General features: G+C 45.0%; 2 protein-coding genes across 8 annotated transcripts; both read left to right on the forward strand.

Annotated features, from left to right (window-relative positions):
* Positions 1 to 36,737: 36,737 nt before the first annotated feature.
* Positions 36,738 to 39,363, forward strand: LOC100194085 (uncharacterized). 3 transcript variants are annotated; one of them, XM_008661865.3, is made up of 5 exons: positions 36,738 to 37,176; positions 37,480 to 37,703; positions 37,815 to 38,083; positions 38,195 to 38,579; positions 38,696 to 39,363. In XM_008661865.3, exons 1-5 carry the CDS (start codon positions 36,891 to 36,893, stop codon positions 39,128 to 39,130), a joined length of 1,599 nt encoding a protein of 532 aa, XP_008660087.1. In that variant the 5' UTR covers positions 36,738 to 36,890; the 3' UTR covers positions 39,131 to 39,363.
* A 3,764-nt stretch (positions 39,364 to 43,127) lies between these two features.
* LOC103635475 (uncharacterized) lies at positions 43,128 to 48,308 on the forward strand. Of its 5 annotated transcripts, none has more exons than XM_008657935.3 (3): positions 43,128 to 43,620; positions 43,711 to 45,836; positions 45,983 to 48,302. In XM_008657935.3, exon 3 carries the CDS (start codon positions 46,643 to 46,645, stop codon positions 48,155 to 48,157), a length of 1,515 nt encoding a protein of 504 aa, XP_008656157.1. In that variant the 5' UTR covers positions 43,128 to 43,620; positions 43,711 to 45,836; positions 45,983 to 46,642; the 3' UTR covers positions 48,158 to 48,302. The 5 variants fall into 5 exon arrangements, with proteins under 5 accessions (XP_008656157.1, XP_008656161.1, XP_008656152.1 ...); XM_008657939.3 differs by having other exon boundaries at positions 43,711 to 44,726; positions 45,668 to 48,302; XM_008657930.2 differs by having other exon boundaries at positions 43,155 to 43,526; positions 43,685 to 48,302.
* Positions 48,309 to 72,089: the final 23,781 nt, after the last annotated feature.

The following is a 72,089-nucleotide window of genomic DNA, read 5'->3' on the forward strand; positions in this document are numbered from 1 at the left end:
GGGCGGACCGTCCGGACCTGGCGGGCGGACCGTCCGGACCTGGCGGGCGGACCGTCCGCGCTCAGCAGAATGGAGTAACGGCTAGGAAGTGGTTGGTGGCTATAAATACAACCCCAACCACCTCCATTCACATCATCCAAGCATTCCAACCTTCAACATTCAATACAAGAGCTAGCAATCCATTCCAAGACACATTCAAAGCACCCATCTCTCCAAGTTTCACAATTGAGAAAAGAGATCATTAGTGATTAGTGACTTGAGAGAGAAAGTGATCCGTGTGTTATTTGTCACTCTTGTCGCTTGGTTTTTGCAATCGTGCTTTCTTTCATTCTTTCATTGCGATCAAACTCACTTGTATAGAGGCAAGAGACACCAATCTTGTGGTGGTCCTTGTGAGAACTTTGTGTTCCAAGTGATTGAGAAGAGAAAGCTCACTCGGTCCGTGGGACCGTTTGAGAGAGGGAAAGGGTTGAAAGAGACCCGGTCTTTGTGACCTCCTCAACGGGGAGTAGGTTTGCAAGAACCGAACCTCGGTAAAACAAATCCGCGTATCACACTCCTTATTCGCTTGCGATTTGTTTTGCACCCTCTCTCGCGGACTCGTTTATATTTCTAACGCTAACCCGGCTTGTAGTTGTGATTAACTTTGAAAATTTCAGTTTCGCCCTATTCACCCCCCTCTAGGCGACTTTCAATTGGTATCAGAGCCCGGTGCTTCATTAGAGCCTAACCGCTCGAAGTGATGTCGGGAGATCACGCCAAGAAGGAGATGGAAACCGGCGACAAGCCCACTACAAGCCAAGGGAGCACTTCATCGGAAGAGTCCCGCACCAAGAGGAAGGAGAAGAAACCTTCTTCTCATCACAAAGAGAAGAAGGAGAAATCTTCCTCTCACAAGCCGCATCGGAGTGGGGACAAGCACAAGAGGATGAGGAAAGTGGTCTACTACGAGACTGACACTTCATCAACATCGACCTCCGGCTCCGATGCGCCCTCCGTAACTTCTAAACGCCAAGAGCGTAAGAAGTTTAGTAAGATCCCTTTACACTATCCTCGTACATCTAGACATACTCCATTACTTTCGGTTCCATTAGGCAAACCGCCAACCTTTGACGGTGAAGATTATGCTAGGTGGAGTGATTTAATGAAATTTCATCTAACCTCACTCCACAAAAGTATATGGAATGTTGTTGAGTTTGGAGCACAGGTACCATCCGTAGGCGATGAAGATTATGATGAGGACGAAGTGGCCCAAATCGAGCACTTCAACTCTCAAGCTACAACCATACTCCTCGCCTCTCTAAGCAAGGAGGAATACAACAAGGTGCAAGGGTTGAAGAATGCAAAAGAAATTTGGGACCTACTCAAGACCGCGCACGAAGGTGATGAACTCACCAAGATTACCAAGCGGGAAACGATCGAGGGGGAGCTCGGTCGCTTCCGTCTTCGTCAAGGGGAGGAGCCACAAGACATGTACAACCGGCTCAAAACTTTGGTGAACCAAGTGCGCAACCTCGGAAGCAAGAAGTGGGATGACCACGAGGTGGTTAAGGTTATTCTTAGATCACTCATTTTTCTTAACCCCACTCAAGTTCAATTAATTCGTGGTAATCCTAGATATACTCAAATGACCCCCGAGGAAGTTATCGGGAATTTTGTGAGCTTTGAATGTATGATTAAAGGATCAAAGAAGATCAACGAGCTTGACGAACCCTCCACATCCGAAGCACAACTGGTGGCATTTAAGGCAACGGAGGAGAAGAAGGAGGAGTCTACACCGAGTAGACAACCAATTGACGCCTCCAAGCTCGACAATGAGGAGATGGCTTTAATCATCAAAAGCTTTCGCCAAATCCTCAAGCAACGGAAGGGGAAGGATTACAAATCCCGTTCCAAGAAGGTTTGCTACAAGTGTGGTAAGCCCGGTCACTTTATCGCCAAAAGTCCATTATCAAGTGATAGTGACAGGGATAACGACAAGAAGGGAAAGAGGAAAGAAAAGAAGAGGTACCACAAGAAGAGGGGCGGCGATGCCCATGTGTGCCGCGAATGGGACTCCGACGAGAGCTTCACCGACTCCTCCTCCGACGAGGACGCCGCCAACATCGCCGTCACCAAGGGACTCCTCTTCCCCAACGTCGGCCACAAGTGCCTCATGGCAAAGGACGGCAAAAGGAAGAAGGTAAAATCAAGATCCTCCACTAAATATGAAACCTCTAGTGATGAGGATGATTCTAGCAATGAGGAGGATAACTTGCGCGTTCTTTTTGCCAACCTTAACATGGAACAAAAGGAAAAACTAAATGAGCTAATTAGTGCCATCCATGAAAAGGATGACCTTTTGGACTCCCAAGAGGACTTCCTAATCAAGGAAAATAAAAAGCATGTTAAGGTTAAAAATGCTTATGCTCTAGAGGTAGAAAAATGTGAGAAATTATCTAGTGAGCTAAGTACTTGCCATGACACTATTACCAATCTTAGAAATGAAAATGCTAGTTTAAATGCTAAGGTTGATTCACATGTTTGTAATGTTTCAATTCCCAATCTTAGAAAAGATAATGATGATTTACTTACTAAGATTGAAGAATTGAACATTTCTCTTGCTAGCCTTAGAGTAGAAAATGAAAATTTAATTGCTAAGGTTAAAGAACTAGATGTTTGCAATGTTACAATTTCCGATCTTAGAGATAATAATGATATATTGCGTGCTAAGATCGTTGAACTTAATTCATGCAAATCCTCTACATCTAGTGTTGAGCATGTTTCTATTTGTACTAGATGTAGAGATGTTAACATTGATGCTATTCATGATCACATGGCTTTAATTAAACAACAAAATGATCATATAGCAAAATTAGATGCTAAAATTGCCGAGCATAACTTAGAGAATGAAAAATTTAAATTTGCTCGTAGTATGCTCTATAATGGGAGACGCCCTGGCATCAAGGACGACATTGGTTTCCAAAGGGGAGACAATGTCAAACTTAGTGCCCCTCCTAAAAGATTGTCTAATTTTGTAAAGGGCAAGGCTCCCATGCCTCAGGATAACGAGGGTTACATTTTGTACCCTGCCGGTTATCCCGAGGACAAAATTAGGAGAATTCATTCTAGGAAGTCTCACTCTGGCCCTAACCATGCTTTTATGTATAAGGGTGAGACATCTAGCTCTAGGCAACCAACCCGTGCTAAGTTGCCTAAAAGAAGAACTCCTAGTGCATCAAATGAACATAGCATTTCATTTAAGACTTTTGATGCATCTTATGTTTTGACTAACAAATCCGGCAAAGTAGTTGCCAAGTTTGTTGGGGGCAAACACAAGGGCTCCAAGACTTGTGTTTGGGTACCCAAAGTTCTTGTTTCTAATGCCAAAGGACCCAAAACCGTTTGGGTACCTAAAATCAAGAACTAAAATTGTTTTGTAGGTTTATGCATCCGGAGGCTCAAGTTGGATCATCGACAGCGGGTGCACAAACCACATGACAGGGGAGAAGAAAATGTTCTCCTCCTATGAGAAAAACCGAGATCCCCAACGAGCTATCACATTCGGGGATGGAAATCAAGGTTTGGTCAAAGGTCTTGGTAAAATAGCTATATCTCCTGACCATTCTATTTCCAATGTTTTTCTTGTAGACTCTTTAGATTACAATTTGCTTTCTGTATCTCAATTATGCAAAATGGGCTACAACTGTCTCTTTACTGATGTAGGTGTCACTGTCTTTAGAAGAAGTGATGATTCAATAGCATTTAAGGGTGTGTTAGAGGGTCAGCTATACTTAGTAGATTTTGATAGAGCTGAACTCGACACATGCTTAATTGCTAAGACTAACATGGGTTGGCTCTGGCACCGCCGACTAGCCCATGTTGGGATGAAGAATCTTCATAAGCTTCTAAAGGGAGAACACATTTTAGGACTAACAAATGTTCATTTTGAGAAAGACAGGGTTTGTAGCGCATGCCAAGCAGGGAAGCAAGTTGGCACTCATCATCCGCATAAGAACATAATGACGACCGACAGGCCACTGGAGCTCCTGCACATGGATTTATTCGGCCCGATCGCTTACATAAGCATCGGCGGGAGTAAGTACTGTCTAGTTATTGTGGATGATTACTCTCGCTTCACTTGGGTATTCTTTTTACAGGAAAAATCTCAAACCCAAGAAACCTTAAAGGGATTCTTGAGACGGGCTCAAAATGAGTTCGGCTTAAGGATCAAGAAAATTAGAAGCGACAACGGAACGGAGTTCAAGAACTCACAAATTGAGGGCTTCCTTGAGGAGGAGGGCATCAAGCATGAGTTCTCTTCTCCCTACACGCCACAACAAAATGGTGTAGTGGAGAGGAAGAATCGAACTCTATTGGACATGGCAAGGACCATGCTTGATGAGTACAAGACTTCGGATCGGTTTTGGGCCGAGGCGGTCAACACCGCCTGCTACGCCATCAACCGGTTGTATCTACACCGAATCCTCAAGAAAACATCATACGAACTCCTAACCGGTAAAAAGCCCAATATTTCATATTTTAGAGTCTTTGGTAGCAGATGTTTTATTCTTGTTAAGAGAGGTAGAAAATCTAAATTTGCTCCTAAGACTGTAGAAGGCTTTTTACTAGGATATGATTCAAACACAAGGGCATATAGAGTCTTTAACAAGTCCACTGGACAAGTTGAAGTTTCTTGTAACGTTGTGTTTGATGAGACTAACGGCTCTCAAGTAGAGCAAGTTGATCTTGATGAGATAGGTGATGAAGAGGCTCCATGCATAGCGCTAAGGAACATGTCCATTGGGGATGTGTGTCCTAAGGAATCCGAAGAGCCTCCAAGAGTGCAAGATCAATCATCCTCCTCCACGCAAGCATCTCCACCGACTCAAAATGAGGATGAGGCTCAATTTGATGAAGGACAAGATCAAGAAGATGAGCCACCTCAAGATGATGGCAATGATCAAGGGGGAGATGCAAATGATCAAGAAAAGGAGGATGAGCAAGAACCAAGACCGCCACACCCAAGAGTCCACCAAGCAATCCAACGAGATCACCCCGTCGACACCATCCTCGGCGACATTCATAAGGGGGTAACTACTAGATCTCGTGTTGCACATTTTTGTGAGCATTACTCTTTTGTTTCCTCTATTGAGCCTCACAGGGTAGAGGAAGCACTCCAAGATTCGGATTGGGTGGTGGCAATGCAAGAGGAGCTCAACAACTTCACTAGGAATGAGGTATGGCATTTAGTTCCACGTCCTAATCAAAATGTTGTAGGAACCAAATGGGTCTTCCGCAACAAGCAAGATGAGCATGGTGTGGTGATAAGGAACAAATCTCGACTTGTGGCCAACGGATACTCCCAAGTCGAAGGTTTGGATTTCGGTGAAACCTATGCACCCGTAGCTAGGCTTGAGTCAATTCGTATATTATTGGCCTATGCTACTTACCATGGCTTTAAGCTTTATCAAATGGACGTGAAGAGTGCCTTCCTCAATGGACCAATCAAGGAAGAGGTCTTTGTTGAGCAACCTCCCGGCTTTGAAGACAGTGAGTATCCTAACCATGTCTATAAGCTCTCTAAGGCGCTTTATGGGCTCAAGCAAGCCCCAAGAGCATGGTATGAATGCCTTAGAGATTTTCTTATTGCAAATGGATTCAAAGTCGGAAAGGTCGATCCTACGCTCTTTACCAAAACACTTGAAAATGATTTGTTTGTATGCCAAATTTATGTTGATGATATTATATTTGGGTCTACTAACGAATCTTCATGTGAAGAGTTTAGTAGGATCATGACACAAAAATTCGAGATGTCTATGATGGGGGAGTTGAAGTACTTCCTAGGATTTCAAGTGAAGCAACTCCAAGAGGGCACCTTCATCAGCCAAACAAAGTATACTCAAGACATTCTAAACAAGTTTGGGATGAAGGACGCCAAACCCATCAAGACACCCATGGGAACCAATGGGCATCTCGACCTCGACACGGGAGGTAAATCCGTTGATCAAAAGGTATACCGGTCGATGATTGGTTCTTTGCTATATTTATGTGCATCTCGACCGGATATTATGCTTTCTGTATGCATGTGTGCAAGATTCCAAGCCGACCCTAAGGAAGCTCACCTTACGGCCGTGAAACGAATCTTGAGATATTTGGCTTATACTCCTAAGTTTGGGCTTTGGTATCCTAGGGGATCCACATTTGATTTGATTGGTTATTCGGATGCCGATTGGGCGGGGTGCAAAATCGATAGGAAGAGCACATCGGGGACTTACCAGTTCTTGGGAAGATCCTTGGTGTCTTGGGCTTCAAAGAAGCAAAATTCGGTCGCTCTTTCCACCGCCGAAGCCGAGTACATTGCCGCAGGTCATTGTTGCGCGCAATTGCTTTGGATGAGGCAAACCCTGCGGGACTACGGTTACAAATTAACCAAAGTCCCTTTGCTATGTGATAATGAGAGTGCAATCAAGATGTCGGATAATCACGTCGAGCATAGCCGCACTAAACACATAGCCATTCGGTATCATTTTCTTAGGGATCACCAACAAAAGGGAGATATCGAGATTTCTTACATTAACACTAAAGATCAATTAGCCGATATCTTTACCAAGCCTCTTGATGAACAAACTTTTAACAAACTTAGGCATGAGCTCAATATTCTTGATTCGCGCAATTTCTATTGCTAGATTGCACACATAGCTCATTTGTATACCTTTGATCATGTCTCCTTCATATGCTATGACTAAAGTGTTTTTCAAGTGAATTTCAAACAAGTCATAGGAATATTGAAAGGGAATTGGAGTCTTCGGCGAAGACAAAGGCTTCCACTCCGTAACTCATCCTTCGCCGTCACTCCAAGCAACTCTTCATTCTTGGAGGAGAAAGCATGAGCACCAAGCAAAAGGACTTCGTCTTTGGTATAATCTTAACTCATTTATTTATGACCAAAGGGGAAGAAAGTATGTCTAGGGCTCTAATGATTCCGTTTTTGGCGATTCATGCCAAAGGGGGAGAAAGTAAGAGCCCAACGCAAAAGGACCGCACCACCACCAATTTATTTCAAAAACTTCGTGTTTCCAAGAATATTATCAATTGGTTTTCCTATTGTGTTCAAAAAGGGGAGAGAGTAGTATTTCAAAATGATATATCAAAACCCTCTTGAACACTAAGAGGAGGATCTCATTTAGGGGGAGTTTTGTTTAGTCAAAAGGAAAAGCATTTGAAACAGAGGGAGAGAATTTCAAATCTTGAAAAATGCTTCTCAAAATCTTATTCATTTACCTTTGACTATTTGCAAAAGGACTTTGAAAAGGATTTACAAAAATTTGCAAAAGCAAAACATGTGGTGCAAGCGTGGTCCAAAATGTTAAAAATAAAGAAACAGTCCATGCATACTTTATAGGTATTTATATTGGCTCAATTCCAAGCAACCTTTGCACTGACATTATGCAAACTAGTTCAATTATGCACTTCTATACTTGCTTTGGTTTGTGTTGGCATCAATCACCAAAAAGGGGGAGATTGAAAGGGAATTAGGCTTACACCTATTTCCTAATTGATTTTGGTGGTTGAATTGAACAACACAAATAATTGGACTAACTAGTTTGCTCTAGATTATATGTTCTTCAGGTGCCAAAGGTTCATCTACATCTATACTAAATCGACTGTCCGGAATACCGTAGATTATTCCGGACAGGAGAAGCTTTTTGGAAAAACAGGCCAAGCGCGGACCGTCCGGGCCCTTGCGGCGGACCGTCCGCTACACAAGGATGACCCTCGGACAGAACCAATGCAAAAATCCGAGTCTGCACTATGGACCGTCCGGAGGATAAGCGAGGACCGTCTGGGACCTCACTCGGACCGTCCGGGCTCAGGCGCGGACAGTCCGGTAGGCAAGGATCCGAAAAACCCGAAGGTGACGGGTTCGGAAGAATGAATTATAGCGGCCTCGCGGACCGTCCGGGGTGCACGACCGGACCGTCCGCGACTGGGTCTGTCTGACATCTGACGACGCATTAAATGCAATATAGCCATTGATATAGCCGTTACTGCTGACCGTTGCATTTTCGGCCGTTGATCTACAGGGGCGGACCGTCCGGACCTGGCGGGCGGACCGTCCGCGCTCAGCAGAATGGAGTAACGGCTAGGAAGTGGTTGGTGGCTATAAATACAACCCCAACCACCTCCATTCACATCATCCAAGCATTCCAACCTTCAACATTCAATACAAGAGCTAGCAATCCATTCCAAGACACATTCAAAGCACCCATCTCTCCAAGTTTCACAATTGAGAAAAGAGATCATTAGTGATTAGTGACTTGAGAGAGAAAGTGATCCGTGTGTTATTTGTCGCTCTTGTCGCTTGGTTTTTGCAATCGTGCTTTATTTCATTCTTTCATTGCGATCAAACTCACTTGTAATAGAGGCAAGAGACACCAATCTTGTGGTGGTCCTTGTGAGAACTTTGTGTTCCAAGTGATTGAGAAGAGAAAGCTCACTCGGTCCGTGGGACCGTTTGAGAGAGGGAAAGGGTTGAAAGAGACCCGGTCTTTGTGACCTCCTCAATGGGGAGTAGGTTTGCAAGAACCGAACCTCGGTAAAACAAATCCGCGTATCACACTCCTTATTCGCTTGCGATTTGTTTTGCACCCTCTCTCGCGGACTCGTTTATATTTCTAACGCTAACCCGGCTTGTAGTTGTGATTAACTTTGAAAATTTCAGTTTCGCCCTATTCACCCCCCCTCTAGGCGACTTTCAACTGGTCAGAGGTTCGAAGGCTGGCCCCTCGGAAGGGTTCGACAGCCGCCTCAGGCCACTCGGGCTCCGCGCCCACTACTGATCAGGGGTTCGAAGGCTGGCCCCCCGAAGGGTTCGACAGCCGCCTCAGAACACACAGAGCGAGGGATGACTCTGGGTACGTCCGATACATGACCAAGGCTCGGGTTACGCTCCCGAGGTACCCTAGGACATTTCCGAGACCGGTAGGAGCGATTCTGTAATGGAATCCCATCAGAGGGAGGCATCGAGCCCTCGAACCCTATCAAACGGGACCAGGTCTGGCAAATCACCTGCAGGTACTTTTGGAGCGCGCCTCTGGGCCACTAGCCGACCCTTATCGAACGAGGCACAGGCGTCCACTCGGATCACCCGTTAGCAACTCACTGGAGACACCATGTTCGGCGCCCTCCGAGGGCAACATGGCGCTTCCCCCCTCCTCCTTGCGGAAAGGCGACGAAGGGGCGTATGATAAAAGCTGAGTTAGTCCTTGACCGTCCTCTCGCTCTGTGCGGAGGCTCAGGGGCTGCTCTCGCAAACCTGGCTCTGGCCAAACCGTTGACAGCGTCAACATACCAGCCTGAGAACTCGGAACCAGACTATGCACCCGGGCTACGACCAGTTCGCATGAGGGGACAACCAGACCGACCGAGGCATCACGAAAAGCGCTAAGACCTCGGAGGGGTCAAACCACTCCTCCGAGGCCTCGGGGGCTACACCCGGCGGGTGCGCTCGCGCGCACCCACCGGAACGAAATGCAACCGAGAAAGGGCGGTCCCCTTGCAAAAAAGTGCGACAAAGCCTCCAAGCGAGTACCAACACTCCCTTTGAGGCTCGGGGGCTACTGTCGGGGACCATAATTAGGGGTACCCCCAAGACTCCTAAAACTCGGCTGGTAACCACCATCAGCACAAAGCTGCAAAGGCCTGATGGGCGCAATACAGGTCAAAGCTCCGTCCACTCAAGGGACACGATCTCGCCTCGCCCGAGCCCAGCTTCGGGCAAGAATAGCAGAACCAGGTGGATTCACGTCTCGCCCGAGGGTCTCCTCAAGCAACGGGCGCACCTTCGAATCGCCCGAGGCCCAGCTCGGGCAGGCTTCACGGAGAAGCAACTTTGGCCAGATCGCCACGCCAACCGACCGTATCGCAAGAGCATTCAATGCAAGGATCGTCTGACACCTTATCCTGACGCACGTTCCTCAGTCGATAGGGCCGAAGTGACCGCAGTCACTTCGCCCCTCCACTGACTGACCTGACAGGAAAACAGCGCCGCCTGCACCGCTCAGACTGCTGTGCCACCCGCCAGGGTGAGGCTGACAGCATCCAAGTCCAGCCTCGGGCACCATAGGAAGCTCCGCCTCGCCCGACCCCAAGGCTCGAACTCAACCTCGACCTCGGACGATGGACTCCGCCTCGCCCGACCCCAGGGCTCGGACTCAGCCTCAACCTCGGAAGATGGTCTCCGCCTCGCCCGACCCCAGGGCTCGGACTCAGCCTCAACCTCGGAGGAGTCACCGCCTCGCCCGACCTCGGGCTCGGACCGACCACGCCGTAGGGGGTACATCATTACCCTACCCCTAGCTAGCTCAGGCTACGGGGAACAAGACCGGCGTCCCATCTGGCTCGCCCCGGTAAACAAGTAATGATGACACCCCGCGTGCTCCATGACAACGGTGGTTCTCAGCCCCCTACGGAAGCAAGGAGACGTCATCAAGGACCCGGCAGCTCCGACAGCTGTGCTCCTACAGGGTTTAAGCTCTCCTCCGACGGCCACGACATCACATGAACAGGGCGCCAAAACCTCTCCGACAGCCACGTCGGCATGTACATAGGGCTCTGGCTTCCCTCTGCTAGACACGTTAGCACATTGCTACACCCCCCATTGTACACCTGGGCCCTCTCCTTACATATATAAAAGGAAGGTCCAGGGCCCTCGTACGGGAAGGTGGCCGCGCGGGAGGACGGGCTGACACATAGGCTCTCTCTCTCTCCCTCGCGAACGCTTGTAACCCCCTACTGCAAGCGCATCCACCCTGGGCGCAGGACAACACGAGCCACGGTTCCCTCTTTTGCTCCCCCTTGTGTTCCGTCTCGCGTCGACCCATCTGGGCTGGGACACGCAGCGACAATTTACTCGTCGGTCCAGGGACCCCCTCGGGGTCGAAACGCCGACACAAACCTACTCCCCGTTGAGGTGGTCACAAATATTAGGTCTCTTTCAACCATTTCCCTCTCTCAAACGGTCACTTACACCGATTGAGCTTTTCTTCTCAATCAAACGGGACACTAAGTCCCTACAAGGACCACCACACAATTGGTGTCTCTTGCCTTGGTTACAATTGAGTTGGAATCAAGAAAGAAGGAAGAAGAAAAGCAATCAAAGCGCAAGAGCTCAAATGAACACAAGTATCTCTCTCTCACTAGTCACTATTTGATTGGAATTGTCTTTGGACTTGGGAGAGGATTTGATCTCTTGTTTGTGTCTTGTATTGAATGCTATAGCTCTTGTATGAGGTGTGAAGGTTGGATGCATTGAAGTGTGGTGGTTGGGGGTATTTATAGCCCCAACCACCAAAAGAACCGTTGGTGAGGGCTTCTGTCGCATGGCGCACCGGACAGTCCGGTGCGCCACCGGACACTGTCCAGTGCGCCAGCCACGTCACCCGACCGTTGGATTCTGACCGTTGGAGCTTCTGACATCTGGGCCATCGGATAGTCCGGTGGTGCATCGGACAGTCAGTGTTCACTGTCCGGTGCGCCTTCTGGCTCTGCTCTGACTTCTGCGCGCACTGTAGCGCATTAACTACCGTTGCAGACGACCGTTGGCGCTATTGTAGCTGTTACTCCGCTGGCGCACCGGACAGTCCGGTGCTACACCGGACAGTCCGGTGAAATATAGCGGAGCGGCTCCCAGAATTCCCGAAGGTGAGCAGTTTGGAGTTGGGTTCCTTGGTGCACCGAACACAGTCCGGTGGCACACCGGACAGTCCGGTGCGCCAGACCAGGGCACACTTTGGTTGTCTTTTGCTCTCTTTGTTTGAACCCTTTCTTGGTCTTTTTATTGGTTTGTTGTGAACCTTTGGCACCTGTAAAACTTATAATCTAGAGAAAACTAGTTAGTCCAATTATTTGTGTTGGACAATTCAACCACCAAAATCAATTAGGAAAAGGTGTAAGCCTATTTCCCTTTCAATCTCCCCCTTTTTGGTGATTGATGCCAACACAAACCAAAGCAAATATAAAAGTGCAGAATTGAACTAGTTTGCATAATGTAAGTGCAAAGGTTGCTTGGAATGAAACCAATAATTATTTTTATTAGATATGCATGGATGGCTTTCTTCTAATTTAAAATTTTGGACCATGCTTGCACCACTTGTTTTGTTTTTGCAAGTTATTTTGTAAATTCTTTTCAAAGTCTTTTTGCAAATAGTCAAAGGTAAATGAATAAGATTTGAAATTTTCTCCCCTGTTTCGAATGCTTTTCCTTTGACTAAACAAAACTCCCCCTTAATGGAATCCTCCTCTTAGTGTTCAAGAGGGTTTTAGATATTAGTTTTGAAGAGGGTATACCAATTTGAAATTATATCACAAATAAGATACCAATTTGAAACTCTCTTTTGAAGAACTTCTTTAAATACAAATTGAAAGACTAAATTTTTTCAAATTGGTGGTGCTGCGGTCCTTTTGCTTTGGGCTAATACTTTCTCCCCCTTTGGCATGAATCACCAAAAATGGATACATGAGTGAAATATAAGCCCTTTTTAACTACTTTCTCCCCCTATGGTAAATAATGTATGAGTGAAGATTATACCAAAGTTGGAGAGCGTTGTGGAGCGACGGCGAAGGATGAATAATTCAATGGAGTGGAGTGGAAGCCTTGTCTTCGCCAAAGACTCCTTTTCCCTTTCAATCTATAACTTGGTATGAAATTTACTTGACAAAACACATTAGTCATAGCAAAGAAAGAGAGACGATCAAAGATATATAAATGAGCTATGTGTGCAAAACATCAATCAAAATTCCTAGAATCAAGAATATTTAGCTCATGCCTAAGTTTGGTAAATGTTTGCTCATCTAATGGCTTGGTAAAGATATCGGCTAATTGTTCTTTGGTGTTAACATATGCAATCTCGATATCCCCCTTTTGTTGGTGACCCCTCAAAAAATGATACCGAATGGCTATGTGTTTAGTGCAGCTATGCTCAACGGGATTATCTAGCATAGGCAAGTAATATACGAATTGATTCTAGCCTAGCTACGGGTGCATAGGTTTCACCGAAATCCAAACCTTCGACTTGGGAGTATCCCTTGGCCACAAGTCGAGCTTTGTTCCTTGCCACCACACCATGCTCATCTTGCTTGTTGCGGAAGACCCACTTGGTTCCTACAACATTTTGGTTAGGACGTGGAACTAAATACCATACCTCATTCCTCGTGAAGTTGTTGAGCTCCTCTTGCATCGCCCGCACCCAATCCGAATCTTGAAGTGCTTCCTTTACCCTGTGTGGCTCAATAGAGGAAACAAAAGAGTAATGTTCACAAAAATGAGCAACACAAGATCGAGTGGTTACCCCCTTTTGAATATCGCCGAGGATGGTGTTCACGTGGTGATCTCGTTGAATTGCTTGATGGACTCTTGGGTGTGGTGGTCTTGGACCCTCATCATCTCCCTTGTCTTGATCATGGGCATCTCCCCCTTGATCATTGCCCTCCTCTTGAGGTGGCTCATCTTCTTGATCCTCATCTTCATCATCTTGAGCTTGATCCTCATCTTGGGTTGGTGGAGATGCTTGTATGGAGGAAGATGGTTGATCTTGTGCATGTGGAGGCTCTTCGGATTCCTTAGGACACACATCCCCAATGGACATGTTCCTTAGCGCGACGCATGGAGCCTCTTCATCATCTAGCTCATCAAGATCAACTTGCTCTACTTGAGAGTCGTTAGTCTCATCAAACACAATGTCACAAGAAACTTCAACTAGTCCAGAGGACTTGTTAAAGACTCTATATGCCCTTGTGTTTGAATCATAACCAAGTAAAAAGCCTTCTACAACCTTAGGAGCAAATTTAGATTTCTACCTCTTTTAACAAGAATAAAGCATTTGCTACAATATGAAACATTGGGCTTTTTACCGGTTAGGAGTTCATATGATGTCTTCTTGAGGATTCAGTGAAGGTATAACCGGTTGATGGCGTAGCAAGCGGTGTTGACCGCCTCGGCCCAAAACTGATCCGAAGTCTTGTACTCATCAAGCATGGTCCTCGCCATGTCCAATAGAGTTCTATTCTTCCTCTCCACTACACCATTTTGTTGTGGTGTGTAGGGAGAAGAGAACTCATGCTTGATGCCCTCCTTCTCAAGAAAGCTTTCGATTTGTGAGTTCTTGAACTCCGTTCCGTTGTCTCTTCTAATCTTCTTGATCCTTAAGCCGAACTCATTTTGAGACCGTCTCAAGAATCCCTTTAATGTTTCTTGGGTTTGAGATTTTTCCTGCAAAAAGAACACCCAACTGAAGCGAGAATAATCATCCCCTATTACAAGACAATACTTACTCCCGCTGATGCTTATGTAAGCTATCGGGCCGAATAGGTCCATGTGGAGTAGCTCAAGCGGCCTGTCGATCGTCATGATGTTCTTGTGTGGATGATGAACACCGACTTGCTTTCCTGCTTGGCATGCGCTACAAACCCTGTCTTTCTCAAAATGAACATTGGTTAGTCCCAAAATGTGTTCTCCCTTTAGAAGCTTATGAAGATTCTTCATCCCAACATGTGCTAGTCGGCGATGCCAGAGCCAGCCCATGTTAGTCTTACAATTAAGCAAGTGTCGAGTTCAGCTCTATTGAAATCAACTAAGTATAGCTGACCCTCTAACACTCCCTTAAATGCTACTGAATCATCACTTCTTCTAAAGACAGTAACACTTGTATCCGTAAAAAGACAGTTGTAACCCATTTTGCATAATTGAGAAACAGAAAGCAAATTGTAATCTAAAGAATCTACAAGAAAACATTGGAAATGGAATTGTCAGGTGATATAGCAATTGTACCCAATCCTTTGACCAAACCTTGATTTCCATCCTCGAATGTGATAGCTCTTTGGGGATCTTGGTTTTTCTCGTAGGAGGAGAACATCTTCTTCTCCCCTGTCATGTGGTTTGTGCACCCGCTATCGATGATCCAACTTGAGCCCCCGGATGCATAAACCTACAAAACAATTTTAGGCCTTGTTCTTAGGTACCCAAACGGTCTTGGGTCCTTTGACATTAGAAACAAGCACCTTGGGTACCCAAACACAAGTCTTTGACCCCTTGTGTTTGCCCCCAACATATTTGGCAACTATTTTGCCTGATTTGTTAGTAAGCACATATGAAGCATCAAAAGTCTTAAATGAAATGTTATGATCATTTGATGCAATAGGAGTTTTCTTCTTAGGCAATTTAGCATGAGTGGATTGCCTAGAACTAGATGTCTCACTCTTATACATAAAAACATGATTAGGGCCAGAGTGAGACTTCCTAGAGTGAATTCTCCTAATTTTGTGTTCGGGATAACCAGCAGGGTATAAAATGTAACCCTCGTTATCCTGAACCATGGGAGCTTTGCCCTTAATAAAGTTAGACAATCTTTTAGGAGGGGCATTAAGTTTGACATTGTCTCCTTTTTGGAAGCCAATGTCATCCTTGATGCCAGGGCGTCTCCCACTATAAAGCATACTACGAGCAAATTTAAATTTTTCATTTTCTAGTTCATGCTCGGCAATTTTAGCATCTAGTTTTGCTATATGATCATTTTGTTGTTTAATCATAGCAAGGTGATCATGAATAGCATCTATGTTAATATCTCTACATCTAGTGCAAATGGTAACATGCTCAACGGTAGATGTAGAGGGTTTGCAAGAGTTTAATTCAACAATCTTAGCATGTAACATAACATTTTCATCTCTAAGATTGGAAATGGAAATATTGCAAACATTCAAATCTTTAGCCTTAGCAATTAATTTTTCATTCTCAATTTTAAGGCTAGAGAGTGATGCATTTAACTTGTCAATCTTAGTAATCAAACTAGCATTATCATTTCTAAGACTAACAAGAGAATCATCACAAACATTTGAATTCTCAACCTTAGCAATTAATCTAGCATTCTCATCTCTAAGGTTGGAAATAACATCATGGCAAGTGCTTAGCTCACTAGATATTTTTTCACATTTTTCTACCTCTAGAGCATAAGCATTTTTAACCTTAATATGCTTTTTTTCTTTAATTAGGAAGTTCTCTTGGGTATCCAAGAGTTCATCCTTCTCATGAATAGCACTAATCAATTCATTCAATTTCTCTTTTTGTTGCATGTTAAGATTGGCAAAAAGAGTAAGCAAGTTTTCCTCATCATCACTAGAATTATCCTCATCACTAGAAGTTGCGTACTTAGTGGAGGATCTTGATTTTACCTTTTTCTTCTTGTCGTCCTTTGCCATGAGACACTTGTGGCCGACGTTGGGGAAGAGGAGGCCTTTGTTGACGTCGATGTTGGCGGCGTCCTCGTCGGAGGAGGAGTCAGTGGAGCTCTCGTCGGAGTCCCACTCCCGGCAAACATGGGCATCTCCACCCTTCTTCTTGTAGTGCCTCTTCTTTTCTCTCCTCTTTCCCTTCTTGTCGTTATCCCTGTCACTATCACTAGACAAGGGGCATTTAGCGATAAAATGACCGGGCTTACCACACTTGTAGCAAACCTTCTTGGAACGGGACTTGTAATATTTCCCCTTCCTTTGCTTGAGGATTTGGCGAAAGCTCTTGATGATGAGTGCCATTTCCTCGTTGTCGAGCTTGGAGGCGTCGATGGGAGGTCTACTTGATGTAGACTCTTCCTTCTTCTCCTCCGTCGCCTTGAATGCGACGGGTTGCACCTCGGGTGTGGAGGGGGCGCCTTGCTCGATGATTTTCTTGGAGCCTTTGATCATCAATTCAAAGCTCACAAATTTTCCTATCACTTCCTCGGGAGACATTAGTTGATATCTTGGATCACCACGAATTAATTGAACTTGAGTAGGGTTAAGAAATACGAGTGATCTAAGAATAACCTTGACCATCTCATGGTCATCCCATTTTGTGCTCCCGAGGTTGCGCACTTGATTCACCAAGGTATTTAGCCGGTTGTACATGGCTTGTGGGTCTTCTCCTTGGTTGAGCATAAATCGACCGAGCTCCCCCTCGATCGTCTCCTGTTTGGTGATCTTGGTTACCTCATCTCCTTCGTGCGCGGTCTTGAGTACCTCCCAAATCTCTTTGGCGCTCTTCAACCCTTGCACTTTATTATACTCCTCTCGATTTAGAGAGGTGAGGAGTATAGTAGTTGCTTGAGAGTTGAAGTGCTCGATTTGGGCCACCTCGTCCTCATTATAATCTTCATCCCCTACGGATGGTCCCTGTACTCCAAACTCAACAACCTCCCAAATGCTTTTGTGGAGTGAGGTTAGGTGATATCTCATCATATCACTACACCTAGAATAATCTTCACCGTCAAATGTCGGTGGTTTGCCTAATGGGACGGAAAGTAATGGAGTATTTTTAGGAATGCGAGAATAGCGTAGGGGGATCTTACTATACTTCTTGCACTCTTGGCGCTTAGAAGTGACGGACGCGGAGTCGGATCCCGATGTAGAGGGCGATGAAGAGTCGGTCTCGTAGTAGACCACTTTCTTCATTTTCTTCTTCTTCCCGCCACTCTTGTGTGTCCTAATGCGTGAAGAGGATCCCTCCTTCTTGTTGGTGGACTCCCCCGATAGAGCCTTCCCGTGGCTTGTGGCGGGCTTCTTGCCGGTCACCATCTCCTTCTTGGCGTGATCTCCTGACATCACTTCGAACGGTTAGGCTCTAATGAAGTACCGGGCTCTGATACCAATTGAAAGTCGCCTAGAGGGGGGTGAATAGGGCGAATCTAAAATTTACAAACTTTAAGCACAACTACAAGCCGGGGTTAGCGTTAGAAATAAAAGCGAGTCCGAAAGAGAGGGCGAAAACAAATCACAAGCGAATAAGCCGAATGACACGGTGATTTTCTTCTCAATCAAACGGGACACTAAGTCCCTACAAGGACCACCACACAATTGGTGTCTCTTGTCTTGGTTACAATTGAGTTGGAATCAAGAAAGAAGAAGAAAAGCAATCCAAGCGCAAGAGCTCAAATGAACACAAGTATCTCTCTCTCACTAGTCACTATTTGATTGGAATTGTCTTTGGACTTGGGAGAGGATTTGATCTCTTGTTTGTGTCTTGTATTGAATGCTATAACTCTTGTATGAGGTGTGAAGGCTGAAAACTTGGATACATTGAAGTGTGGTGGTTGGGGGTATTTATAGCCCCAACCACCAAAAGAACCGTTGGTGAGGGCTTCTGTCGCATGGCGCACTGGACAGTCCGGTGTGCCACTGGACACTGTCCGGTGCGCCAGCCACGTCACCCGGCTGTTGGATTCTGACCGTTAGAGCTTCTGACATCTGGGCCATCGGACAGTCCTGTGGTGCATCGGTCAGTCACTGTTCACTGTCCCGTGCGTCTTCTGGCTCTGCTCTGACTTCTGCGCGCACTGTAGCGCATTAACTGCCGTTGCAGACGACCGTTGGCGCTGTTGTAGCCGTTACTCCGCTGGCGCATCGGATAGTCCGGTGCTACACCGGACAGTCCGGTGAATTATAGAGGAGCGGCTCCCAGAATTCCCGAAGGTGAGCAGTATGGAGTTGGGTTCCCTGGTGCACCGGACATTGTCCGGTGCGCCAGACTAGGGCACACTTCGGTTGTCTTTTGCTCTCTTTGTTTGAACCCTTTCTTGGTCTTTTTATTGGTTTGTTGTGAACCTTTGGCACCTGTAAAACTTATAATCTAGAGCAAACTAGTTAGTCCAATTATTTGTGTTGGGCAATTCAACCACCAAAATCAATTAGGAAAAGGTGTAAGCCTATTTCCCTTTCACTTGCCTGAGGCCAACCCCTGACGGGAGATGGTCACGGCTCGCCCGAGGCCAACCTCAGGCGGGAGACGCAGTCACGACTCGCAAAGTGTATAAATGAGCTATGTGTGCAAAGTGTCATTCAAAGTTCCGAGATTCAAGAATGTTTAGCTCATTCCTAAGTTTGGTAAAAGTTTTCTCATCTAATGGTTTGGTAAAGATATCGGCTAGTTGTTCTTTGGTGCTAACATAAGCAATCTCGATATCCCCTTTGTTGGTGATCCGTCAAAAAGTGATATCGAATGGCTATGTGCTTAGTGTGGCTGTGTTCAACGGGATTATCCGCCATGCGGATTGCACTCTCATTGTCACATAGGAGAGGGACTTTGCTCAATTTGTAGCCATAGTCCCTGAGGGTTTGCCTCATCCAAAGCAATTGCGCGTAGCAATGGCCTGCGGCAATATACTCGGCTTCAACGGTAGAAAGAGCTACTGAATTTTGTTTCTTTGAAGCCCAAGACACCAGGGATCTTCCCAAAAACTGACAAGTCCCTGATGTGCTCTTCCTATCAATTTTACACCCTGCCCAATCAGCATCTGAGTATCCTATTAAGTCAAAAGTGGATCCCTTGGGGTACCAAAGACCAAGCTTAGGTGTGTAAACTAAATATCTCATGATTCTCTTCACGACCCTAAGGTGAACTTCCTTAGGATCGGCTTGGAACCTTGCACACATGCATACGGAAAAGCATAATATCCGATCGAGATGCACATAAATAGAGTAGCGATCCTATCATCGACCGGTATACCTTTTGATCTACAGATTTACCTCCCGTGTCGAGGTCGAGATGCCCATTGGTTCCCATGGGTGTCTTGATGGGCTTGTCATCCTTCATCCCAAACTTGGTAAGTATGTCTTGTATGTACTTTGTTTGGCTGATGAAGGTGCCCTCTTGGAGTTGCTTGACTTGAAATCCTAGAAAATACTTCAACTCCCCCATCATAGACATCTCGAATTTTTGAATCATAATCCTACTAAACTCTTCACATGTAGATTTGTTAGTAGATCCAAATATGATATCATCAACATAAATTTGGCATACAAACAAATCATTTGCAATGGTTTTAGTAAAGAGTGTAGGATTAGCTTTTCCGACTTTGAAGCCATTAGTGATAAGAAAATCTCTTAGGCATTCATACCATGCTCTTGGGGCTTGCTTGAGCGCATAAAGCGCCTTAGAGAGTTTATATACATGGTTAGGGTACTCACTATCTTCAAAGTCGGGAGGTTGCTCAACATAGACTTCTTCCTTGATTGGTCCATTGAGGAAGGCACTTTTCACGTCCATTTGGTAAAGCTTGAAGCCATGGTAAGTAGCATAGGCAAGTAATATGCGAATTGACTCAAGCCTAGCTACGGGTGCATAGGTTTCACCGAAATCCAAACCTTCGACTTGTGAATAGCCTTTGGCCACAAGTCAGGCTTTGTTCCTTGTCACCACACAATGCTCGTCTTGCTTGTTGCGGAAAACCCACTTGGTTCCTACAACATTTTGGTTAGGACGTGGAACTAAATTCCATACCTCATTCCTCGTGAAGTTGTTGAGCTCCTCTTGCATTGCCAACACCCAGTCCGAATCTCTTAATGCATCTTCCACCCTGTATAGCTCAATAGAAGACACAAAAGAGTAATGTTCACAAAAATGAGCGACTCGAGATCGAGTTGTTAACCCCTTATGAATGTCACCGAGAATTGAGTTCACGGGGTGACCTCTTTGAATCGCTTGGTGGACTCTTGTGTGTGGCGGTCTTGGACCCTGTACTTCTTGCTCATCTTCCTTGTCTTGATTATTGTTATCTCCCCCTTGATCATTGTCCTCCTCTTGAGGTGGCTCATCCTCTTGATCTTTATTTTCATCATTTTGAGCTTGATCCTCATCTTGGGTTGGTGGAGATGCTTGCATGGAAGATGACGGTTGCTCTTGTGCATTAGTGGGCTCTTCGGATTCCTTAGGACACACGTCCCCAATGGACATGTTCCTTAGCACGACGCACGGAGCCTCTTCATCATCTAGATCAACAAGATCAACTTGCTCCACTTGGGAGTCATTAGTCTCATCAAACACAATGTCACAAGAAACCTGAGAGCACCTAGAGGGGGGGGTTGAATAGGTGATCCTGTAAAAACTTGAAACTTATAGCCACAAAACTTGGTTAAGTGTTAGTAGGCTAAATAGCGAGCTCTTGTGAACACAAGTATCACAGAAAAGCAATCACAAAAGACACGCGAGTTATCCCGTGGTTCGGCCAAGTACAACACTTGCCTACTCCACGTTGTGGCATCCCAATGGACGAGGATTGCACTCAACCCCTTTCAAGTGATCCAAGGATCCACTTGAATACCACAGTGTTTCTTCCTTTCACTATATCCCGTTTGCGAGGAATCTCCACAAATTGGAGCCTCTGGCCCTTACAAATGATGATCACAAAGAAGCACGAATGTAAGGGAGGGAAAAGCAACACACACAAGCCTTAAAGCAACAGCACAAACATGCACACTAGTCACAACTTGAGCTCTAAGTTCACACACGGAGTTCTCAACTCAAGAGGAGCTCAAATTGCTATCACAACAAATCAAATGCACTAGAATGAAGCCTTGGTGCTTAGAGATGATCAAAGAATGCTTGGTATGCTCCTCCATGCGCCTAGGGGTCCCTTTTATAGCCCCAAGACAGCTAGGAGCCGTTGAGAGCAATCCAGGAAGGCAATCCTTACCTTCTGTCGGGTGGCGCACCGGACAGTCCGGTGCACCACCGGATAGGCACTATTCAGTGTCCGGTGCTGATTGCTTTCCTAATCTGGCGCAGCCGACCGTTGAAGAGTTGGATCCGTTGGCGCATCGGACAGTCCGATGCCCCCATCAGACCGTTGGCCCGGCCACGCGTCACGCGCGGATTGCGCGGCCGACCGTTGGCTCACCGGACAGTCCGGTGCACCACCGGACAGTTCGGTGAATTTTAGCCGTACGCCGCCGCCGAGTTCCCGAGAGCGGCCAGTTGACCAGCGCCAGCCTGGCGCACCGGACATTGTCCGGTGCACCACCGGACAGTCCGGTGCACCCAGATTGAGCAGAGTCTTGGCTGCCTTAGCCAAGTTATTTTCCTTTTGTCTTTTCTCTGATTCTAGCACATAGACAAATATGTTAGTACACAAAAACCAATGTACTAAGTCTAGAATCATACCTTTGTGTTGATTTGCACTTCATCCATCATTTGACACAGTTCAACACTTAAACCATTTGTGTTGGCCCTTAATCACCAAAATACTTAGAAATGGCCCAAGGGCACATTTCCCTTTCAATCTCCCCCTTTTTGGTGATTTATGCCAACACAACATAAAGCAACACATAGAAGTGCAACATCAATGCAAATAAGAACAAGAATTGTTTTTGATTCAAATTTGGCATATTTGGATCATTTTTTGCCACCACTTGGTTTGTTTTTGCAAATCAACTTCAATTTCCTATCTCTAAGTCAAACACACTTGTTGAGGCATAAAGAGAGGCATTCCAAGAGAAATTGATCAAAGATTCAAAAACTCCCCCTTTTTCCCATAATCAAACATTCTCCCCACAAGAGACCAATTTTTGACAGTAAGAGACAATAAGAGTATATTGGCAAAACAAAACTCTAACTCTACTATTTTCAAAATTCTCAAGTGGTAGCTGATCCATTTGCTTTAGCCTTATTTTCTCCCCCTTTGGCATCAAACACCAAAACAGGATCATTTTTGGCCCTTTAACCTCATTGCCTCACCAAAATCTTCAATTAGGAGTAAAAGGCAATAAGAGCATGGAGATGAACTTGGAATAAGTTACCTTCTCATCGGAGTGCAGTGGAAGTCTTTCATGGTCCAAGTCCACCTTTCCCTTTCAATACACCTTTGAGACTATTTTAAGAAAACTCAAGCACATGGTTAGTCTCAAAGGATCAAGTTGTAGCACATCTCCCCCTAAATATGTGCATCACTCACACATGGACTTTTGAGGTCCGGGGATTGCACGTACAACTTGAGCACCATAAACAACAAAATGCATAAAGGAACATGATCAAAGGCATAAAACACATGTATGCTATAAATCAATCCAAGTTCCGTGAATCTAAGACATTTAGCTCACTACGCAGCCTGCAAAAGGTTGACTCATCTAGAGGCTTGGTAAAGATATCGGCTAGCTGGTTCTCGGTGCTAACATAAAACACTTCGATATCTCCCTTTTACTGGTGGTCTCTCAAAAAGTGATGCCGGATGTCTATGTGCTTAGAGCGGCTGTGTTCAACAGGATTATCCGCCATGCGGATTGCACTCTCATTATCACATAGGAGTGGGACTTTGCTCAGATTGTAGCCAAAGTCACGAAGGGTTTGCCTCATCCAAAGTAGTTGCGTGCAACACTGTCCTGCAGCAACATACTCGGCCTCAGCGGTGGATAGGGCAACAGAAGTTTGTTTCTTAGAACTCCAAGACACCAGGGACCTTCCTAAGAATTGACACGTCCCTGATGTACTCTTCCTATCAACTTTGCATCCAGCATAATCGGAGTCTGAGTATCCAATCAAGTCAAAGGTAGACCCCTTTGGATACCAGATCCCGAAGCAAGGCGTAGCAACTAAATATCGAAGGATTCGCTTAACAGCCACAAGGTGACACTCCCTTGGGTCGGATTGAAATCTAGCACACATGCATACGCTGAGCATAATATCTGGTCTACTAGCACATAAGTATAGCAAGGAACCTATCATAGACCGGTATGCCTTTTGATCAACGGACTTACCTCCTTTGTTGAGGTCGACGTGTCCGTCGGTTCCCATTGGAGTCTTTGTGGGCTTGGCGTCCTTCATCCCAAACCGCTTGATCAAGTCTTGCGTGTACTTTGTTTGGGAGATGAAGGTGCCGTCCTTGAGTTGCTTCACTTGGAACCCAAGGAACTAGTTCAACTCGCCCATCATCGACATCTCAAACTTTTGAGTCATCACCCAGCTAAACTCTTCACAAGACTTTTGGTTAGTAGAACCAAATATTATGTCATCGACATAAATTTGGCATACAAATAAGTCACCATCACATGTCTTAGTGAATAAAGTTGGATCGGCTTTCCCAACCTTGAAAGCATTAGCAATTAGAAAGTCTAAGGCATTCATACCATGCTCTTGGGGCTTGCTTAAGTCCATAGAGCGCCTTAGAGAGCTTACACACGTGGTCGGGGGTACCGTTCATCCTCAAAGCCAGGGGGTTGCTCTACGTACACCTCCTCCTTGATTGGCCCGTTGAGGAAAGCGCTCTTCACATCTATTTGGAACAACCTGAAAGAATGGTGAGCGGCATAGGCTAACAAAATGTGAATGGACTCTAGCCTAGCTACAGGAGCGAAAGTCTCCTCAAAGTCCAAACCTGCGACTTGGCATAACTTTTTGCCACAAGTCGTGCCTTGTTCCTTGTCACCACCCCGTGCTCGTCTTGTTTGTTGTGGAACACCCACTTGGTTCCCACAACGTTTTGCTTGGGATGAGGCACCAGTGTCCAAACTTCATTTCGCTTGAAGTTGTTGAGCTCTTCCTGCATGGCCAACACCTAGTCCGGATCTAGCAAGGCCTCTTCTACCCTGAAAGGCTCATAGAGGAGACAAAAGAGTAATGCTCACAAAAATTAACTAATCTAGAGCGAGTAGTTACTCCCTTGCTTATATCACCCAATATTTGGTCGACGGGATGATTCCTTTGAATCGTCGCTCGGACTTGAGTTGGAGGGGCCTGTGGTGCTTCTTCCTCCATAACATGATCATCTTGTGCCCCCCTTGATCACACGCCTCTTCTTGATGAACCTGTTCATCGTCTTGAGTTGGGGGGTGCACCATTGTTGAGGAAGAAGGTTGATCTTGCTCTTGGTGTTCCTGTGGTCGCACATCTCCAATCGCCATGGTGCGAATTGCGTCCGTTGGAACATCATATTCATCTACATCATTAAGATCAACTTGCTCTCTTGGAGAGCCATTAGTCTCATCAAATACAACGTCGCTAGAGACTTAAACCAAACCCGATGATTTGTTGAAGACTCTATACGCCTTTGTATTTGAGTCATAACCTAACAAAAACCCTTCTACAGCTTTGGGAGCAAACTTAGAATTTCTACCTTTCTTCACTAGAATATAACATTTACTCCCAAATACACGAAAGTATGAAATGTTGGGTTTGTTACCGGTTAGAAGCTCATACGAAGTCTTCTTGAGGAGGCGATGAAGGTAGACCCAGTTTATGGCATGGCAAGCTGTGTTCACAGCTTCCGTCCAAAACCGTTCGGGCGTCTTGAATTCACCAAGCATCGTCCTTGCCATGTCTAGCAGCGTCCTGTTCTTCCTCTCTACCACACCATTTTGCTGTGGCGTGTAGGGAGCGGAGAATTCATGCTTGATTCCTTCCTCCTCAAGGTACTCCTCCACTTGAAGGTTCTTGAACTCGGACCCGTTGTCGCTCCTTATCTTCTTCACCTTGAGCTCAAATTCATTTTGAGCTCTCCTTAGAAGGCGTTTAAGGGTCCCTTGGGTTTCTGTTTTATCCTGCAAGAAGAATACCCAAGTGAAGCGGGAAAAATCATCAACTATAACAAGACCATACTTTCTTCCCCCGATGATGAGGTAGGCGACGGGTCCGAAGAGGTCCATATGCAGTAGCTCCAGGGGTCTTGATGTGGTCATCACGTTCTTGCTGTGATGAGCATTTCCCACTTGTTTACCTGCTTGACAAGAAGCACAAGGTCTATCTTTTTCGAAAGTCACATTTGTTAGACCTAACACATGTTCTCCCTTTAGAAGTTTGTGAAGGTTCTTCATCCCCACATGTGCTAGACGGTGATGCCACATCCAGCCCATGCTAGTCTTAGCAATTAAGCATGCATCTAGACCGGCCTCCTCCTTTGCAAAATCAACTAAATAGAGTTTGCCGTCTAGTACACCCTTAAAAGCTAATGAACCATCACTCCTTCTAAAGACAGACACATCTACATTTGTGAATAAGCAATTATATCCCATATTACATAATTGACTAACGGACAACAAGTTATACCCGAGCGACTCAACTAAAAATACATTAGATATGGAGTGCTCGGATGAAATAGCAATCTTTCCTAGTCCTTTAACCTTGCCTTGATTCCCGTCACCGAATATGATTGAATCTTGGGAATCTTTGTTCTTGACGTAGGAGGTGAACATCTTCTTCTCCCCCGTCATGTGGTTTGTGCATCTGCTGTCGATAATCCAGCTTGAGCCCCCGGATGCATAAACCTGCAAGGCAAATTAGGCTTGGGTTTTAGGTACCCAACTCTTGTTGGGTCCTATAAGGTTAGTTATAGTAGCCTTAGGGACCCAAATGCAAGTCTTGTCTCCCTTGCATTTGGCCCCCACCTTTTTAGCCATTACTTTTTCATTTTTACACGAAAGAACAAACTTAGTATTGCAAGCATGAAAGACAGTGGTAACTCCATTATACACTTTCCTAGGCATATGATTAACAACATTTCTCCTAGGCATATGATGAATGACATTTTTCGTAGGCATATCTCTACTATGCATAAAGGAAGAGCATGAAGCAATCATGGCATTTGAATCATAAGCATTACAACTCCTATCATGATGAACATTTCTAGAAAATTTCCTATCATAAATAAATGCATGATTCTTTTGATTACTACTAGCCATAGGAGCCTTCCCTTTTTCCTTGTTGAAAATGGGAGCTCTTTGGCTTGTTAGGTTCTTGGCTTCCCTTTGAAAGCCAAGACCATCCTTAATAGAGGGGTGTCTACCAATAGTGTAGGCATCCCTTGCAAATTTTAGTTTATCAAAATCATTTTTGCTAGTCTTAAGTTGGGCATTAAGACTAGCCACTTCACCATTTAATTTTGCAATAGAAGTAAGGTGCTCAACACATGCATCAACATTAAAATCCTTACACCTATTACAAATTACTATATGATCAATACATGAGCTAGATTTATTAGCTACTTCTAACTTAGCATTCAAGTCATCATTAATACTCTTTAAGCTAGCAATAGACTCATGGCATGTAGATAATTCACATGAAAGCATTTCATTTCTTTTAACTTCTAGAGCAAGGGAATTTTGCGCACTAACAAATTTATCATGCTCTTCATATAAAAGATCCTCTTGCTTCTCTAACAATCTATTCTTCTCATTCAAAGCACCAATTAATTCATTGATCTTATCAATTTTAGTTCTATCTAAACCTTTGAATAAACTAGCGTAGTCTACTTCATCATCACTAGACTCATCATCACTTGAAGAAGCATACGTAAAAGTACTTTGAGTACTTACCTTCTTCTCCTTTGCCATGAGGCAGGTGTGATGCTCGTTTGGGAAGAGAGCTGACTTGTTGAAGGCCGAGGCGGCGAGTCCTTCGTTGTCGGAGTCAGACAAGGAGCAATCCGAATCCCACTCCTTTCCAAGGTGTGCCTCGCCCTTCGCCTTTTTGTAGGCCTTCTTCTTTTCCCACTTTCCGCTCTTTCCTTGTTCCTGGTCACTATCATTGTCGGGACAGTTAGCAATAAAGTGATCAATCTTACCACACTTGAAGCAGGAGCACTTTCCCTTCGTCTTGCTCTTGTTGGGATGCTCCTTGCGACCTTTGAGCGTCGTCTTGAAGCGCTTGATGATGAGGGCCATTTCATTCTCATTTAGCCCGGCCGCCTCAACTTGCGCCACCTTGCTAGGTAGCGCCTCCCTGCTACTTGTTGCTTTGAGAGCAACGGTTTGAGGCTCGTGGATTGGGCCATTCAACGCCTCATCAACATATCTTGCCTCCTTGATCATCATTCGCCCGCTTACAAACTTTCAGAGTATTTCCTCGGGCGTCATCTTGATGTACCTAGGATTCTCACGAATAGAGTTTACAAGATGAGGATCAAGGACAGTGAAGGACCTTAGCATAAGTCGGACGACATCGTGGTCCGTCCATCTCGTGCTCCCATAGCTTCTTATCTTGTTGACCAGGGTCTTGAGCCTATTGTACGTTTGAGTTGGCTCCTCCCCCCTGATCATCGCGAACCTTCCTAGTTCGCCTTCCACCAACTCCATCTTGGTGAGCATGGTGGCGTCGTTCCCCTCATGCGAGATCTTGAGGGTGTCCCAGATCTGCTTGTCGTTATCCAAGCCGCTCACCTTATTGTATTCTTCTCTGCACAAGGATGCTAAAAGAACAATAGTAGCTTGTGCATTTTTATGGATTTGTTCATTGATAAACAAAGAATTATCCGAACTATCAAATTGCATTCCATTTTCTACTATCTCCCATATACTTGGATGAAGAGAAAACAAGTTGCTACGCATTTTGTGACTCCAAAATCCGTAGTCCTCTCCATCAAAGTGAGGAGGTTTGCCAAGAGGAATGGAAAGCAAATGAGCATTGGAATTTTGCGGAATATGAGAATAATCGAAAGAAAAGTTCGAGTTAACCGTTTTCTTTTTCTCCTCATATTCGTCGTCCTTTTGAGAAGAGGAAGATTCGTCGCTGTCGTAGTAGACAATCTTCTTGATGCGCCTCTTCTTCTTTCCATCCTTCTTCTTTTGACTCGAGCCGGAGTCATTGACTTTGTCGTCCCTCGGCTCGTTGAAGATGGACTCCTTCTCATTGTCGTTGACCACCATCCCCTTTCCCTTAGGATCCATCTCTTCGGGCGATTAGTCCCTTTCGTGAAGAGAACGACTCTGATACCAATTGAGAGCACCTAGAGGGGGGGTGAATAGGTGATCCTATAAAAACTTGAAACTTATAGCCACAAAACTTGGTTAAGTGTTAGTAGGCTAAATAGCGAGCTCTTGTGAACACAAGTATCACAAAAAAGCAATCACAAAAGACACGCGAGTTATCCCATGGTTCGGCCAAGTACAACACTTGCCTACTCCACGTTGTGGCGTCCCAATGGACGAGGGTTGCACTCAACCCCTTTCAAGTGATCCAAGGATCCACTTGAATACCACGGTGTTTCTTCCTTTCACTATATCCCGTTTGCGAGGAATCTCCATAACTTGGAGCCTCTCGCCCTTACAAATGATGATCACAAAGAAGCACGGATGTAAGGGAGGGAAAAGCAACACACACAAGGCTTAAAGCAACAGCACAAACACGCACACTAGTCACAACTTGAGCTCTAAGTTCACACACGAATTTCTCAACTCAAGAGGAGCTCAAATTGCTATCACAACGAATCAAATGCGCTAGAATGAAGTCTTGGTGCTTAGAGATGATCAAAGAATGCTTGGTATGCTCCTCCATGCACCTAGGGGTCCCTTTTATAGCCCCAAGGCAGCTAGGAGCCGTTGAGAGCAATCCAGGAAGGCAATCCTTGCCTTCTGTCGGGTGGCGCACCGGACAGTCCGGTGCACCACCGGACAGGCACTGTTCAGTGTCCGGTGCTGATTGCTTTCCTAATCTGGCGCAGCCGACCGTTGAAGAGTTGGATCCGTTGGCGCACCGGTCACTGTCCGGTGCACACCGGACAGTCCGGTGCCCCCATCAGACCATTGGCCTGGCCACGCGTCACGCGCGGATTGCGCGGTCGACCGTTGGCTCGGCCGACCGTTGGCTCACCGGACAGTCCGGTGCACCACCGGACAGTCCGGTGAATTTTAGCCGTACGCCACCGCCGAGTTCCCGAGAGCGGCCAGTTGACCAGCGCCAGCCTGGCGCACCGGACACTGTCCGGTGCACCACTGGACAGTCCGGTGCACCCAGACTGAGCAGAGTCTTGGCTGCCTTAGCCAAGTTATTTTCCTTTTGTCTTTTCTCTGATTCTAGCACTTAGACAAATATGTTAGTACACAAAAACCAATGTACTAAGTCTAGAATCATACCTTTGTGTTGATTTGCACTTCATCCATCATTTAGCACAGTTCAACACTTAAACCATTTGTGTTGGCCCTTAATCACCAAAATACTTAGAAACGGTCTTGGGTCCTTTTACATTAGAAACAAGCACCTTGGGTACCCAAACACAAGTCTTGGAGCCCTTGTGTTTGCCCCCAACATATTTGGCAACTACTTCGCCTGATTTGTTAGTTAAAACATAGGATGCATCAAATGTTTTAAATGAAACATTATGATCATTTGATGCAACAGGAGATTTCTTTTTAGACATTTTAACATGAGTAGAATGCCTAGAGCTAGATGCCTCATTCTTATACATAAATGCATGGTGAGAAACAGAATGAGATTTCTTTGCATGAATTCTCCTAATCGTATGCTCAGGATAACCAGCAGGATATAAAATGTAACCCTCATTATCCTGAGCCATGGGAGCCTTGCCCTTAACAAAGTTAGACAATCTTTTAGGGGCATTAAGTTTGACATTGCTTCCCTGTTGGAAACCAATGCCATCCTTGATGCCAGGGTGTCTCCCATTATTGAGCATGCTTCTAGCAAATTTAAAATTTTCATTCTCTATCTCATGCTCATTAATTTTAGCAGATAGTTGAGCTATGTGATCATTTTGTTCTTTAATTAAAGCTAGGTGATCATGAATAGCATCAACATTAACATCTCTACATCTAGTACAAATAGAGATATGATCAACACTAGATGTAGAGGGTTTGCAAACATTTAATTCATCAATCTTAACATGTAAAATAACATTCTCACTCTAAGATTGGAAATCGAAGCATTGCAAACATTTAAATCTTTAGCCTTGGAAATTAAACTAGCATTTTCAATTTTAAGGCTAGAAATTGATTCATTCAATTTATCAATCTTAGCAATCAAACTAGCATTATCATTTTTTAGATTGGCAATTGAATCATCACAAACATTTCTCTTTTCAACCTTAGCGATTAAATTAACATTTTCAATTCTAAGGTTGGAGATAGTGTCATGGCAAATGCTAAGCTCACTAGTCAATTTCTCACATTTCAATATTTTCTGAGCATAAACATTTTTCACCTTAACATGCTTTTTGTTTTCCTTAATAAGGAATTCCTCTTGGCTATCCAAGAGTTCATCCTTCTCATGAATGGTACCTATCAATTCATTCAATTTTTCTTTTTGTTGCATGTTTAAGTTGGCAAAAAGAGCAAACAAATCATCCTCATCTTCACTAGAACTACCCTCATCACTAGATGTTGTATATTTAGTGGAGGCTCTAGATTTTACCTTCTTCTTTTTGCCGTCCTTTGCCATGAGGCACTTGTGGCCGACGTTGGGGAAGAGGAGACCTTTGTTGACGGCGATGTTGGCGGCGTCCTCGTCGAAGGAGGAGTTGGTGGAGCTCTCACTAGAGTCCCATTCCCGACACACATGGGCATCGCCGCCCTTCTTCTTGTAATATATCTTCTTCTCCTTTTTCTTCCCCCTCTTGTCGTTGTCCCTGTCACTATCACTAGACATATTTAGCGATAAAATGACCGGGCTTACCACATTTGTAGCACACTTTCTTGGAGCGGGGCTTGTAATCCTTCCCCCTCCTTTGTTTGAGGATTTGGCGGAAGCTCTTGATGATGAGCGTTATTTCCTCGTTGTCGAGCTTGGAGGCGTCGATGGGGAGCCTACTTGATGTAGACTCTTCTTTCTTTTCTTCCGTCGCCTTGAATGCGACGGGTTGCACCTCGGGTGTGGAGGTGCCGCCTTGCTTGATGATTTGTTTGGAGCCTTTGATCATCAACTCAAAGCTCACAAACTTCCCTATAACCTCCTCAGGAGACATTAGCTTGTATCTAGGATCACCATGCATTAATTGAACTTGTGTAGGATTGTGAAAAACAAGTGATCTTAAAATAACCTTGACCATTTCATGGTCATCCCATTTTGTGCTCCCAAGGTTGCGCACTTGGTTGACCAAGGTCTTGAGCCGGTTGTACATGGCTTGTGGCTCCTCTCCTTGGTTGAGGACGAATCGACCGAGCTCCCCCTCGATCGTCTCCCGCTTGGTGATCTTGGTCACCTCATCCCCTTCGTGCACGGTTTTAAGCACGTCCTAAATCTCCTTGGCGCTCTTCAACCCTTGCACCTTATTATACTCCTCTCGACATAGAGAGGCGAGGAGTATAGTAGTGGCTTGGGAGTTGAAGTGCCGAATTTGGGCGACCTCATCCGAGTCGTAGCCTTCATCCCCCATGGATGGTACCTGCGCTCCAAACTCAACAATGTCCTAAATGCTAGCGTGGAGTGAGGTTAGATGATGCCTCATTTTATCACTCCACATACAATAATCTTCACCGTAAAAAACCAGTGGTTTGCCTAATGGGACGGAAAGTAAAGGAGTGTGTTTGGAAATGCGGGGATAGCGTAAGGGGATCTTACTGAACTTCTTGCGCTCATGGCGCTTAGAAGTGACGGACGGTGCGTCGGAGCTAGAGGTGGAGGGCGACGAAGAATCGGTCTTGTAGTAGACCACTTTCTTCAATTTCTTCTTCTTGTCGCCACTCCGGTGCGACTTGACGCGGGGAGGTGAGTCCTCCCTTCCTTTGGCGCGCGGACTCCCTTGATGGAGCCTTCTCGCGGCTTGTGTCCATCTCCATCTCCCTCTTGGAGGATCCTCCCGACATCACTTCGAGTGGTTAGACTCTAATGAAGTACTGGGCTCCGATACCAATTGAAAGTCGCCTAGAGGGGGGGTGAATAGGCGGAAACTGAAATTTACAACTTTTAAACACAACTACAAGCCGGGGTTAGCGTTAGAAATAAATTCAAGTTTGAAAGAGAGGGAAAAACAAATCAACCAAGGAAATATAGCGGATGACATTGTGATTTGTTTTACCGAGGTTCAGTTCCAAAGAACCTAATCCCCGTTGAGGTGGTCACAAAGACCGGGTCTCTTTCAACCCTTTCCCTCTCTCAAACGGTCACCTAGACCGAGTGAGCTTTCTCCTTAATCAAACGGGTCACTTAGACCCCACAAGGACCACCACACAATTGGTGTCTCTTGCTTTAATTACAAGTGCTTTGAGGAATAAGAATGGGGAAGAAGAAAGTGATCCAAGAACAAGAGCTCAAAGAACACGAGCAAAACACTCTCTCTAGTCACTATTTGTTTGGAGTGGATTTGAGACTTGGAGATGCTTTGATTCTATTGAATTGTGTCTTGTATTGATTGCACTAGCTCTTGTATTGAACGAGATGTCTGAAAAACTTGGATGCTTGGAGTGGTGGTGGTTGGGGGGTATTTATAGCCCCAACCACCAATTCAACCGTTGGGGAGGCTGTCTGTCGATGGGCGCACCGGACACTGTCCGGTGCGCCAGCCACGTCACCCAACCGTTAGGGTTCTGACTGTTTCGGCTGTTGGAGCTCTGACATTTTGGGGCACCGGATAATTCGGTGCCGCACCGGACAGTCACTGTTCACTGTCCGGTGCGCCTTCTGGCGCTGCTCTGACTCTGCGCGAACTGTCCGCGCACTGTTCACGTTTGCAGGCGACCGTTGGAGTTGACCGTTGCGCTCGAGAGCCGTTGCTCCGCTGGCACACCGGACAGTCCGATGAATTATAGCGGAGCGGCTTTCCAAATTCTCGAAGGTGGCAAGTTCAAAAGGGTACGGCCCTGCACACCGGACACTGTCTGGTGGCACACCGGATAGTCCGGTGCGCCAGACCAGGGATCTCTTTAATTTCTTTTGCTCCTTTCTTTTGAACCCTTAACTTTGATCTTTTTATTGGTTTGTGTTGAACCTTTAGCATCTGTAGAACATATAATTTAGAGCAAACAAGTTAGTCCAATTATTTGTATTGGACATTTCAACCACCAAAATCATTTAGGAAAAGGTTTGACCCTATTTCCCTTTCATATGGTAATATACATGTGCAATACTAGTTATAAACAAAAACTTTGGGTTAGAATGAAGTTTTAAATACTCTATACCATGGTATCTACAAAACCATTGTATTCAAAACAGAGTTTTTTTACGATGTAGCCAAACACCTCTTGTCAAAAATACTATAATATTCTCAATACCATGATTTAACCTTAAAACTACAAAAATACTTTAATTGTAAACATTCCCTTACTCCCTGAAACTAAATACACTCTAAATTGGCCCATTCGAGTGGGCTCCTGCCATCCCTGTGAATGAATGGACACTTCACTATGCCAATGCTACCCCATACCCAACCTAGAGGATGGCGACGGTGGTGTCGTGTGCATTGATGGCTTGGTGCCTACAGGTGAGGACCACAATATTATACTTTGCAATTGTCTTAACAATAACCTAGTTTTGGCCCAAAAATAGCATAGTTTTGAGAAACATTATTTTGATACAATATTGTAAACTATAGTATTAGACAAAAGCTAGCTATGCCACAAAAACTTTGGATTAGAGTAGAATTTCTAATACTCCAAAAAAATATCATGGTATCTAACATAGTTGTTAGGAATACAAACAAACGCCTTATGCCATAAAATATTATAGTATTACTAAAAATCATAGTATTGCATAGAAACTGTAAAAATATTTTACTCTCAAACATACTCTCAGATGCACGACTCTCTCTTTTAGTCTAGAGAAGTGCTTGAAGCATTGAACATACATACTTATAACTCTGTAATTTTTAATTCTCACATGTCCCATACGTCAATGTCATAAATTAGCCATAGTTTATGCCATTATTAGGCTATGATATAGACTAAACTTTAGCCGAAAGATCCAAACACCCTCTAGCTCCCCTCAATGTCTTAAACGCAGACCTTTTGAACTCATCCATTACATCAATCTTTGTCGGGGACCATAATTAGGGGTACCCCCAAGACTTCTAATCTCAGCTGGTAACCACCATCAGCACAAAGCTGCAAAGGCCTGATGGACGCAATTTAGGTCTTGGCTCCGTCCACTCAAGGGACACGATCTCGCCTCGCCCGAGCCCAGCCTCGGGCAGGAACAGTAGACCAAGGCAGAATCACGCCTCGTCCGAGGGTCTCCTCAAGCAACGGGCGCACCTTCGACTCGCCTGAGGCCTAGCTCGGGCAGGCTTCGCGGAGAAGCAACCTTGGCCGGATCGCCACGCCAACCGACCGTATCGCAGGAGCATTCAATGCAAGGATCGCCTGACATCTTATCCTAACGCACGCACCTCAGTCGACAAGGCCGAAGTGACCGCAGTCACTTCGCCCCTCCACTAACTGACCTGACAAGAAAACAACGTCGTCTGCCCTGCTCCGACTGTTGTGCCACCCGCTAGGGTGAGACTGATAGCAGCCACGTCCAGCCTCGGGCGCCATAGGAAGCTCCGTCTCGCCCGACCCCAGGGCTCGTACTCAACCTCGACTCCGGAAGACGGTCTCGGCCTCGCCCGACCCCAGGGCTCGGACTCAACCTCGACTCCGGAAGACGGTCTCCGCCTCGCCCAACCCCAGGGCTCGGACTCCACCCCGACCTCGGAAGACGGTCTCCGCCTCGCCCGACCCCAGGGCTCGGACTCAACCTCGACTCCGGAAGACGGTCTCCGCCTCGCCCGACCCCAGGGCTCGGACTCCACCTCGACCTCGGAAGACGGTCTCTGCCTCGCCCGACCCTAGGGCTCGGACTCAACCTCGACTCCGGAAGACGGTCTCCGCCTCGCCCGACCCCAGGGCTCGGACTCAGCCTCGACCTTGGAGGAATCACCGCCTCGCCCGACCTTGGGCTCGGACCGACCACGTTACAGGAGGGCCCATCATTACCCTACCCCTAGCTAGCTCAGGCTACAGGGAACAAGACCGGCGTCCCATCTGGCTCGCCCCGGTAAACAAGTAATGATGATACCCCGCGTGCTCCATGACGACGGCGGTTCTCAGCCCCTTACGGAAGCAAGGAGACGTCAGCAAGGACCCGACAGCCCCGACAGCTGTGCTTCCACAGGGCTCAAGCACTCCTCCGACAACCACGACATCACATGAACAGGGCACCAAAACCTCTCCGACAGCCACGTCGGCATGTACATAGGACTCTGGCTCCTCTCTGCTAGACACGTTAGCACATTGCTACACCCCCATTATACATCTGGGCCTTCTCCTTACATCTATAAAAGAAAGGTCCAGGGCCCTCGTACAAGAAGGTGGCCGCGCAGGAGGACGGGCTGACGCACAAGGCTCTCGCTCTCTCTCTCTCGCGAACGCTTGTAACCCCCTACTGCAAGCGCATCCGCCGTGGGCGCAGGACAACACGAGGTCGCGGTTTCCTCTTACTGTTTCCCCCTTGTGTTCCGTCTCACGCCGACTCATCTGGACTGGGACACGCTGCGACAATTTACTCGTCGGTCCAGGGACCCCCGGGGTCGAAACGCCGACAATCTTCTCCTTGCATATAATTTTGGATGACACCCTCCCTTTTTACTGTATTCTCTAGAGCCTAGTAAGAATAGGAGCCTAAAAAGAACAGGGGCACATGTTTCTTTACCGGGCTATAATTTGATGTATTTTTTAATCCAAACTATTACTATTAAAACATAAAATATATCTAAACGTCAATGGTACGGTCTCTAATTATATATTTAGAATTATTGTATAATTGCTATAGATAGATATCAAATTAATTATTGTTTATAGATAGAGGTTTAATCAATTACGATATATCTTTCAATCTTTGCTTGTAAGTCATGATGCTATTCATATCCCGCATCGAAACAACTAACTTTCAACGGTCAGGTAACTTTTAACGGGCTCAGGGTCAAAAGTTCATAACGTCTTATGGCTTTCTCGCCCTCTTATAAGTTGCGATTAACTTCCGACGGTCACACCTATTTTCAGAAGTCAAACCAAACAAAATTAAAACTCACGTACACATCAATTGCATAAATAATTCATCATTGCATAATGCTCGAATATATTAATATAAAGATTATTTAACTTTATTACATATTGATGTCGAAGACATCCATATTGTCTTAAACTTCATAAATATCAAAGTGCATGAACGGAAACGTAACTAATTAACGACCCTGACTGGAAGATTATGCTAACGATGATGATTTCTGCAGGGGAAAGCATACAATTTTCGGCGGAAACAGTCCTCATTCGTTATTTAATTTGGAGCAGTTCTTTCTTATCTCGACACTGCACGGCACGGAGGAGTTAAAGGGACGGCAGCGCACCGGCACCTCCTCTCACACAGGCAGTCCCCCCACCCACCCAGCGTGCGAGGCGATCAAACCGTGTGCGGCCGTGCGGGCATGGCGGCCACGCTGCTCCTGGCCTCGGCGACCGCGCTCCTGGCGCTGGCGGCGGCGTGGTTCTGGGACTACGTCGTGGTGCGCCTCCTTTGGCGGCCCCGCGCCGTGGCCGGCATGTTCAGGGCGCAGGGGGTCCGCGGGCCGCCCTACAGCTTCCTCAGCGGCTGCAACCGCGAGATGAGGAGGATGAAGGCGGAGGCCGACGACGGGCTCCGGCTGGACGTCCGCGACCACAACTACCTCCCCAGGGTGATGCCCCACTTCCTCGCCTGGAAGCAGCAGTACGGTAGGTATGCCTGTCTGTCTGTTCGTCCAGTCATCCAGGATGTATCATCTATTTCTATGCGTCTCCTGTATCCGTAGCTCCTTCCTGATTTGATGTTATTAATCATCTATGCTCTGTTGATCTGTTCCTGCTATGCTTGATATATTTTTCACTACTTCCACGCTAGCACTACTTTTCTGTACTGTAGTTGAGTTGCTCAGGCAAAACGAACACTGAAATTAAACTCATGGCTGGGTACCAGTTTTAACTCTCTCCGGCTTGGCATGGAATTGAACTGAAGGTTTTCGTTCCAACGTCGCGCAGGGGAGCCATTCCTGTACTGGATGGGTCCGCGGCCCCGGGTCTGCCTCTTCGACTACGAGTCGGTAAGGCAAGTTCTTTTCAACAAGTCCGGCCATTTCTTCAAGGACGACGCCCACCCGACTATCCTGGCAATGATGGGCAAAGGGCTGGTCCTGGTGGAAGGCACCGACTGGGTGCGCCATCGGAGGGTGGTCAACCCAGCCTTCGCCATGGACAAGCTCAAGGTGACAATTAATTAATAATCTCCTGGATTCGTCTCAGTGCTCATCTCAGATCTCCCCACGGGTGGGCGACACGTTCTCTGAAATGCATTTGTTCATGGCCGGTTTCGTAAGATGATGACGGAGACGATGGTCAGCTGTGCTGAGCCACTGATCAAGCGGTGGGAACAGCTCGCAGCAGCCAGCAGATCCAGCGAGGACGGTGGGAGGGGAGAAGTGCAAGTGGAGTTCAGCAAGCAGTTCCAGGACCTGACGGCGGACGTTATCGCCCACACCGGTTTCGGAAGCAGCTACAAGGAGGGCAAAGAGGTGTTCCATACGCAGAAGCAGCTCCTGGCGCTCGCCATGGCGACTCTCCTCAACGTGCAGCTGCCAGGATTCAAGCAAGTCGATCTATTTCTTTTCTTGCCTCTTCTTGGTCACCAGTAATCGGTCTTGCCTTTTCTGTACATCCAAACAACGGTTTGGTTGATTGAGTTCTTTACTACTTCCAGGTATCTCCCTACCAAGAACAACAGGCTAAAGTGGGCGCTAGAAAAGAAGATGAAGACAACGCTCATGGCGATCATACAGTTGCGGGTGGCATCCAATGGAAGGAGTAGTGGATACGGAAACGACCTGCTCGGCCTGATGCTCGAGGCCTGGCTCACAGCGGAACGAGGAGGGGAACGGGACGAGTTGAGCCTGACCATGGACGAGATCATAGACGAGTGCAAGACATTCTTCTTCGCAGGCCACGAGACCACGTCCCATCTGCTCACCTGGACAATGTTCTTGCTCAGCGTGTACCCGGAATGGCAGCAACGGCTAAGGGACGAGGTCCTGAGAGAGTGCGGACAGGCAAACCCTACTGCAGACACGCTTAACAAATTCAATGAGGTACCGCGCGCATGGATTTTCCCCATCCACTTGTGACTACTGCATGAATCTTAAATGTCTTGACCGCGATCTTTAGCTGCTGCTGACATCGAAGGTTGTTGCCATTACAATTGCAGATGACGATGGTGCTCCTCGAGACACTGAGACTCTACGGCCCTGTCATGCTCATGCTAAGAAAGCCTACCTCCGACATAAGGCTGGGCAGCCTCAGCATACCGAAAGGCAACGGGATCGCCATACCTGTCCCGTTCCTCCACCGAGACAGAGAGGTCTGGGGCGACAACGCCAATGACTTCGACCCGTTGAGGTTTCAGAACGGGGTCACGAACGCGGCCAAGACCCCGCAGGCTCTTCTGTCGTTCTCGATCGGGCCGAGGGCATGCATCGGCCAGAACTTCGCGATGCTGGAAGCGAAGTCGGTGATGGCCATGATCCTGAAGAAGTTCTCCTTCACGCTTTCCTCGAGCTACGTGCACGCGCCTGTGGATTATATCACGCTCCAGCCTAAGTTCGGCCTTCCCATAGTTTTGAGGCCACTCCCGGATGTATGATGATGTGAAATGGATGTGTGTATGTGTGTAGCCTGATAGCTGATTTTTTTTTTGGGGTCTAAGTATACATAAGAGGTCAGTATTCAGGACTTGGTTTCATCCGCCAAACAGTAAGGCTAAAGAACCAAAACTTGTTGAAAACTGGTAACTTTCTGGGATTTTATGCCCGTATTATGTATATAAATATATAATGCTACATAGAACTTTGTATTCGGAGTTGGTTCTGAGTTGAATTACCCGAGCTGACAAACTCTTGCAAAGGCAGCTAGGCTGAATTACAAAGCTTTTTACAGCCTTGATTTTGGGATGGTTGCAGATTGCGATGATTGCACATGTAGAGAAGCACGGGATGTCCTGTTAAGCCTGTACCAAATTAAAAATAATATTACAATATTCCATCGAACTTATATCAGATTAAAATAGAACCTTGATAATATTCCATCGAACTTATATCAAATATTTAGACATAAATATCTCGTAACTTTAATTTCAAGCCTAGAGTTAAATATTGAGTTCTGTGACTTGCGAGGATGGTGGCAACAGGGCCCTCTTCGCCTCCTCAGGCCTTGCATGCGTGGCGGACGACGGTGCCACAAATGGTATTCACGTTAGCGCCTCTCCATTTCTCAATCAAATAACTACGATCTCGAATTGAATCTAACTATTCTTAAAATTATCAAATCGAAAACTCATGTACCTCAATCGATAACCTAGCAAATCTGTTACACTAACATCTGGTAGCTCCGCCTGCACAAGAGCATCACTAGTATACATGGCAGACGAGTCGAGATCAAGCAAATGGGTCGGGCCTGTTGAGCGGCCCATGGTTCGGCATGGCTCAGCCCGTTGTCCATAGGGCCCATGCTGGTAGTGTTGTGCCTGGACCTTAGGTGCGACACGACAGGTTAAGTGACCCGATATGGTTTAGCTAGACCCGAGTATGGCTCCCCGTTGTCTGTAGGGCATATGACAGTCGTAATGTGCTTGTGCCTTAGGTGCGATCACGGTCCGGTTTTATTTGTTTCCTATTTTTTCATAAAAATATCCATATTATGTTTGAGTATAGAATATAAAACACACAAAACATACATATTTTGTTGGCTATACGAGTGTGAATGTGTGTTTGGAGTTAGCAACTATAGTTTAAACCTCCACTTATGTACTTCCTCCATTTTTTTTATTTGACGTTTGTTAAGGTAAAGTTGTAATGTTAAGCGTCAAATAAAAAGAAATGGAGGTAGTATAACTTAAGCTTGCATAAAGCGAGGACGGGAGCAAGGAAGAGGTGCACGGGTAGAGATTTGGCCCCCAACCCACCCTCATCCACAAGGTCAGTTTTGTCTTCTATGATGACACTTGTTGGTAGCCTTTACGTTGTTCATGAGTGAGCTTGCAAAGAACTGAACCGAGTGCCTTAGCCTCCCTCCTTGGTTAAACCCTCGGTATTCCACCCGTATTATTAGCGCACTTCCTTCTTTGCTTTATTAATGGAGGTCATGATATATAGTTGCTATAATAGCGGTAGTGGGAATAAATATTGTTGGATACCCAGGAGCGGGATATCCAAGGCAAGACCCATAAACCTCGACTAAGTCCCCGCCGGGTGAGAAGGAAGCCAACTCCGGGCAGAAGACACATTCACGACTCGCCTGAGTCCAACCTCAGGCAGTAGACGCAGTAACGGCTCGTCCGAGGTCAACAGAAAACGCTGTCACGACTCATCCGAGACCAACCACGGGCGGAAGACGATCACGACTCGCTCGAGGCCAATCTAGGGCGGGAGACGCAGTCACAGCTCGCCCGAGGCTAACCACAGATAAGCAGCGCATTTTTGACTCGCCTGAGGACATCCCGAGCGATGCTCCAGAAGGTGCCCAACTCCACCGACCAACTCTACCAGGTGGACCAACCGGCCAACTCTCCGGCTCGCTTGAGGCCAATCCCGGACGAGCAATGCATTTTTTACTTGCCCGAGGGCGTCTCGGACGATGCTCTAGAGGGTGCCTAACTCCGCCGACCAACTCTGCGAGGTAGACTGGCTGACCAACTCCGCCAACCAACTCTATGAGGCAGACCGGTCGACCAACTCCCCAACAACCAACTCACTGTCAAGCGACCCGACGAGGAAAATAGCTGAGTCCAGCGTTACTGCTCCACATCAGCTACGACGGGACGCGTCACCATCGAGCCACGTCCGGACATGCAGACAGCACGCTGAATGGGCACCGGGGTCTCTACAGTGACCCGTACATCAGAAGGACAGGGCAACGCGCCGTACCGAGTGTACGACTACGCACGCTGACAGGTGATGAATGGCTCATGACGGCAAGAGAAGCCATGCCACGTATGATCGCACCATGAGACTGATCTGTTGGGACCTGTCGCCACTACAAAGATGTTAGCGATGGACTCGCTATAGGAGCCAAAGTAACAGGCGATGCCATACCAGGAGTACGGCTACACATGACCATACGGAGGACCCACCACGACAACCCGAAGAGCAGATCTCTCCCCCTCCCTCTCCTCTCTCTCTCTCTCTATCCAGTAGAATAAAAGTCCCACTGTAAGGTCATACCCTTGAGACATAAAAGGGCAGGGCCCCCCCTCCTTCGGGGGAGAGGCACATGACCACACACTCTAGCTGTAACACATTCTACTGCAATACTATGATTAGCACTACACTGGACTAGGGCTTCGGCCCGAATAAGTATAACATTATGTCTCAGTTCTTTGCTCGTATCTTCGTGATCCACCATTCAGAGTGAGTCCACGCTTGCATCCCCACCGAACACAAATCTTATCGTCTCCTGGTTTTCGAAACCACGACAAATTACTGTTGCTACAATGAAGCACTAAAAAGTAGCCCGTGAGAACTTAGAGCTATCTTATAACGTCACTAATATATATATCAGGTGCAGGTGGTGTATCATAGTCTTAAATTTGGTTGACTACGCTGATGGAGGCGGAGCTATTTTCTAAACAAGCTTTGCTTCTGAAATCTTAAATTTAGTTGACTAGGCTAATGGAAACCAACAGCCAACACAACTTTTTTGAGAACCAATAGGCAACACAACTGCACAGTGAAATACACGATGAAGCTAACGCTAGGATTAAACTGACTTGCAACCATGTTTTCCCAGGAAAACTCCCAAATTAATCAGACACAGACAGCCCATAACAATCTATAGATGGGCCGGCATTGTCTCAATTGGCCCGCCAGGCGATTTCTTTCCTCTACTCGCTTTTCTTTTCCCATGTTAACTAAACTATCACGAAAGAGTGCTACCCGGATCGGAGGATGACAGGCAACTGCAGTTACGCCGTACGTTCTCAGCTAGTCTGAAGAAACCATCTCTTTCATCCTCTTGGCTAGGGCTAGCCTTCTTGACGCTACTGCTTTGTTGCTTTGCTTGCTTCAAATGATGGCCATTGTGGCATTGCACATAGATGGACCACAGGGCCGGGCTTTCTTGCACTGTTGCACATGACAGGTCGTCGAGCTAGCAGAGCCCGGAGCACTGCCATGCGAGCCGCGCGTCCGCCTGTGCCTGTCTGTCTGATTGTTTGCTCTACCGAACTAGAGAGAGTACTCCCAAAGCTCGACACCGACGCGTGCTTTGTCTTCTGCCGTCGTCTTCCTATCGTCCTCCTTTTCTGCACGCAAACGGAAGGGGTCGATCCGATCCTTCTAGTCATACTCTTCACATATAATAACAAATTTTTTTCAAGCCTGTAAAAAATGCGTGGAAACTCTAGCTAACCTAACCCCTGTACGCACTGCATTATTATGCATGTAGGGGCTAGCTGGATCCTTGTCCTTGTTTTATCGATCATTAGCAGTATCTAGTGTACGGCTTGACGTTGACCTACCCTATCACCAGCAGCACTACCACGCGTTTCTGTGTGGCTGCCAACGACCGATCCCACCCAGGATATTTCTTCTTCGTGTCTACTCTTGTGGTTCAAGCATCGTCTAGTTATGTGTACCCTTGTTTTCAGGACCATCTATCTGACTAGCTATCTGGTAATAACAGCCCTGACGAATGTGAATAAGAAACACGCATGCACGGAGTGAATTGTCCTTCAGAAATAAACCTTTAAGGATGGTTTGAAAGCCCAATTTCTAAACGAACCAACCTACCTTTTCCCGTATGCAAAACCCACCGTGGATATGGGTCGTGGGGAAATTTCACGGCTTGTTTCGAACGTGCTCTCCCGGACCAGCGCTCCCCCGACCCGGCCTATCAGTAGGGAAAATGCTCCCCCAACACATTACCTCGCGCAACCTTCCCCACGGGCAAAGGGAGACGATGCAAGGGATGCTCCACCGTCTGCACGTCACCGTCCGCTCCGCTGCCGCAGCCTTTCCTTGACACGGTCGCGAGCGGGACACGAGGTATTGAACCATTGCCACCTTCCCTGGCTTGCCGTCCTTCATCGTTGTCCCCGTTCAGTTTGCTATCCTTCACTGTCGTCTTCCATGACACGATGTAAGGTCTTCCCACTCCTCTCATACTACCTAGGGTTTTGAATCATTCCCCATTCTAATGTTAGATCTTCTTCGATTCTTGATCTCCAAGATCCAATACAAGGTCGGCTCTCCTGCAAGTCTGTGGCACATGGAGCGAACCGAGCAAGTCCGCGCCTCCACCAGCGTCCACCGCTCCTCCACCAAGCAAGTTCTTCTCACCCTCTCTACTCGTTTCCTGGATGCGAATTCAACTCACGTCGGCCAGGGGTGAACCAAGAATAAAATTAGAGTGAGAGCATACTTGTAAGGATGAACATCAAAATACCAGAGCATGGACATCTAAGTTGGACTGACTAGGGGACCATATGGTGAAATCTGAACTATAATACTTGCAACAGAGAAGTGAGCGAGGGCCTAGGCCCTCACTCACATGTATGTAGGTCCGCCCCTTCCAAGAGATGCACTTAGAGCGAATTCAATGTTTGGACAAGTTCTAAAAGGCCCTAGGAACATATTGGAACACATTAGAAAAGTTAGAAAGGTCAGATATTCAATATGATGTTCTAGGAGCTAAGTCTCAGTGACATTTAGTGAAAGGGTTGAGCAGGTCTAAAATATGAAGAACTATGACTCAATGTGGTTGGATGGACTAAGGATAAGTTTATCTAAGTCATATAAGTGCTCAAGAGTATATCGAAACGAAGAGAACAAAAGAGAAGAAAAGAATGTCTAGAAAGGACAAGTCTAGCTACTTTGAGGTGCACCGAGCTGGTCTGGTTTGGCACCGGACCGGGCACCAAACTAGGCACCTAGAGACCTTGTTTTTTGGGCAACAGTGACCTGGCGCACCAGACCAGCCCGATATAACTGGACTCGACACCCAGAGAGAATGCTTTTCAGACTTTGGCAGCTCAGGTGCACTGGACTAGTCTAGTGTGCACTAGACCAACAATGTTTCCAATGGTTGAAAAGGCTTGGTACAATAGTCCGCTGACGTGGCTAAATAATGTGTGGTCTGGTGTGGCACCGGACTGGTCAGGAGCACACTGATAACTTTCGCACAATGACTACAAACAAGACAGAGTGTTAGAGGTTCGGTGAGCACTGGACTTGCTACAATGAGAGGTATGATGCATACATTTTAAAAACAGATTTGGGAGTTGTGTTCCAACATCTATGTGAGGGTTTGGTGTTATATATATGATCCAACTAGTGTGTTACACATCCAAGAGTCGAGCAAACAAGTCTATACACAAGAGCAACACATCCAAGTGACTAAAGAGTCCCGAGTGCCACAAATTTAGTAGAGGGCTAGTCTTAGCCATTCTTTATGAGAAATTGAACTAGTGCACTTAAGTAAGTTAAGTTGTGGAGTTGTGTTGCGATCTTTGAGCTTGGAGCTAAGACTCCCACTAAGATTGTAGAAGCGTGCAAGAGTCTCCAAGTGTGTGGAGAGACTTGCGGAGTCACGAACTCATTGAGTAAGGGAAAGAGGACTCATGTTTGATCTTTGTGATCACTTGAGTGAGGAAAGGGTTGAGAGACCCAATCCTTAGGGGACTCCTCAATGAAGATGTAGGTTTCTTTGTGAAACCAAACTCCAGTAACAAATTGTCGTGTCTCTCTGATAGTTGCCTAAAGGGGAGGTGAATAGGAACTCCTGAATATTTCACAAATTCAAAACAAACTTGATCCTAATTAGATGTTAGCACAACATATAGATCAAATCAAAGTGAGGAAGAATGAAGTTCTTGCAGTTGTTTTCTCTCTTGATTGTGGATTAGAGAATAGAGCAGAATCACAAGTGAAGAATAAGCAATAACTTAGAGAGGGGAGAAGGGAAGAATTACAAAAGATAAAGCACACAATTCATAGACAATTTTTCCCGTAGTTCGACCAAGCCTCAAATGATAGCCTACATCCACGTTGTGGTGTCCAAAAGGACGAGGGTTGCACCCAACCCTTCTCCAGTGATCCAAAGATCAATTTGAGGCCACAAATTCCACTTATAATATTCTCCTCACAAGGATCTACATAGATCAAAGTCTCTTGCTATTTGTACACAGGTTGATGGGAGTTACAATCTCCAAAAAAGCAAGAGGGAGGAATAAACACATACAAGAGCATAGTAACAACACTAAGAGATCGAAGAATGCAAGCACAAAACTGAAACAAAGCCCTCTCTCGCGAATACGAGCACTTGGATCACTTGGTGTGCTTCTCTAATGCGCAGGAGTGAGTATGCTAGCTCTTGAGTTCGTTGTTGTATTGAGGGGGATAGTTTGGGGGTTCTATTTATAGCCCCTGTTGGGGGCCTTCGGCTTCCGAAGGTCCTCAAAAACATGATTTAACAATGCCTCTGGAGTATAATGTGTGGACAGGGATCTTCGAACAAGAACCCACGGTATGAAGAAGCACGAAAACAATACGAAGGATGAAACAGAGCCGAAGTTATGCGCAAGGGAGCTTCGGCATGATGACAGAAAAGAGGAAACTGACTTAAAGAGGAAAAGACTATCTAGACCTAGATAGATTACTATAGAGTTATTGTCAAAAGCAAAGGGCCTGGATGTAATTTTGCATGGGCTGCGACCTGTGCCTATAAATAGGTGAACAATATTCCCGTACTGTTCACGCTGACTTGGCATTCACTTTCGCGTCACGCTTGTACCCTTGCTTTCCTTCGAGCCGAAGGTACATTTATAATTTGTTATTTTTGATACAGTAACGCAAATAAAAATAAGTTGATAATAATGTTTAAAGTGTTTATGTTATTTTTCATATCTTGCATATGAATCCTTCTTCATCATTTATTGTGCTTATGAAGGTTTGTCCTTCATAACCTTCGTCCGGAATTCATTATATCCGAAGGGAGATAATGCTTTGAAGGACGAAGGACTTTAACATTTAACACTTTCTATGTTGCCTTGTTCTTAACTCTTAGCATTTGAGAACAAGTCCCCAACATTGGCGCCCACCTCCGGTGAACTCACTTCCACTTTTTGAGTTTCGAACACCTTCGGCAAGCATAGACCTTCGTCATGCCGCCAAAGAAAGCTTCAGCAACAGGGGCTGCCGCTCTGCAGCCGCTGGACCCCAACCAGGAGAGCCTCTCTCTTCGGGAGGCCCGAAGTCAGAAGAGGAAGGCCACCAGTCCAACGCCTCAGGAGGACGACTTGGATCAAGAGATCAGAAATATGGAGATGCTCCATCAGCAGGTGCAGAGGAAGAAGGAAAAGATGGCTAGGCTAGCTGACCTGCAAAGGCAGATTGACGAAGCCTCTGAAGAAGTTCGCCATCTTGCTCAAGATGAGCAGAACCGAAGGCCTCAGCACAGAGAGCATCATCAAGAGGGCTTCTTCAACGAGGATGACTGGTATGAGGATTTCCATCATGGAAATTTTGCTTTTGATGATGCTTCTCCTCTGTCAGCAGAACTGCAGGCTACACCTTGGCCTCCGTCTTACAAGCCACCTCAACTCCCCATGTACGACGGACACTCAGATCCGAAGCAGTTTCTGATGAGCTACGAAGCAACGATATCTTCCTATGGTGGCAATACTGCAGTCATGGCAAAGTCTTTCGTCATGGCTGTCAAGAATGTTGCACAAACCTGGTACTCCTCTCTTCGGCCAGGAACAATCACATCATGGAAGAAGCTGAAGGATATGCTGATTACCAGTTTCCAAGGGTTTCAAACGAAGCCGGTCACCGCTCAAGCTTTATTCCAGTGCACCCAAGATCACGAAGAATATCTTCAGGCGTATGTCCAAAGGTTCTTACGCCTGAGGGCACAAGCGCCAACAGTGCCCAATGAAATTGTCATTGAGGCCATGATTAAGGGGCTTCGGCCAGGACCTTCAGCCCAGTACTTTGCCAGGAAGCCCCCTCAAACTCTGGAGAAACTGCTTCAGAAGATGGATGAATATATCCGCGCTAACAATGACTTTCGACAGAGAAGGGAGGAAGCTTACAGGTTCTCCGAAATAGCCAGGGGCTTCGGAGGAAGAATTCATCCTAGACATGTCAGATCGATTCATTCCACTCAGAATGATGATAGGGGAAGCCAGCAGCAGAGGCCACAATATTCCTCCCAGGCTTCGGGGCAGCAGCAGAGCTATCCTTGGCCCCCAGCTCCAAGGGGCAGAGGTGCCAGGGGCTTCGGAGGAAGGTTTGGGGATCAGCCCAGGAAAATTTATTGCCTATTCTGTGGTGAGGACAAGGGCCACACCACCAGGATGTGCCATGTCACCATCCAGAAACAAAAGGAAATAGCAGAAGCTGCAGCCCAACAGAGCCAGTCGAAGCAAGTTATGCATACTGCTTCGTACCACTCGCCTTATATTCTAGAGTATGTGGACAACCACCCTGCAACTTCTGTTGCTTCGGCAAGCCAACCTCAGGCATCTTGGCAACAGCCTCCACCTCCACCACCAATGCAACGAGGCCAGCAGCCAGAAGGGAGTCAGCATACTCAACACCAACGAGACTTCAGAGAAGAGTTCGAAGCTCGCACAGTCAATAGTACTATGCCAGAATCGAAGCACATTTACTAACAAATATCCTACCTCGGCAGCAGTTTTTGCATTCAATATCATTTTCTTTTTAATAAGGAACAATTATTGAAAGCCTAAGTGTTTTTTTGTCGTTTTCAATTTCTTGTAATAGCTTCGCTTTTGCCATAGTAAAAATATACCTTCTCCAGAGAATAACGGAGTCCAAAAAGTTGCCGAAGAATAAGAACTTATGGTTACAAGGAGAATCTCCGAAATAACAAAAAGTCGTTCCTTAGGGAGCGCAGCGTAAGTTTTCTGCTCAAAAGTCGCTCCGAAGGGAATGCAGAGCTTACAGCGAAAAATAAACGCTGATTCCGCTGAAGTAAAAGGCGAAGAAGCTCCTAAGGGAGGCTTACAGCGAAAAATAAACGCTGATTCCGCTGAAGTAAAAGGCGAAGAAGCTCCTAAGGGAGGCTTACAGCGAAAAATAAACGCTGATTCCGCTGAAGTAAAAGGCGAAGAAGCTCCTAAGGGAGGCTTGCAGTGAAAAATAAACGTCGATCTTCGGCAAATATCATTTTGCATAACATCACATCATCACATCATTTGCAAAGCATAACATCATACATCATATTGCATCAATGACGCAAGAAGGGGGTTCAATGTTGATATTCGAAGATTGTTTCGAAGAAACAGTGCCAAGGCACAAAAATAATTATTGAAGAAGTATATCTTCATCAAACTCTGAAATGAAAAGATCTATTGGTTACTGATTTTACGAAGATTGGATGTTTTTATGAAATATGGATATTATTTACGAAGCATGAAAAGAAGGGAAGGTGTTTTTTCGCCGAAGGCTCAAAAACGGTATGTATGTAAAGTTTCATGCATCGTAAAGAATTGAACCATAAATAGCTTATATATTACATTCAAAGTTACAAAATATTACACATATTGTTCAACAAATATTACATTCCAAATGTTTTTACAATAACATCTAATCTTCCCTTAGAACTACTTCTGCAACTTCGTTTAGTAGTTGATCAACAACTTTGTCCATGATAGCTTCGACCATTTTTCTAATTTCGTCATCCCCCTTTACGTTGGGGTCCGCTAATGGCTCGGCGGGCTCTGAGGGAGGAGAAAGTGCGGCTGTGTTACAAAGTGTAAACAAGATCGAAATCAAAAAGTTACAACAAAAAGCCAAAAACTAGTAGTCAATACCTATTCGCGCTTCGAGATCCGCACTTTTCTCAGTGGCCTCTGCTACTTTTCTAGCGTCATGAATACCTTTTTCGCTTTTCCGTATAATTTCTTGAGCCATCTCCCGGCCACCATTTTTCCAGATGTCGGTGAAAATTTTTCCACCAACCAAACTTGCTTCGGCCGAAGGGTCTTTTATGTCTTCAGAAGATAAGTCGGCTTCGGTTTGTGCCAAGGATTTCACGTGATTGCAGCCTTTTTCTCCAAAACAGTGGCAATCCCCCTAGCACCCGAGAAGGCACATATGTCTCCGCGGCCATTCAAAACTTCTTCAAAAGCTTCAGCTTCGTGGCTGATCCATCCAATTGGGCCCTCGGGGTCGCCCCTTATGAAATTTTCTTCACTTGAGAACGCGCCAACGCTGGCGAAGCTGGTTCTTATTTTCTTAACACATTATATAGATTTTTCATAACACCTTTTCTTGGATGCACGAAGCTCTTCAATGTTTTTCTCTAAATGATTTGCCCATTATTCACTAATTTTTCGTTTAGCTTCTTCAACTGTGCATTCTTCTTTAGCTCTGGCTAGCTGTTTCTGAAGATCCTCAATTTCGCGCTTCTGAGCCTCAGCTTGAGCTTTAAAAGCAGCTTCGTCTTCTTTTATTTTATTCACCAATGAATGTAATATTTTATCTTTTTCGAGACCTTCGTTCCTTAGTTCAATTACTTCGGAACGAAGGTTGCTCAAGGCTATGGTACACCCTTCATCTTCAGCATCTTTTTGTGCCCTGAGGGCATTGCTAAGTATAAGGCCCTGCAAAAAAATGCGTTAATAAGTTTAAGCAAATGAAAAATTTTGGTTTCAAGGAATAATACAAAGATCTCATTTTTTCACCTTTAAACTATTGTACGCTAAGCTGTCGGCCAGCTCGTTTTTTGACAACACCGAGAGCCCGTCTTCTAATGTTGGGAATCCGAAGCTCTTGCTCATCTCCCGACAGACAGAAATCTCCTTGCTGTCAGGGAGACAATACAAGAAGTCTTCTTCTCGACTGCTGTTGAATACCAGCGCCCCTTTTGGATATTTCAATTTTTGTGCATAGAACTGAGCTTCTCCTTTTTCTTTTTCGGTCAGATTTTTACCCGAAGCATGACGTAAGACATAGTCAAAAGCTTCAGAGGATGCTTCGGGAATAGGTGTGGCGATTTTCTCAGATAAAATTTCTTCTACAGATTCTTTTTCCGTTTCTTTTTCAATTCCCAAGAATTCTCTCTTGGTAGGCTCTGAAAGCCCAGTTTCAGTTTCTGCTTGACTTTTGGCAGCTTCGGCCTCAATTTGTGTCTTTGGAGCTTTGGCAGCTATCTTCGAAGTAGAGCTTGAAGATTTTATCGTTTCCAGCACATCTAGCACGTTAACCATTCTTTTCCTCTTGGGAGTTGTTGAAAGGTCTTTTTGTGCCCTCGGCATTGGCATTGGCACCTCAACTCTTGCTGAAGGACTTAAAATTTCCGATGTCTTTGTCTCTTCAGCCCTCGGTTCTTCTATTTTTTCCATCTCCAGCATTACGGCCGGCTCTTCAATATTCTGCAGGGGAGTTGGCTCCTTGGCTTCGGTGGCCGAAGAGGTCTCACCGACAAACTCAGGCACTGTGGCCGGTTCAATATAGCGTGGCCGGTGCGTAAGAACCTTCATCTTTTTCCTCTTCGGCGCTGGCTCACTAGGAGCGGCTGAAGCAACTTCCTTCACAGAAGCCGTATCTTTTATTTTTTGACCCCGTATTGGGTAACGGTAGTCAGGATAGACGAACCCAATGGCATCAAATACTCGGTTGAGTCTTTTCTTCTTCCGGCCTCTGAAGGCCGCAGATAGAGCAGTATCTTCTGCCTTCGAGTATGATCCAAGCAGTTCATCGCTTGTGGCCTCAATACATTTCAGCCAGTCATCATCTGGCTCGACGAACTTATCTCCATATCTGAAGGTGTATTTTAACCTAACTAGTCCACCTTCGTCAGGTTTGCTGATGGTTTCCTTTGGCATTTCCCACTTTTCTACAAGTGGCCATACTCTGAAGGCAATGTGTTCCTGGATCAAATCCCTTGTCCCGATGAAAGAGCAAACCACGCCGAAGGCCCTCTGGCATTCTTCGGTTGCTTCGTCAATATCCACCTTCGGTTTCCAAAGGCCGAAGCGCTGCCAGATAGGGCGCATGATGATATCTTTAATATCTTCTCGCGTCTTCAAGTCGTTTTTCACATAGAACCATTCCTTCATCCAGTCCCCGGGCCATCTCTTCCGAAAAGTTGGCACGGGACAACTTGACCCAGAGCGGGCACCGAAGCTATAACAGCCAAAATTGTTATGATATTGCTCTTTACCCCAGGGTTTCGTCTCATATAATAACTCATGCATACTGCAGAAACTTTTTGCATTTGGCTCCAAACCTTGGCTCTTCATGGCCCATACGAAGATTCCCATCCTTATGATTGCTTCGGGAGTAATTTGATGAAGGCAGATTTCAAATATCTTCAAAACTTCTACCACGAAACTGCTCAAAGGAAACCGAAGTCCAGCCTTGAAGAAACTTCGGAATATCACGACTTCATTTTCCTCGGGAGTAGGACAAGTTTTCTCTCCTTCGTCAGCCCTCACAATAGATAAATCCCGAAAATATCTACCCCTCATATTGACAAGATGGCTTTGTTTAATGCTTGATTTTCCAAAAACTGCATGGCTTGGTCGCCAGGGTCGATCTTCGGAATCTTCACCACCACTTTCCACATCATAACTGTCACTATCACCAGTGTCTTCAGACAAACCCTCTAAAATCTCCTTAGTAATCTTCTCTGTATTTGTCTTTGCTATTGATTCAAGAAAGCCGAGATTCATCTCCTCGGAAAGGCTCAGCTTTGACTCAGCGGCAGCTTTCTTGTCTTCAGACATCTTCGAAAATGCTGAGAAAGTGCTCTCAAAGCCGAAGCTTAAAAATTTAAAAAAGCCAAGCAAGTGTTGGCGCGCAAGAGCTAAAAATTGAGTAAGCAAGAGCAGATGGCAAGAAAGCGTGCCAAATGAACTCGTGGTGAGCTCCTATTTATACGCCTAGTACGTCGAAAACTGGAGGGTCCCGCTTGTCAATGACTGTTGCTATTCTAGCAAAGGGAAGGTGTTTTTTCGGACCTTCGGCTTAAGGCCTTCATCCATGTCGCAATCTAAATTTATCATTCTAACAAATTAATATTGCGAGGGGCTACTCTTGGGGGCATTCGGCTTCCGAAGGTCCTCAAAAACATGATTTAACAATGCCTCTGGAGTATAATGTGTGGACAGGGATCTTCGAACAAGAACCCACGTTATGAAGAAGCACAAAAACAATACGAAGGATGAAACAGAGCCGAAGTTGTGCGCAAGGGAGCTTCGGCATGATGACAGAAAAGAGGAAACCGACTTAAAGAGGAAAAGACTATCTAGACCCAGATAAATTACTATAGAGTTATTGTCAAAAGCAAAGGGCCTGGATGTAATTTTGCATGGGCTGCGACCTGTGCCTATAAATAGGTGAACAGTATTCCCGTACTGTTCACGCTGACTTGGCATTCGCTTTCGCGTCACGCTTGTACCCTTGCTTTCATTCGAGCCGAAGGTACATTTATAATTTGTTATTTTTGATACAGTAACGCAAATAAAAATAAGTTGTTAATAATGTTTAAAGTGTTTATGTTATTTTTCATATCTTGCATATGAATCCTTCTTCATCATTTATTATGCTTATGAAGGTTTATCCTTCATAACCTTCGTCCGGAATTCATTATATCCGAAGGGAGATAATGCTTCGAAGGACGAAGGACTTTAACATTTAACACTTTCTATGTTGCCTTGTTCTTAACTCTTAGCATTTGAGAACAAGTCCCCAACAGCCCCAAACCCCAAAGAGTCATTGGAAGAAGTTTCTTAGATCTTTTCTGTGTGGTCGCACCAGACCGGTCCAGTGCACCACCGGACCAAGTCCATTAGCCCAATCCCTGGTATCCTGACTGGCGCCTTCCTTCTACTGCTAGTACTAGACTGGTTTGGTGCACTACCGGACCTTGTGCCACATCAGCTAGCCGTTGCGTCACCCATTGGAGCTAGAGAGAGCCGTTGGACCCTAGCGGTCCGGTGCACCGAACCCAAAGTTTGGTAATTTTGTCTTCCAAGACCGAGACCAACCATTTCCATGTAGGCGATCCGATGTACATGGGTCCAAGGTCCAGTGTGCCAGACCATGAAGTCCTTTTCTGGCGTCTCTGATATAACACTCTAGTGCATTAGGCCATCGAGTCCGAAGAAGTCCTGTAAAATAGCCACTGTACACAAGGTCTAGTGCATAGGGACCCAAGGTCCCACTGCAACAGAAACTGGCTGAAATTGAGTAAAGTAGGGCTTTTCTTCTTCTTACCTTTTGGACTTACTTTTATTATGTTTCTATGACTTAGGCAAACATAGTTAGAGTATGTTCATCTTGTCTAAGTCACAGATTCATACCTTTAGCTCTTTCTTCAACTCAGAAACCTATTCTTTCTTCAACTCAGAGTTAGTACCCACACACAAGTTTTAGCATTCTTGTGCCTAGGACCAGCATGAGAAGAAATAATTTTGCTAGATTTGCAAGATAATACATAGGATGCATAAAATATACATATGATAAGCAACATATGGACCATTTGATGCATTCCTATTGTTAACATGAACAAATTTAGCATGAGAAGCATGATGCCTTTGTGCTAGCAATCATGGTATGTGGAACATAAACATTTTTAACATGAGCAACATGACCATTTTTGGTACGAGCATTATGAATAATATGAGCATTAGCACTAGAGTGCATTTTCCTTTTCCTTAATGAATTTGAGAAACTCTTGACTCTTCTCATGGATCTTGGTGTTGTATTTAGCTCACCTTTGGAAGCCAAGACCGTCCTTGATTTTGGGATGCCTACCACTCAAATAGGCTACCCTAGCAAATTTTACTTTTCAAGTTCATCCTTGCATGTTTACTCAAATAAGCTATAAATTATAGCAACATTTGAAATGCAAAAATCAACATCTTTACATCTACTGCGAATTAAAACATGTTTAACATAAGATGAAGATGCATGGCAATCACTAAATTTCATAATCTTAGCATTCAAATCAGCATTAACATCATTAAGACTAGAAATTGAATACTTCTACTCAACTAGATCTTTAGACAAAAAATATTCTTCTCTTTTTTCAAGAGCAAGGGCCTTTTCTAAGTTGACAAGTTTATCATGTTCATCAACGAGTAGATCCTCTTGCTTCTCCAAGAGTTCATCCTTCTCATTGATGTACTTGATTAACTCATTGATTTTACCAATTTTAGTTCTATCAAGGCCTTTAAACAACATTACTAATATCTTCCTCATCATCACTAGAATGATCATCACTAGAGGAAGTATACTTAGGAGTATCTCTAGAGAATAGCTTTATTTCTCTTGTCATCAAGCAAGTGTGGTTGACCTTAGGGAAGAGAGATGACTTGTCAAAGGAGATTTTTGCGAGGCCTTAATGATTAGAGTTGGAGGAGCTGCAGTCTGAGTACCACTCCTTGTTGATGTGGGCTTTAGCTTTCTTCCTTTTGTAAAACCTCTTTTTCTCTTCCATCTTCCCCTTTCTTGTTTTTTCCTAGTCAGCATTATCATTATCTGGATAGTTAGCAACAAAATGACCAGTATTACCACATTTGAAGTAGGGACACTCCCCCATGGTTTGTTGTTATTGTTCTCATGCCCCTTTAATGCTTGCTTGAATCTCCTGATGATGAGTGACATTTCCTCGTCGTTGAGGCCGACCGCCTTGACTTGCACCACCTTTCTTGGGATCATCTTTTTCTCATTTTTTGCTTCAAAAGCAACATCTTGCAGCTCGATGGAGGGGATGTTCCTGTTGGCCAAGTCACCGATAGACGTTGCATCCTTGACCGTCATTTGTGGCTTACAAACATTCCAAGTACCTCCTTGGGCACCATCCTTTTGTACCTGGGATTTTCACAGATCGAGGAGACAAGAGTAGGATCTAAAACATGAGCTCCCAAGTTCACCTTTGATGAGCTCCATCTTGGTGACTCTTGTCACCCTGTCACCCTTGTGTGCCGTCATTAAGGTATCCCATATCTCCTTAGTGTTCTCCAAGCCATTCACTTTATTGTACTATTCCTAGCAAAGAGAAACAAGAAATACCATGGTGGCTTGGGAATTGTGATGAATGATTTCTTCCACCTACACCAGATTGTATTGTTCATCATCACTCTCAGGGATCTGCATTCCTGTTTCAATCACATCCCAAATACTTGGGTGGAGTGAGTATAAAAGACTTCGTATTGTGACTCCACCATGAATAATCCTCACCATCAAAGTGAGGTGGTTTACCGAGAGGAACAATAAGTAATTGTGCACTTGAATTATGAGGAATACAAGAATAATAATAGACATCTTAGTGTAATTTTGTTTAACCATCTTTTGTTGTTGATGACTCTTGGAGGAGGATTGTTCCTTGCCCAAGGTGGATGATGATGTCAAAGAATCAGTCTCGTAATAGGCAATCTTCTTGATCTTTTTCTTCTTGCCAACCCTATTCTTTTGACTTGAGTCAGATGGCTTTTCCTCCTTCCCTTGTGGCTTCTCCACCTCTTTGTTGTTGTTGTCCATCTCCTCTCCCTTTATCTTTTTGGTTGCGTCTCTTGACATCGCTTCAGGTTGTTAGACCATTAAATGAAGTGTTGGGCTCTAATACCAATTGATAGTTGGCTAGAGGGGGCTGAGTGAATATGCAATTCCTGAATATTTCACAAATTCAAAACAAACTTGACCCAATTATATGTTAGAACAAGATATAGATCAAATCAGAGTGAGAGAGAATGAAGTTCTTGCACTTGTTTGCTCTCTTGATTATGGGATTAGAGAATAGAGCAAAATCACAAGTGAAAAATAAGCAAGAACTTAGAGAGAGGAGAAGGAAATAATTACAAAAGGTAAAGCATGCAAGACACAAGCAAATTTTCTCATTGTTTGGCCAAGCCTCAAATGCTTGCTTACATCCATGTTGTGGTGTCCCAAAGGATGAGAGTTGTACCCAACCCTTCTCAAGTGATCTAAAGATCTACTTGAGGCCATAGGTTCCACTAATAATATTCTTCTCACAAGGATATCCACAAATCAGAGTCTCTTGCTATCCGTACAAAAGTTGATGGGAGTTACAATATCCAAGAAAGAAAGATGGAGGAACAAACACACACATTAGCATAGTTACAACACCAAAAGATCAAATAATGCAAGCGCAAAACTATACAGAACTCTCTCGTGAATATGAGTGCTTGGATCACTTGGTGTGCCTCTCTAATGCGTAGTAGTGAGTATGCTAGCTCTTGAGTGTGTTGGTGTGTTGAGGGGGGCTTGTTTGGGGTCTATTTATAGCCCCAAACCTCCAAAGAACTATTGGAAGAAACTGCTCAGATCTACTCTGCATGGGCATACCAGTCCGGTCCGGTGCACTACCGGACTAGGTCCATTAGCCCAATCATCAGGATCTTGATCGACGCCCTCCTTCTGCTTCTAGCACCGGACCCATCCGCTGCACCACCGAACCCTATGCCACGTTAGCTAGCCATTACGCTTCCCTTTGGAGCCTGAGAGAGCCATTGGACCATAGTGGTCTAGTGCGCCATACCCGAGGTCCGATAATTTTATTTTCCAAGTCTGAAACGGACTAGTTCCCAGTAGATATTCTTGTGCACACAAACCCAACGTTCGGTACGCTAGACGATGAAGTCATTTTTGGCATCTCTAGTATAATGGTCTGGTGCACACGGACCCAAGGTCTAGTGCACCATGCCATCAAGTCTGAAGGAGTCCTACAAAGCAGCCACTACACACAAGGTCTGGTGCACATGGACCCAAGGTCCGATGCAACATAGATTGGCTGAAATTAAGTAAAGTAGGGCTTTTGTTCTTTCTAACTTTTGGACTTACTTTAATGATGTTTATATGTCTTAGACAAACATAATTAGAGTATGTTCATCTTGTCAAAGTCACGGATTCATACCTTTAGCTCTTTCTTCAACTCAGAAACCTGTTCTAGCTCAAAACAAGCACCAGAAAGCATTTTCCCAAAATATACAATATTGAACATTCTAAAGTGCTAAAAAACATTCTAAAGGCAATTAGAACTTATTCAAACCATAGAACCAATCATGGTTCAATTTTTCAAGATTTTCCCTATTTGCCTCTGTTTGAGCTAGATATCGAGTTGTATGACACAATTTGACTCTTATGAACCTACGAGTGCACACTCAACAAACTAGTTAGATAACAAGGTTGTGTTGGACATTAATACCAAAAGTAAGTTAGAAATGGCATATAGCACATTTCCCTTTCACTCTCATGCTTTATATTTGATGTTTTCATTTCCCTTCTCTCTATGTTCTCTTTGTTGCGAAGCCCTAATTCCACATTCATCTTTGCAACAATTGAACTTACTTGCTTCCTAAACTAACTCGCTTGTTCTAACATTCAAGATTACTTATCTCAAATCAAGTTTTGGATTTGTTTTGAGTTAAATTTCAGGTTTTGTCTATTCACCCCATGTAGACGACTATCAATAGTCAATCCTATTACTGTGGTTGAGGAGCCAAAGGGGGCTATCGATGCGTTGCGCAGTGAGGGCCAGGTTGCTTAGCTATAGTGAACATTTTGTAGTAATTTTTAATGAAGTGCTATGCTAACCTCAAAACTTATTTCTTGTGCATGTTCTGTTGGTGGGCCATGTGTGACCCGAGGACTTGTTTGTTTTGGATGTAATAAAGGAGTTTGATTTGGAGACCACAAATTATTTGATTTGGAGAAGTCTTCAAATATCAAAGACTATTTAAGTGAATTTTCATACTTGGACGAGGTCTCCTTGGCCTCTCTAGTTATTTGTGAGGGGGCACAACCTGAGAGAGCAGGGTAGAGATGTTCGTGGACCCAAATACGACATCGTAAGGGTGTCGTGAGCCTGAGTGACACTGACATAGTGGGTATATCGAAAGTTTTTGTCACAATAAGGACTTCAGGGGCACCATCGTGGTCGGGAGTTTGAAGAGGATGCTATCATGAAGGTTTTGAGGAATGTTGTGGTGGGGAGGGCGAAACATATTTCCATGCCAAAGGCACTGATAGGTCTCCCCACTCATCCTAGATTCGAGAAGACCTTAGGTCTCTTGATTTTATTGTTGGGAACTCAAGATATTATTACACTAGCACTTGGAGCTTGGCCTTCTCATGAAGATAGAGCATGTGAGTCCAAAATAATGCGACCCCTTATATTTTGTTTGTGAACGAGTGGCTAGTTATTTTCTCATTAATAAAACATTTTTGATGATGTCGCTGTTTGTAGAGGTTGTCAATCGATAACATTTTAGCGGAATGCTGCCCTCACCACCTTGTCGATTGGAGGTCAATGCAAAGATGATGGTATGTTGTAGGTGTCTTTGTTTGAATCTTATATTTTCTGGCTACACCCTTAGGGCTTGTTCGTTTCAACACTAATCCATGTGGATTGAATGGTATTGAGTCGGTTTAAATCCATAGCAAGTCAAAATCCATCCCCATACATTCCAATACACTCCAATTCCCATGGAATTGGAATAAACGAACAAGGATTTAGGTGGGTACATCCCTAGGTGTCTTTGCTTGGATATTATCTTGATGTCGTGGCACCCTTTAGGCGTCTGGCACCCTTAGGTGTGTGCGCTCAGATCTTATCTTGATCTAGTGGTGCCCTTAGGCATCTTGCATCCTTAGGTGTTTTTGCTCAGATCTTATCTTGATCCGGTGGTGCCCTTAGGCGTCTTCGCTTAGATCTTATCTTGACCCGTCAGCACCCTTATGCATCTTATAGCCTTAGGTGTCTTTGCTCAAATCTTATCTTCATCTAGCGGTGCCCTTATGCATCATACACCCTTAGATGTCTTCACTCATATCTTATCCTGATTCGGTGGCTCCCTCAGACGTCTTACACCCTTATGTGTCTTCACTCAGATCTTATCTTGATTCGACAACACCTTTAGGCGTCTTCATCTTGCGATGCTAGCTAGACTTTGTGTCTTCGTTGGTGCGGTTACTGGTGTTAAGAACCAAATTTTAGGCTTGAGTTGTAGCCTTTTGAGCCTCGAGGCAATTTTGAAGGGGAAATGAAATTTATTATAACAAGGCTCCACCTCATTAAACACCTCATCACCTTCATGAGAAAAAGAATGCGAGCCTGAGCACATGAGTAAAAAGGAAAATTACATGGGTGCTGCGAATGCCCTATCGAGCCATGTTGGCTTACAAGTAGAATTTTTAGAGGTTATCTGTGTTCCAACTATGCTCAAGCTCTACACTTGTCTGGCTTGCTAGCATATAGGAGTTTGGCAAAGTCTTCTTAATTACAATGTAGGGGCCTTTCCATTTTCGCTCAAGTTTCCTTGGCTTCAGTTTTTCCGTGCGGACGAGGACTAGGTTGCCCTCTTCAAACTTCCTAGGGATGACCGTTTTTTCTCTCCAAGCCTTCATTGCGACATGGTATTTATTAAGGGTGTCGAGGACTTTGACTCTGCAAACTCCGTTGGAGGTGCCTATTGCCCTGATGCAGCCATTGGACCAAGAAGTCTGATGCACATGGACCTAAGGTTCGGTGCCCCAGGCCACAAAATCTTCAACTCTAACCTCTCTAGTAAAGTGGTCCGATGCACATGGACCCAAGGTCCGGTGCACTAGGACACCGAGTCCTATTTCTGGCATTTCTGGTAAAGTGGTCCTATGCACACACACCCAATGTCCGACGCTCCAGGCCACCAAGTCCTGTTTCTAGTGCTTCTCGTAAAGTGGTCTGGTGCATACGGACCTAAGGTTTGGTGCGCTAGGATGCTAAATATTTATTTCTGATCTCACTGGTAAAGTGGTCTAATGCGCTAGGCCACTAAGTCCTCTTTCTGGTGTTTCTAGTAAAGTGGTTCGGTGCATACGAACCCAAGGTCCAGTGTGCCAGGCCAAAAAGTCCTTTTCCTAGCGCCTCTGCTTAAGTGGTCTGGTGCGCACGGACCCAAGTCCGGTGTGCCCCAATCAATTGAAACTTGACCTTTTTCTGCGCATCTTCTTCAATTCAACTTGGCTGACTTTGAGAACCTTCCTATGACTTAGACAAGCTAAGTTAGTGTGTATCCAAATGGTTTAAGTCATGAATACTCAACTTTATCTCATCTCTAACTTAGATTTTTCTTTTCTTCAACCTTTATCTCCCAATGTCACTTGGAACTTCAAACTCTAAATCTGTTCAAATCTACCACATCTTTGAGTTCCCATATGTTCTAATGGTCATCAAAAACCTTTCAAAACTCAAGAATGACCCAAACACTAAATCAAAGTAAGCACAACACTTGAGCCCTTCCAGGTTCTAACTTTGATACTTTTAGCTCGATCTTGTGACCATGTCCTTTTCTTGAGCAAGGATATCTTGAGCCTTATGACTTGAACCATCCAATGCATATGAGTTACTCCAATAGATTCAAGTCACATCTTATGTTGTGGTCTTCAATGCAACATAACTCTTCTCAACTTGATCAACCTTTGACCCTTGCAAGAACCTCTTCTTCACCTTAGCCTTAGGTACCTCGATCCTCTTAACCTTCTCCCTTGCTTTAGTCCCTTGAAGTCCTCCCTTGCCTTTGTCCTTAGTTCACCAAACTGACTCAAGTTATGTCTTATAATTCCCAACTTATCAATGTCCATCCTTCATAACCTTCTTCACTTGTGATATCCATAATCCATATTCTGAATCAACTTATATGGAATATCACCTTGACTTCTTATGTTGAACCTTGCAAGCTTTTCACTAAGTTCTTGTTCAATACTTAACACTCTTATTAGTCCTTTAATTGTGTTGTCATTCAAACACCAAAACCAATGAGGAATTGACGCACTTTCACCATCGTGGGGTTGGTCTTTGAAGCGAACACGGTGGCTACCAAAGGTTGGGCTCTGACACCCGGACCCAAGCACTTAGGAGCAGGTGCAACGACAATGCTCAACAAAATAGATAGTAGGGTTGCTGAAATGTCTTGTTAATTATGTCCCGTCTGGGTGCTGAACGAGGGTATTTACATCATAACCAAGGGACTAGGGCCTAAAGTATGATCGTACCCTCGGTCACCTAATACATTCCCAGCATATACTATACAATAGCGTAATTACGGAATAGTAACACTCTTGGCCTAGTTACACCAAGCACTACACCCGCTATAATATCTCACAAGTGGGCCTACCTAGCATGAAAAGGGAGGGGGACCACCTAGGTTCTTTCACTTGTGCTCAGCTCTAAGTCCTCATGTTCCTAGGGGTCCTTACTTTGGGCCTTCATCATGGGGCCTTCGTTCGGAGGTCTTCACTGTCGCCTTCCAAAATTTTGTCGAGTGGAGCTATGACACTTTGTGCCTTTCGAGGTCCTCGCCACCAAGAACACGACCTACTCCAAGAGAGTCGGTAGCCATTCGAGGCCTTCACCTGCGAAAAAGGTGATAAGCCCCCTCGGATTTAGACCTACGAGTGGGGAGCCTTCGGACAGTGCACAGTTCCAACAAAGCCCCCATGATGATAGACCCTTCACCACCCGCTTGTTCCCTCCATACGTGGTGCAACCTTCACCCCTGTAAGAGTAGTGCACAGTTTCTACATTCCGCAAACATGATTAGTCCAAGATTAGGTGAGTGGCACTTGAGGGGATGATCACGGTCTGGTTCGGCCCTCGCTCCAACACAAAGTACCAAAAGAAGGCATTTCCTTTGTAGTACTCTTTGGAAGCCATGCACGATGGTATTTATATATTTTTACTACTTAGCAAAAGATATTTTTCTCATATCTTCTCTCTTTTTAGGTAGTGTGGCTATAAAAGATTTAGATTTCACATTGACTTAGCAGATGCCACCTCCTTTTGCCCCTCCTGCTGGCCTCTTGCTGCAGCGTTTGCTAGCCATCTTGGCGCTGCTTCTGCTGCTAATCATTCAAACAAGAGTACCTCTGAACAAAGCCACTCTCCCTTGCACACCCCACAAACCCATTTTCTATGGAATGACAGGTGTTGGGGACTTGTTCTCAAATGCTATGAATCAAGAACAAGGCAACACACAATGTTAAATATTAAAGTCCTTCGTCCTTCGAAACATTATTTCCCCTTGGGTATAATGGATTTCGGACGAAGGTTATGAAGGTCATACCTTCATAATCACAATAAAAGATTAAGAAAGAATTTATGTACATAATATGGAAAACAACATAACTACTTTAAACATTATTTATTAATTTATTTCTATTCGTTTTTCTTATATAAATGATGACAATATTACAAATGTACCTTCGGCTTGAAGGAAAGTAAGGGTACAAGCGTGATGCCAATGCCAAGTCAGCGTGAACAATACAGGAATACTGTTCAGCTATTTATAGGCACGGGACGCAGCCCGTATAAAATTACATTAACGCCCTTCACTTTTATCAATAACTCTATAGTAATTCTTCGAGGGCTGATTTGGCTTTTCATCTTTAAGTCGGTTTCCCCTTTCTGCTGTCATGCCGAAGCTCCTCTGCACATAACTTCGTGATTGTTTCATCCTTCGTTACGATCGTCTCCCATTTCAATCAAGCTTCGTCTTGGCCATGCTTTTGTATACCCGCAACTTGATTCCGAAGATACCTGCTTGCATACTTAGAAAATATTGTCAAATCACGTTTTTGAGGACCTTCGGAAGCCGAAGGCCCCCAACAGTAGCCCCTCGCAATATTAATTTGCTGTAATGATAAATTCATGTTGCGATATGGATGAAGGCCTTAAGCCGAAGGTCCGAAAAACACCTTCTCTTTGCTAGAATAGCAACAGTCTGTGACAAGCAGGACCCTCCAGTTTCAACGCTCTGGGCGTATAAATAAGAGCTCATCCCGAGTTTATTTGGTACGCTCTCTTGCCAACTGCTTTTACTCACCCAACTTTTAGCCTGCGCGCAACAACACTTGCTTGGCCTTTTAGATTTTAAAGCTTCGGTTTAGAGAACACTTTCTCATTGTTTGCAAGGATGTCTGAAGATAAAAAAGTTGTTGGTGATTCAAAGCTAAGTCTTTCTGAGGAGATGCATCTGGGTTTTCTTCAATCGATGTCGAAGACTAATACAGAGAAGATTACTAAAGAAATTTTGGAGGGTTTATCTGAAGATACTGGTGATAGTGACAGCTATGATGTGGATAGTGGTGGTGAAGACTCCGAAGATCGACCTTGGCGACCAAGCCATGCAGTTTTTGGCAAATCTAGCATTAAAGAAAATCATCTTGTCAACATGAGGGGCAGATATTTCCGGGACTTGTCCATTGTGAGGGCTGATGAAGGAGAGAAGACTTGTCCAACTCCTGAGGAAAATGAATTCGTGGTGTTCCGAAGCTTCCTGAAAGCTGGACTATGGTTTCCCTTAAGCAGCTTTGTTGTAGAGGTACTGAAGATTTTTGAAATCTATCTCCACCAACTTACCCCCGAAGCAATCATAAGGATGAATATCTTCGTGTGGGCCGTGAAAAGCCAAGGCTTGGAACCTGATGCGAAAAGCTTCTGCAACATACATGAATTGTTGTACGAAACAAAACCCTGGGGTAAGGAACAATATCACAACAATTTTGGCTGCTATAGCTTCGGCTCCTGGTCTGGGTCAAGCTGCCCCGTGCCGACCTTTCGGAAGAGGTGGCCTGGCGACTGGATGATGGAATGGTTTTACGTGAATAATGACTTGAAATCACGAGAAGATATAAAGAAAATCATTATGCGCCCCATCTGGCAACGCTTCGGCCTGCGGAGGCCGAAGGTGGAAATGAATGAAGCAGCCGAAGAATGCCAGAGAGCCTTCGGTGTTGTTTGCTCTTTTATTGGGACGAGGGATTTGGTGCAAGAACACATTGCCTTCAGAGTATGGCCACTTGTGGGAAAATGGGAGATGCCACAGGAGACCATTAAGGAGACTGACGAAGGTGGTCTAGTCAGGCTGAAATACACATTTAAGTTCGGAGATAAATTCGTTGAGCCAGATGACGACTGGTTAAAAAGCATAGAGACTATAAGTGATGAACTACTTGGGGTGTATTCAAAGGCCGAAGATACTGTATTGTCAGCAGCCTTCGGAGGCCGAAAGAAGAAGAGGCTGAACCGAGTATTTGACGCAATTGGGTTCGTCTACCCCGACTACCATTATCCAGTGCGGGGTCAAAAAAGAAAAAATACTTCCTCTGCGAAGGAGACTACTTCAGCCGCTCCTAGTGAGCCGGCGCCGAAGAGGAAAAGGGTAAAGGTTCTCACACACCGGCCACGTTATATTGAACTGGCCACAGTGCTTGAGTTCGCCGGTGAGACCTCTTCGGCCACCGAAGCTAAAGAATCAACCTTGCTGCCAGAAATCAAAGAATTGGCCGAAGTGCCAACAACAAAAAAAATGGAAGAACCAAGGACTGAAGAAGCAAAAACATCAGAAGTTTTAAGTCCTTCAGCAAAGATTGAGACAAGAAAAAGCCAGAAGGGTCCAACAGTGACCCAGAAAAGAAAAAGGATGGTTAATGTGTTAGATGTTTCAGAGACAATTAAATCTTCAAGCATAACTCCAAAGAAAACTGTTGAACTTTCTGAAGTGTCTACTGAAGCCTTTGTTGCTGAAGCTTTGAAGCAACAACCTGAAGCTGAAGCTGGGCCTTCAGAGCCCACCAAGGAACAACCTTTGGAAACCGAAGAAACAAAAGTTACAAAGGCAGCTTTGGAAGCCAAAAAAATAAAAATGCCAGAGCCAATTTCGGTTGAAGAAATTGACACTGCTGCCCCCGAAGCACCTTCCAACATACGCAATTACATTGTGCGACATGCTTCGGGGAAGAAATTATCTGAAGAAGAGATTTACGAAGCTAATCACTATGCCAGAGAATTAAAATATCCGAAGGGGGCACTAGTGTTCAATGGGACAGACGAAGATGACTTCCTATACTGCCTCCCTGACAACAAAGAATTATCTGTCTGCCGGGAGATGGCTAGGAGTATGGGGTTTCCGAAGCTTGAAGCTGGACTATGCGCTATGACGAAGGAGGATCTTGCAGATAGCCTTGCATATAATAGTCTGAAGGTGCGAGAACTGTATATTTAGAAATTTACAATTTTTGAATCATTCTTTTATTCTTATAGTAATTCTTTTTTCATATAGGGTTTAATACTAAGTAATGCTTTGAGAGCGCAAAAGAATGCTGAAGACGAAAGTTATAATATTGCTTTCAACAACTTACGAGCAGAAGTTATCAAGCTGAGGAACGAAGCTTTAGAAAAAGATAAAATTCTGCTTACACTAGTGGATAAAATAAAGGAAGACGAAGCTACCTCTAAGGCTCAAGCTGAAGCCCAAAAACGCGAAATTCAGGATCTTCAGAAACAATTGGCCAGGGCTAAAGAAGAGCGCATACTAGAAGAAACAAAACGAGAACTTAGTGATCAATGGGCAAATCATTTGGAAACAAATGTTGAAGAGCTTCGTGCTTCCAAGAAAAGATACTATGATAAATCCATAGAGTGCGTTAAGAAGATAAAATTCAGCTTCGCCAGCGTTGGCGCATTCTCTAGCGAAGAGAATTTTACAAGGGGGAATCCAGAAGGCCCAATTGAATGGATTAGTCACGAAGCTGAGGCCTTCGAAGAAATCTTGAACAGTCGTGGAGATATATGTGCTTTTTCAGGCGCTAGGGGGATTGCTACTGTGCTGGAAAGAAAAGGCTGTAATCATGTGAAATCTTTAGCACAAACCGAAACCGCCTTGTCCTCCGAGGACATAAAGGACCCCTCGGCCGAATCAAGCCTGGTTGGTGGAAAATTTTTCACCGACATTTGGGACAATGGCGGCCGAGAAATGGCTCAAGAGATCATTCAAAGAAGCGAAAAAGACATCCATGATGCTAGGAAGATAGCAGAGGCTGCTGAGAAAGGCACAGAGCCCGAAGGGCAAATAGGTATTAACTAGTGGTTTTTATTCTGTTGTAATTTTTGATTCCAGACTTTGTTCGCGGTTTGTAATAGTAATATAGCCGTATCTTCTCCTCCCTCAGAACCTGCTGAGGCATCTCCGGGCCCCCACCCGAAGGGGGACGATGAAATTAGAAAAATGGCCGAAGCCATCATGGACAAGGTTGTCGATCAGCTACTGAATGAAGCTGCAGAAATAGTTCTTAAGGAGGATTAGATGCTATTGTAAAAATATTTGGAATGTAACATGTGTAGTACATTGTAACTTTGAATGTAATATATAATCTATTTATAGTTCAATTCTTTACGATGCATGAAACTTTGCATACATACCATTTTTTGAGCCTTCGGCGAAAAAACACCTTCCCTTCTTTTCATGCTTCGTGAAGAAAATCTTTTATATATTAGAAGAATTTCCATACTTCTCTGATGAAGAATATCCAAGCTTCGTGAAATATTCTCCGAAGCTATAAAAAAGTTTTATGTTGCCTCTCTAATGAAGCTACACTTCTTCTCAATTTATCTTGTTCCTTAGCACAATTTTCTCTTTTTCAAAACATTCTCCGAAGATCAATACTGTATCCTCTTCTTGTTCCACATGCAGTATGCTGTATGATGCTTATGTTATACAAAATGATGTGATGATGTTATGTTATGCAAAATGATATTTGTGCTGAAAATACACACATCCCTGCGATAAAGCACACAATGTTTCTTATCAGCGTGACTTTTCGCTGTAAGCCTCCCTTAGGAGCTTCTTCGCCTTTTACTTTCAGCGGAATCAGCGTTTATTTTTCGCTGTAAGCCTCCCTTAGGAGCTTCTTCGCCTTTTACTTTCAGCGGAATCAGCATTTATTTTTCGCTGTAAGCCTCCCTTAGGAGCTTCTTCGCCTTTTACTTTCGGCGGAATCAGCGCTGACTTTTCGCTGTAGGCTTAGAAAACTTACACTGCGTTCCCTTAGGAACGACTTTTTACTGCTTCGAATAAATTGCACTGTGTCCCTTAGAACAAATTTTTGATAATACAAAGGTCCTTCATGCCACCATAAATTTGTATGCTTCGGCAACTCAAGCCTATGGAGAAGACATATTTTTATTATGGTAAAACACGAAACTGTTACAAGAAATTGAAAAACGATAAAAGACACTCAGACTTTCCATAATTGTTCCTTATTAACAAAAAAGTAATACTGAATGTAAAAATGCGAAAAAACTGCTGTCGAGGTAGGATATTTGTCAGTAAATGTGCTTCGATTCTGGCATAGTGCTATTGATTGTGCGAGCTTCGGACTCCTCTCTGAAGTCCCTCTGAAGGTGAGTGTGCTGACTCCCTTCTGGCTGCTGTCCTCGCTGCGTTGGTGGTGGCGGTGGAGGCTGTTGCCAAGATGCTTGGGGTTGACTTGCCGAAGCAACAGAAGCTGTAGAGTGGTTGCCTACATATTCTGGGATGTAAGGCGAATGGTATGAAGCAGTGTGCATGACCTGCTTCGGCTGACTCTGTTGTGCTGCAGCTTCTGCTATCTCCTTTTGCTTCTGGATGGTGACGTGGCACATCCTGGTGGTGTGGCCCTTGTCTTCACCACAGAATAGACAGTAAATTCTTCTTGGCTGATCCCCAAATCTTCCCCCGAAGCCCCTGGCGCCTCTGCCCCTTGGCGCTGGCGGCCGAACAGAGCTTTGTTGTTGTCCCGAAGCTTGCGAAGAGTATTGTGGCCTTTGTTGTTGGCTCCCTCTATCATCACTTTGAGTGGAGTTATGAATTGACCTGACATGCCTCGTATGAAATCTTCCTCCGAAGCCCCTAGTCATTTCAGAGAACCTAAATGCCTCCTCCTTTCTTTGGCGGAAGTCATTGTCGGCCCGGATGTACTCGTCCATCTTCTGGAGCAGCTTCTCCAAAGTTTGTGGTGGCTTCCTGGCAAAGTATTGCGCTGAAGGTCCCGGCCGAAGCCCCTTAATCATGGCCTCAATGACAATTTCATTGGGCACTGTTGGCGCTTGTGCCCTCAGACGCAGAAACCTTCGGACATACGCCTGGAGGTATTCTTCGTGGTCCTGGGTACACTGGAATAAAGCTTGAGCAGTAACTGGCTTCGTCTGAAACCCTTGGAAGCTGGTTATCAACATATCCTTCAGCTTCTGCCAAGAGGTGATTGTCCCTGGCCGGAGAGAGGAGTACCAGGTCTGAGCGACACTCTTGATGGCCATAACAAAAGACTTTGCCATGACTGCAGTGTTGCCACCATACGAAGATATGGTTGCTTCATAACTCATCAAGAATTGCTTTGGGTCTGTATGACCGTCATACATGGGGAGCTGGGGTGGCTTGTAAGACTGGGGCCATGGTGTAGCCTGCAATTCTGTTAATAGAGGAGAAGCATCATCGAAAGCAAAAGTTCCATGATAGAAATCTTCATACCAGTCGTCCTCATTGTAGAAACCTTCCTGATGAAGCTCTCTGCGTGGAGGCCTTCGGTTCTGGTCATCTTGAACAAGATGACGAACCTCTTCGAAAGCTTCATCTATCTGTCTCTGGAGGTCAGCTAAACGAGCCATCTTCTCCTTCTTTCGTTGCACCTGTTGCTGAAGGATCTCCAGGTTTCGGATCTCCTGATCCAAGTCATCTTCCGGAGGCGTTGGACTAACAGCCTTCCTCTTCTGGCTTCGGGCCTCCCTAAGAGAAAGGACGTCCTGATTGGGGTCCAATGGCTGCAGAGTAGCAGCCCCTGTCGCTGAAGCTTTTTTCGGCGACATGATGAAGGTGATGCTTGCCGAAGGTGTTCAGAGCTCAAGAAATGGAAGTGAGTTCACCGGAGGTGGGCGCCAATGTTGGGGACTTGTTCTCAAATGCTATGAATCAAGAACAAGGCAACACACAATGTTAAATATTAAAGTCCTTCGTCCTTCGAAACATTATTTCCCCTTGGGTATAATGGATTTCGGACGAAGGTTATGAAGGTCATACCTTCATAATCACAATAAAAGATTAAGAAAGAATTTATGTACATAATATGGAAAACAACATAACTACTTTAAACATTATTTATTAATTTATTTCTATTCGTTTTTCTTATATAAATGATGACAATATTACAAATGTACCTTCGGCTTGAAGGAAAGTAAGGGTACAAGCGTGATGCCAATGCCAAGTCAGCGTGAACAGTACATGAATACTGTTCAGCTATTTATAGGCACGGGACGCAGCCCGTATAAAATTACATTAACGCCCTTCACTTTTATCAATAACTCTATAGTAATTCTTCGAGGGCTGATTTGGCTTTTCATCTTTAAGTCGGTTTCCCCTTTCTGCTGTCATGCCGAAGCTCCTCTGCACATAACTTCGTGATTGTTTCATCCTTCGTTACGATCGTCTCCCATTTTAATCAAGCTTCGTCTTGGCCATGCTTTTGTATACCCGCAACTTGATTCCGAAGATACCTGCTTGCATACTTAGAAAATATTGTCAAATCACGTTTTTGAGGACCTTCGGAAGCCGAAGGCCCCCAACAGTAGGAAATATCAAATGAAGCTCAATCAAGACATGTAGAAGGTGGCACTGCGAGAAAGCGCAAGCAAAGCCAAATTGGAGAAGCTATAGAAAGTTTTGTGGAATTTAAGAGGAGCTCCTCAACCAAAACACTCGAAGCACTTGAAGAAAATAAGAAGCATGATGAAGATTTGTCTACTAAAAAGTGTCTAGATGAGTTAGATACAACTGAAGACGAGGATAGATCATATGCAATGGATGTCTTTGAATATGTGATAAACAAAGAGGTGTTTATGAGATCAAAAAACCAGAATGCTAGGTCATTTTGGCTCAAAAGAAAAAAATAAGTAAATTATAGTTCTTAGTTGCTATGCAATTGAAGTTTGTTTATATGGTTATTGCTGATTATTTTTCTAGACAATGCTTGTAGAGCGCTTGCTGCTATCATGTGATGCGAAGTGAATGTGGCTGTGAAGAGATGGGTTTACAAGTATTCACTGCATTAGAGAATGTGTACTGCTAACTGCTAACTGCATTGGAGATCTCTGATTACAGGTATTCACTGCATTAGAGAGTTTGCCACTGCTAACTGCTAGCAGCTGCTACAGCTAGTAGCTGTTACTGCTGCAACTGTTAACAGCTGCAACTGCTACTGCTAACAGCTACTTAACATGATTTTCTCTAGTAGCTGCTAACTGCTCTAGCTGCTATTTCCTAACAGCTGCAACTGCTAACAGCTAACAACTGCTAGTAGAACTACTAAATGAGTGGCACTGGAAATTTGTAGCAGTCAGATACCGATGTAACCCTTGCAAGTGCAGAGTGAGACACCACACCGAATGTACCTATGGACTCTCACATTAGTTGAATTGTTTCATCTGAGGCATCATGATTCACTGGTCACCATCCCTTTCGAGAAGGCAACAAAAAAATGGTCCAAACTTTCTTTACAGAAAAGAGGGACAAAATCTAATAAAGCACCATGAGCATCCATTTGTCTTCAAGTAAACTTGAGGGGGTACGGTGATCAAGGATTAGTCTAGGATTAGCCACCAACCGAATAGACGTTTCATGACCTCACACCTAGGGTAGCTAGGTGATGAGTGGTTCACACTTCACACAACAGATATCTTTGAATTGTCCACCTAGCTTGTCTGGATCCTAATAAAGCTGATGAGCCAGAGTGAGATTCTTGTCGTTTCGGCTTTCTTCGATTGAATCCTAGTTATTAGCACCATTAAGGCGTACTTTGGAGTCCTTATTAAAGCAGCTGGCCTGCTAAGAAACCATCTCAAAACTCCCTTTGAATATCAATCAGCATCGATCGGTTGAGAAATATTATAATGGTAAAAAATCAACTAATTTTACACCCCTGTAGGTTGTAGTATCTCTTAACATATATGGGTTAAGATGAATTGGTGTACACAGCAAAAACAAGTCCTGAGGCATCAACCGAATTCAAGTGGGACCATAAAAAAGAAGCATCCCAACTCTTTCTGAACAACATCAGCATGCAGGCTTGAGTTAATCAGGTGCTACTACCACCTAGCTAGCGGCGTACAGTGACTCGCCACCAGCAGTGAATATACTGGTTGCATAATTCTGCACAAATCAGTATGCATTACTACATCAAAGGCTATAGTTTTGATCAGGAAAGCTTCAGTAGTTTTGAGGCATCATGATTCTCTAGTCTAAATGTTCCTCTTTCTTTTTTTTTCTTTCCTTTTAACCTTTTTCTTTTATCACTATCGGAATCAACTGCTTTGCCGAGTGCCAGTAAAACACTCGACAAAGAAAGTTCGGCAAACTGTACCTCGACAACGGCTTCTTTGTTGAGTACTTTTTATCGAGCACTCGGTAAAGACTTTGCCGAGTGTCACCAGGTACTCGGCAAAGAAAAGTTGCCGTCACGGCGGCTGGTAACGGCGACGGAGCCTTTACCGAGCGTATTAGGTGAACTCGGCAAATAGTTTCCCTCTTTGCCGAGTGTCCGCCGGACTAGCACTCGGCAACGAGGTCACGAGCGGGCCCCTTTGTCAGTTTATTTGCCGAGTGCACTAGGAGGCACTCGTCAAAGCTTGCTTCTTTGCCGAGTGCCAGGGCCACAACACTCGGTAAAGAGGCTTTACCGTTGCCCAGGTGTGCACTCTTTGCCGAGTGCTATGACCGTGACACTCGGCAAATAGAATCTTTGTCGAGTGTAACACTCGGCAAAGTG

The sequence above is a fragment of the Zea mays genome, chromosome 1 (genome assembly GCF_902167145.1).
Source record: "Zea mays cultivar B73 chromosome 1, Zm-B73-REFERENCE-NAM-5.0, whole genome shotgun sequence".
NCBI classification, from domain to species: Eukaryota; Viridiplantae; Streptophyta; class Magnoliopsida; order Poales; family Poaceae; genus Zea; species Zea mays.

Excerpts from the sequence above, each read along its gene's own strand:
- LOC100194085 (XM_008661865.3), top strand. The coding sequence starts at position 36,891 with ATGGCGGCCACGCTGCTCCTGGCCTCGGCGACCGCGCTCCTGGCGCTG. Across the intron at positions 37,177-37,479 it reads CGCCTGGAAGCAGCAGTACG|GGGAGCCATTCCTGTACTGG; the intron begins GTAGGTATGCCT and ends AACGTCGCGCAG. Across the intron at positions 38,580-38,695 it reads CGCTTAACAAATTCAATGAG|ATGACGATGGTGCTCCTCGA; the intron begins GTACCGCGCGCA and ends TTACAATTGCAG.
- LOC103635475 (XM_008657935.3), top strand. The coding sequence starts at position 46,643 with ATGCCGCCAAAGAAAGCTTCAGCAACAGGGGCTGCCGCTCTGCAGCCG.